A 69,027-nucleotide genomic window follows, 5' to 3' on the forward strand; every position below is an offset into this window, starting at 1 on the left:
TCCACGGGAGAAAGGTGAGACTTTCTGCTCCCGTAAAGATAAGATTTACAGCCCTGGAAACCCTGTACAGGGTCTCTGTGAGTCAGATCCGACTTGATGACACACAGCACCAACAACATCTGTCCTATGTTGTTGTTGTTGTTAAGTGCCGTTGAATTGATTCCGACCCACAGCGACCCTGTATAGGGTTTCCAAGGAGCAGCTGGTGAGCTTGAACCACCGACCTTGCAGTTCAAATGACTTTGCAGTCTGACGCATTAGTCCACAGCGCCACACCAGGACTTCCATATATACACATATATAGGCAAAACATTCATAAAGAAGTTTCATTCCCTTTTAACTCTATTTTTCTCAGATATATATAGAGATATATAGATAAATAGGTATGGATAGCTAGCTCTGTCTGTTTATAACTACTGGCAGTACTGAGCAACACAGATAGATATCATATCTAAAATTTCTTGCTTCATATCCACATATATTATATGCTGTTATGTGGATTAAATATGCTTTCAGCACAATCAGAAAATGTATGCATATGAAATATGAAAATATTAGATACATATGTTTAATAAAACAAGCTGGCTATGAACCCTAAGGTGTCAGGGCGAATCTTTCATATTTTATGGGAGTTTGCTTTTCTGATTGATGGGTTGAACAGGCTGGCAGGTTTGTGAATAACATTTGTTGTTGTTGTTAGGTACTGCCAAGTTGGTTCTGACTCTTAACAACCCTATGTGCAACAGAATGAACACACAGCCCTGCTCTGCTCCATCCGCACAATCGTTCCTCTGTCTAAGCCCATTGGTGCAGCCACTGTGTCAATTCATCCCATTGAGGGTCTTTCTTTCTCTTTTTTGGCTGACTGCAAAAACGACATGGGGACCATGTCTACCTTTCCCTGGCTTCACAAAGGGGAAAGAGAATCAAATTCAAAAGCAGCCCAAGGCCGATTCCTATGAAGGGGAGGTCAGACATGCTTCCACCCTACAGCCTTCTTCACCTTATTCTGACACCAACCACCCCTCCCCCAGCACTCTCTGCTTCACATCTGGGCTGATAATCCATTGCAGTCGCCACACAAAACTCATTACAATATTCACTATTATGGGGTTTATTAGGGCAGTGAACAGGGTACAATTCAGGATCAAAACCAACTCAGGACCCAACAATTCTCCAGTCAGGAACACCTCTTGTCTGTCACACTGCAGGTCTGCCTCACTCTTGTTTTCAGCCTCTCAGCTATGTGGTCGGTGGTCTCTGCCTTGTTCTGGCAGGCCACACAAAGCTCTTTTAGCCAGGCTGTGAATGCCTAAAGGGCACATTCTGAAAACCAGTCTCCTGCCTGTAGGTACTCAGCTTTACTCAGTCCATAGGCCTAGAGCCGGAAGCTGCTGTCTCTCCATGCCACCACCTCTGTTGTCACCTCTCTCTGCTGTTGTTTCTGCTGTCATTCTTTCTCTAGGTAGCGATCTCATCTGTCACTTATGCTCGTCCTTCTTGATGGTCCTGGCATCTTCTGTCTCTGATTCTGAGATGGCTCTTTTTAAGCCTAGCTGAAGGGCAAAACTAACCAAGCCCAACCTGAGAGTTCTTATTTGCATGGTCCCACCCAATCACGTGGTGGGAATGAAAAAGGCTCTGGATAGAAAAGTCATATCAAATATATCCAAAGCTCCACACTGACCCTCTACTTTACCATGTCCAAAGTATGTATGACAAAGTCCCACTATCCCCACGTCTAAGGAACATTCTGGCTGCACTTCTTCCAACACAGATTTATTTGTTTTTATGTAAGTCCATGTATATTCAATATTCATTTGTCCACACCCTAATTCAAAGGCATCAATTCTTTGGTCTTCCTTATTCATTATCAAGCTTTCACATGCATATGAAGTGACTGAAAATACTATGGCTTGGGTCAGGCCCAACTTAGTCTTCAAAGTATCTTTGCATTTTAACACTTTAAAGAAGTCTTTTGCCCCAGATATGCCCAATGCAATATGTTGTCTAATTTCTTGACTGCTTCTACCTTCAGTATCATTGGTTCTTGATCTTACACAGTCTCCGGAAACGCCAGCACATTGACTGATCCTTTTTAGTACAGTGACTCTGTGTATTTCTTCTATCTTTTTTATTTTTTATTTTTAATCTCTTTATTGCAAATTAAATGAACGTTTACAGAGCAGGTCAGTTTTTCATTCAACAATTGATACACATGTTATTTCATCTCATTGATTGCAATTCCTACATTGTAATACCACTTACTTCCTTGTTTCCTGTTTTCATTCCTCCTTTCCTAACTCTTCGGAATTTTGTCTTTGGATAAATGCTGCCCTTCTGATCTCACATGGTTCATTTATTCTAAGGTGTGCATACATCCCTGGCATTATTGTTCTTCCTATAGACCTGTCAAACTGTTTGACTGAACATTGATTCATGGGGATGAGTTAAGCTCAAGACTGGAAGGGTGACTAATGACCACAGTTTGGGGCATCCCACCACTCTCTATAGGAGTCCTAGTGTGACGCTGAAGGATGAGCACTGAATTTTTAAACAAAAAGTTGGCAGTTCAAATCTACCAGCCATTCCCTGGAAACCCTATTTTCACAGGGTTGCTATGAGTTGGAACCAACTCGACAACATTTAACAACAAGAACAACACCCAGTGTCTATCCAACCACTAAGCCTGGTCTTTTTTTATTATTTTGAGTTTTGTCCCACATTTCTCTACCATTCTACTTAAGACCTTCTAATGTGATCCCTTTCAGAGAAGTTGGTAGTGACAGATGGGTGCCATCTAGTACTTCTGCTCTTAGGGTCCTGGAAACCTTCAAACATTTTTTTATGCTTCCTGCATTATTCAGTATTTGATCATAGAGTCCTTCAGTATTGGAGACTTGAATATTTTCATCATTCTTTCCATTGAAAAAAATGCTGAAGTTACACAATGTACCCTTTGTGGTTTAAATTATTATATATTCCTGAGTGTTTTTATGTACATCCCCTCCTCTTCTCCCCAAAACTACAACAACAACAAAAACAGAGGGAATAGAAGCAAATATTGTTGAATGATGATGCACAGGGAGATTGTAATCATTGCAATGAAATGATGAATGTAAGATGGATGTTCTCCCATGCAAACTATCACTCAACTCACAATAAAAACTTAAAAAAAAAAAAATGCTGGAGGTGTTCTTCCCTTTTCTAACTCCAGGTCTTTGCACACACTTCATTATAATACTTTGTCTTCTTTATCCTTTGCAATATTCTGTTTAGCTCCTTTATTTCATCATTTTTTCTATTCACGTAAATTTCTCTATTTTCTAGAGAAAGTTTCAGAGTCTTTTCTGAATCCCTTTTGGTATTTTCTTTCATTCTTGTATTTATAGTTATCTTTTGCTTTCGTCATATCTGATGTCCTTGATGTCATTCCACAACTTGTCTGATCTTTGGTCATTAGTGCTCAGTTGCATCAAGTTTATCCTTAAGATTGTCTCTAAGCTCAGGTGGGACATACTGAAGGTCATATTTTGGTTCTCTTGAATTTTTAAAATTTTCCTCAACTTCAATTTGAAGGTTCATATTAGCTGTTGATGGTCTGTTCCACAGTTGGTCCCAGGTCTTGTTCTGACTGATGATATTCAGCTTCTCCATTGTCTCTTTCCACACAAGTAGTCTATTTGATACTATGTATTCCCGTTGGCAAGGTCCACATGTATATTGTTGTTGTTGTTATGTGCCATCGAGTTGGTACCGACCCATAGCGACTTTATGCACAGCAGAATGAAACACTGCCCGATCCTGGGCCAACCTCACTACTGTTGCCATGCTTGAGTCCATCGATGCTGCCACTTGGCCAATCCATCTCATTGGGGGTCTTCCTCTTTTTCTCTGACCCTCCACCTTACCAAACATGATATCCTTCTCCAGCAACTGGTCCCTCCTGACAATAGGTCCAAAATATGAGAGACGAAGTTTGACCATCTTGGCCTCCAAGGAGCACTCTGGCTGCACTTCTTCCAAAATGGATCTGTTTGTTCTTTTGGCAGCCCATGGTATTGTCAATATTCTCTATAGTCACTATTTATGCTGTTGAAAAAAGGTATTTCCAATGAATAAGTCATTGATTTGAAAAATTCTGTCATGCAGTCTCCCATGTTGTTTCTATCACTACGGCTGTATTTTCCAATATTTGTATTCCAATTACAGTAATTATCAACATATCTTGATTGCATGCTTGATCAATTTCAGACTGCAAACCTTAGTGCAAAATTTCCATTTCCTCATCTTTGGCATTCGTGGTTAGTACTTGTAGGTAAGTAGAAATTGTCCTATCACTGACAGCATTGGTATCTCAGATTTCTGATAAAATATGAAATATTTATTTTAGAATTTAAATAGCAAGATCTCAATATTATTCAAAACGCTGTAGTATGTGTCTACATATGTGTTTGCATGTATGTGTGTGTGAGGGAGAGAGAGAGAAAAACTTCTGAATAGTTGTTTATGAAAGATAATTTGGGGAGGTATGAGATGACCTTTATCACAGTAATTGACAAGCCATATATGAACTTTATGTTCCTATTTTGTGTACAGCAACATGGAGTAATTAATTTTGATAGTTGGCATTATAGTGAGACTAGCTCACATACTGCAGACATGTCATCAAGAGAATCATTTCCTGGAAAAGGACATCATGCTTGGTAAAGCACAGGGTCTGTGAAAAAGGGGAAGAATCTCAACTGGATTGACACAATGGCAGCACCAATGGACTTAACCATAATGACAATTGTGAGGACAATGCAGGATCAGGCCATGTTTTGTTCTGTTGTGCATAGGATCACTGTGAATAGGAACCAACCGGTTGGCACCTAACAATAACAACATGGTCTTAACTGAGCTAAGAGACTATGACCTTCTTCTTTCACTTCAGAAACTCTGTGAAGCTTATTTTATTTCTGGGGGAGAAGAAGGGCTAGATGTCAAGGTTATTTAGTGTTTATTAAAAGCAGGAGAGGATATGTAATAGGGCAGAAAGGAAGAAATAATTGTGGCTGTAAGAAGCAGGTACATTATGCTATAGCATATTACTCTCTTTATGCATATAGAGTAATACAGTATAATGTAATGTGCTCTATATAATTCCATGTTAGCGCCTAAAAAGTAATAATTTTAGGATTTCCTACTCAAACTTTTCTTTTTCTGAAATGTTTTTCCATATTTAAAGTTAACCACAAGAATCAAGATGCTTAGCCAGATATGCCTTGGCTCCAAAAACAAGAACATACTATTATTTTTTTAATATATAACTTGGCCAACACATTCAGATTTTTTAAAAAAAATGTGGAATAGATATTGAATTACAGATTAGGAGGAATTTATCCAACCCTTCTGAAGGCCAAAAAAAAAAAAAAAAATCAATCTTACATTTAAAAACCTTTAAAATATTAAAAAGGATGATCATGCTTTTCTAAATTCAATTAAGTAGTCACAGGAAAGGATGAAGCCTTCAGGATTTAGAGATAATAAATGAGAGAGGGTAAAATTGTCTCCTTCCAGTAGCTTCCAGGCATTGTCCTTGCTAAATCTGAGGCTTTTCATTCAGCCCTAGACTAGAAAACGTCCAATTTCTGTGTTTCAGAGACCAACCTTAAACCTTTCTTCACATGGAGGCCATTATTAAAGGTTTAAAGGAAACGAAGTCACAGAATGACATTTCCCCAACTTAGAAGGTGCCCTCGTGGTGCAGTCTTTACAGCGCTCATCAGCTGAATAAAATGGTAGTTAAGCCCACCAGTTGGTGGAATAAAGAAAGATGTTTCAATCTGTTTCTATAAAGATTTATGGCCTTGGAAACCCTATGAGGTAGCGCCAATCTGTTCTTTATCATCTCTGTGCGTTGGAATCGACTCAGCCACAGTGGGTTTGATTTTGGATTATATGATAGTGTAGATTAATCAACAGAGACAATTTGTACATTATCTTTGGAAAGTAAGTACAGACGACTTTAAATATTAGAAATCCTAAGAGTCTACTTAAAAATTGATACAACACTTTCTCCAAGCTGTTTATAAATGACTATATTACAGCAGTGTTCAATATGAAAGTTATTTTAGATGCCTAGCATACAGCAAGCGAAAAATAAATACTTATTGTAACAATGAATGCCAAATCACAAAAAAAGCAAACGGATCTACTGTGTTATTTAGGCAACATTAAAGACAAAATTTGATCAATTTTAGAGTAGTCTGTTGATTGTATTTTTTAACTTACATAATCACATATATTTAAAGTACATTAAATTCTGTATTTATATTATTAATGAAGCATAACAGAAATTCAATATTTATCAGTGTATATATGTTTCATCCGAGAATTTATTAAATGCCGTGAATGCCCCTTGATAACACTGAAAGGGTTGTAGGGAATCAATTATGCTCTTTGAATGAATGCTGTGAGATTTCTGGAGTAATTACAGAGATCTGTTTTGGACCTAAAAACCAAACGAATGTCAGGATTGTTATTATTGTTGTTGTTAAGCACTATCAAGTTGGTTCTGACTCAGAGTGACCCTGTATAGGATTTCAAAGAGAGCTGGTAAGTTTGAACCACTGACTTTACAGTTCAAACTGACTTTGTGGTGCTTATCCTATAGCACCACACCAGGACTCTTATTACATATATCAGAAACTATAACTATCATCCCAGAGCCTTCTGCGGCATGTGCCCTCTTTTCCAGCTCCTTGCCCTTTAACGTTTTTATATTTGCTTTGTCCTGATGTCCCAGGATGAAACAGCGAAACAGAAACAGGGGAGGCAGAGTCTACTGCTTCTTTTTACTTATGAATGTGAAAATAAATGCACTATGTAGGTTTTCATAGACAGGTCATGGGAGCTGGCCAATTCATTAGCAGGTGAGCTAGCTGTTACTGTCCAATGAGTCAGCTGTGATAGGAACATTAATTTATTTGGATGAACATAGTTTGACAACATCATAAAAAAGTATTGGTATAACTTAATGGAACAAAATGTCAAGAAAGTGTAGCTCAGGCATTATGTGATTTGGTGAGTCTCATAGTGTGTCCATGTTTTTAATCTGGACCATTGTCTCTTGGATTCCTATGCAAAAATGCAAATGAGTCACTTCTGACCTTGCAGTTCAATCCAACCTTGCAGTCCAGTGCATTACCCTGCAGTGCCACACCAGGGCTCTGCAAACATCCCTGGAGGAGTGATTATTAGACTATTTGTTGCTGCTAAGTGCGGTCAAGACTGTTTTGACTCACAGCTACCTTGCACAGGGTTTCCGAGGAGTGGCTGGTAGGTTTGATCTGCTGACCTTGTGAATAGAAGAGAAGTCCAGTACTTATCCTACAGCGCCACACCAGGATTACACTCTTCCCAGATGTTAATGTAATATTGAAATAACAGATTTTTGAACAAAAAGCAGAAGACCTCTAATGAGATGGACTGGCACAATGGCAGCCACAATGAGCTCAAAGCATCACAAAGATTGTGAGGATGTTGCAGGCCCTAGCAGTGTTTCGTTCTATTGTGAGTAAGGCTGCTATAACGTCAGGACGGCACCTAACAACAACAACAACAAGCAATCCATAAAAGAATTAAAAACCTTATAGTTATTAAGAACTACAATAGGAGTGAAGGAGCTTTGGTAGTGTTGTTGTTGTTGTTAAGTGCCATCGAGTCGGTTCCGACCCATAGCGACCCTGTACAGGGTTTCCGAGGGTGTAAATCTTTACGGGAGTAGAAAGCCTCATCTTTCTCCCGTGGAGCAGCTGGTAGTTTCGAACCACTGATCTTAAGGTTCGCAGCCCGATTCGTAACCACTACGCTACCAGAGCTCCTAATCGGGTTGCTGACCTCAGGGTCAGCAGTTTGAAACTATCAGCTGTTCTATGGGAGAAAGATGAGGCTTTCTGCTCCTGTAAAGTTTTATAGCCTCAGAAATCCTGGGCAGGGTCGCTATGAGTCAGAACCGACTCCACAGCACATAACAACCACCACCACCACAATAGGGGTGCTCTGGTAAGGCGCTCTCGTAGCATAGTTGGTTATGAGTCAGGCTGATAACCTCAAGATCAGCAGTTTGAAACTACCAGCTGTTACGTGGGAGAACGATGAGGCATTCTGCTCCAGCGAAGATGTATGACCCTGGAAACCCTGTGCAGGGTGGTTATGAGTTAGAACTGACTCCATGGCACATAACCACCACCACAATAGGGGTGCAGGCTAGGGCACATGAGGGACATCACAGTAGGCGCAAGTGGTTTACCATTGATGTGACCATGGAGTTAATGAAAACAAGGAAGTCCTCGAACAAGATGGATTGACAGAGTGACAGCAATAAGGGATTCAAACATAACAATTGTGAAGACGGTGGAGGACTTGGCAGTGTTTCCTTCTGCTGTTCACAGGATCACTATGAATCTGAACCACTGGATGGTACCTAACAACAACAAGATGACCTAACAGTTTATTTGGGGATTTGAAGAATTTGTATTCATTTACTTAGGGATATGCAAATAAGCACAAATTCTTCAAATCGGTAATAAGCAATATGAATACAAGTTCTTCAAATTCCCAAAATAAAATCTTAGGTCCTGTTGCTGCTGTTGTTAGGTGCGATTGAGTTCATGCCTACTCATGGTGACCTTATGAACCACAGAAGGAAAGGCTGCCAAGTCCTGCACCATCTTAGTTGTCATGTTTAAATCCATTATTGCTGCCACTGTACCAATTCATCTTGTTGGGGGGGGGGGTCTTCATTTTTTTCACTGACCATCCATAATTGTTGTTGTTAAGTGCTGTCAAGTCGGTTCCAACCCATAATGACCCTGTATAGGGTTTCTGATGTTGGATGGTGAGCTTGAACCACAGACCTTGCTGTTCAAACTGACTTTGCGAGTCCAGCACATTCACCCACAGCACCACACCAGGACACCATCCATAGTCATTCCAATGGCAAATCACTGGGGCTTATTTTGATGCCTCTGGTACACCCCTGCTCCACCCACATATTATTCTTAATAATTTTAAGGCTTTTAATTAATTTACTTACTCCCAATAGGAAGTCCTGGTGTGGTTACAGGATAAGCACTGGACTGCTAACTGCAAGGTCAGTGGCTCCTCAGAAACCCTATACAGGATTACTGTGAATCTTAAGTGACTAGACAGCAGGTAACAGCAACTTCCCATAGAATGTGGGGATTGTATAAAGGAGAACATGGCATCAGGATTGGAGGAAAACTTATTAACAACCTGCGATATGCCGACGACATAACCTTGCTTGTTGAAATCAAAGAGGTCTTAAAAATACTTACTGATGAAGATCAAAAACTACAATCTTCATTATCGATTGCTCCTCAATGTAGAAAAAACAAAAATCCTTACCACTGTACCAATATATGACATCATGATAAACAGAGTAAAGTTTAAGTTGTCAAAGACTTCCTTTTGTTTGGATCCACAATCAACACTCATGAAAGTAAGAGTCAAGAAATTAAACAACATACTGCATTGGGGAAATCTGATGCAAAGACCTTTAAAGTGTTCAAGAGCAAAGATATCAGTCTGAGGACTAAAGTGAGTCTGACCCCAACCATGATATTTTCAATAGCCTCATATGTATATGAGAGTTGGACAATGAAAAAGACCAACTGTAGAAGAATAGATGCATTTTAATTACGGTGCTGGAGAAAACTATTGGAAGTACCATGAACTACCAGAAGAACAAACAAATCTGTGGTAGAAGTAGTACAGCCAGAATGCTCCTTAGAAGCCAGGGGAGGAAGCCTTTGTCTCTCATACTTCAGACAAGTCCCTGGTAAACAACATTATGCTTGGTGAAGTGTAGGGTCAGTTAAAAAAAAAGAGGAAACTCCTCCCTCCAAGGGAATGAATTGACCAAGTGGTAGCAGCAATAAATTCAAGTGTAACAATTGTGAAGATGGCACAAGGTTTGGAAGTGTTTCATTCTGTTGTCTTAAGGTCGCTATGAGTTGGAGCCCCCTGGAGGGCACTTACCTGCAAGCAAACAATAGAGCCCAGTGGCTCTGTAGGATAAACACAGGACTTCGAGCCAGAAGGTCAAGTGTTCAGGTCCCCAGCTGGTCCGTGGGAGAAAGATGAAGCTTTCTGCTCTCTCCAAGATTTACAGCTTCCGAAACTGTATCCAGTGTCCCCAAGTCAGAACCACTCTACGGCACTTAACGAGATATATTAGACTATGTGATAGGTGCATTTTAATTCTGAATTTTGAATCTAGAAGCACGATACATTGAATAAAGCAGTTATTCTTTACAAGCAGCTGCAAAAATTAGTGTTTTCAATTTTCTATGCTTGTATGCTGGGCCCTATCCTTTTGGACAGCTCTGGTAGTGCAATGGTTATGAGACGGGCTGCCAACCTCAAGGTCAGCAGTTCGAAACTACCAGCGGTTCCCCGGGAGATGAGGCTTTCTGCTCCCGTACAGATTTACAGCCTCAGAAACTCTGTGCAGGGTCACTATGAGTCGGAACCGACTCCAAGGTACTTAACAGCAACAACATCAGTTTGGAGTAGGGGAGTGTGAGGAGATTCCCCCTTCACGCTCCTAAAAATATACAGACTTGTATATTGGTGTTCTGGTTGGCAGTTTAAGATGTGACTCCAAATTTCTTCTGAGGAACCAAACCCAGTAAGAAGCAAATGAGTTACCAGAGTCCCGTAACGCTTAGCCAGTTATGTAAATCCATGGACTACAACTCCCACAAGCCTCTGCGACCCCGTCCGTCAGACAGCTTCGATTTATGGGAAACGACGGTGTGTGGGGGAATGTTAGGCGCTCTCTTTGTTGCGTCATCAGCGTGTGCCTCAAAAATTAAACAGAGGACTAGGCCACGAAAGTATGGCGGCTGCCGAGACAGCTATGGCGTCGTCGTCTTTGTCTTTGGAAACAGATACAACTCCAGTCCTTGAAAACTCAGGAACAGCCGCAGCAACGGCTGCGATCTCTCCAGCGACGGCTGCAGCCGCGACGGCCGAAGCAGCGGCAGCTACAGCTTCGGCTGCGACTGAAACAGCGACCGCGACGGCTGCAGCCGCGACGGCTGAAGCTACCGTTGAGACTGAAGCCGCGACGGCCGAGGCTAAGGCCGAAATTGCGGCCGCTTCGGCGGAGGCAGAGCCTGAGACTGCGACTTTGGCCCCTTCGGCGGAGGCTGCGACCGAGACCGCGGCTTCTGCGGCGAAGACAACGACCGAGACCGCGGCTTCTGCGGCGAAGACTTCGATCGCCCTTCCGGCCCCTGCGGCGAAGGCTTCTATCGGGACCCCTGCCCCTGCGGCGAAGGCTGCCACCGCGACTGCTGCCGCTTCTGCGGTGACTAAGACTGCAGCCGCGACGGCTGCCACCGAGGCCGCGGCGGGATCGGAAGGCGGGGACGCCAAGTCCGCTATGGCTAATAAGCTGCTGTCCCTGAACGGCGTGTTCGCCGTTCACAAGCCCAAAGGGCCCACTTCAGCCGAGCTGCTGAATCGGCTGAAGGAGAAGCTGCTGGCAGGTACTGAAGCCTGGGTGGGGGCCAGGCCGAGGCTTCGCTGCCCAGGGAAGGCCTCAGAGAGCACACGGGCTTATGGCGACGCTCGTGGCTCAAAGCTTAAAGGAAGGGGAAAGGGAGACGACCCCTGAATTAACTTTGGACTGAAATATAGGGCATTTCGGGCTCGAACTTGGTCTGATGTGAAGGCCTGTAGTTTGCAGTTGTCACTCTCACGGGGGAAGGAAAGAAAAGAAAAAAAACAAAAACAAACCACATACACACACACCAAAACAAAACAAAACAAAAAACAAACCCAAAACACAACTCCACAAACTTCTACGTGCAGACCAGTTTTCTATTATCTGATCTCTCAGGAGCCTTTTGTTTGGTGCATGTGAAAGAACCCCATAGAGAGGAAGTATTGAGTCAGTACCCCCAAAGATGCATTAAAAACAAAAATGTTGAAAATTAAGAGGATTATTTATTTAGCCATGACTTAATACCGTGTTGTTCACATTTTCGTGGGCATAACTAGTTGGGGGATGGGGGTCTCTTGTAAAAATGAAGATTGTGAATCCCTACCTCCCAGAGATTCTGGTTGTGGAGATCTGAAATCTTTTTAGGAAATTACATTTTTAAACAGTAACCCTAGATGGTTTTGCGTAAGTCTGTGGACTCCCAATTTGAGGAATACCAAGAGCCTTCTTTTGTTTCTTCATGTATACTGGCAAAAAAGTAGAAAAATTTGAAGGGACAGATAGTTCATCCACCTAACAGATCATTTCATTTCAGGCAGTGACCTCAAGCAACCACAGGTTTAGTAAACATCCCCAATAAACTATCCTATAATGGCATGAAGGTGAATGATACAGTGTGTGAACTGAGCTCCTAGCATAGTTATTTCTGCACCCTTTGGTGAAAGAACCATTTAGCTAGGCATTCAATCAGGGCTCTCACAAGTTTGGTCCTGTACTGCCTTCCGTTAAATCAGTACAGCAACGAACTTCTGACACTGTCCTATGGCAAGCTGTCGACTTATAAAAAAAATGCCAAACGTGATAATTAACCTTGATAAAAACCAAGCCCATTGCCCATCCAGTTGCTTCTGACTCATGGCAACCGAATGTGCTTCAGAGGCGAACTCTACTACACAGGATTTTCTTGGCTGGGGCTAACAAACACTTGACAGGCAGCCAAAAAGGTTTAGTGTTTGAACCCATCCAGAGACTCCTGGAAATACAGGTCTGATGAGCTGCTAGGGTGAAGTGTGGAGCTGTCTGCTGGAGGAGTTGCCGTGAGTTGGAATTATTGGATGGCAGTGAGCACCAGCATGGTTCTCTTTAGTGCCCAGACTTGAGATTGCTGCAGGACTGGGCTGCTGCTATTTTGTGCAAGTGAATTTGCCCAGTTTTAAAGAATACTTCTTTCTAGTTTCTTAGACAACTGTTTTGGGAATACCATTTCTTTGTTAATGGTATAAGCTTACTGTGTCTAGTTAGTAGAATATGTTTTGAATTATCTACCCCATCCCCTTTTATATTTCTGGAGCTCCTATTAATTTGTGTTGGTAATTGCGTTTTTCCTTCTAATTACTCTCAGAAGCTGGGATGCCTCTTCCAAAATGCAACAAGAGGAAAAAGCAGACTTTCAAAATTGGGCATGGCGGAACTCTAGACAGTGCGGCCAAAGGAGTTCTGGGTAAGAGAGATGACCAGAAGTTTTCTGTAACAGCCACTAATATCAGAAAGATACTGAACCAGATAGGCTGGCTAGAGCGGTGCCGTTTGCAGTCTGGGGATGGTGGCTGTGTGCCATGGCGTCGGTTCTGACTCATAGCAACCCTGTATAGGATTTCCGAGGCTGTAAATCTTTACGAGAGCAGGAAGCCTCATCTTTCCCATGGAACAACTGGTAGTTTCAAACTGTTGACCTTGAGGTTAGCAGCCTGACTCATAACCACTGCACTACCAGAGCTGCATTTGCAGTCTACTGGGACTATTTCATACTGCTTGATCTATGTTACCATTAAAAGGTGGTTTCAGAAAGATTTTGGGAAAATAGAATTAAAAGACATTGGTATTTTTTCACAAACTTCGCACATATAGAAACTTCAATGGTTCAAGATAAACGAACCTACAAGAAGTAGCTGTATTTATATGTGAGCAAGGTTTTGAAAAGGATATGACTAGTGAAGAAAGTGAGAAATAATAATCTTTTTTTGTAAAACTGTAGATTTTATTAACTCAGGTTGGTAAGAATTACTTGAGAGTAAATAAACACTTTTAAATTTAGCTCTATTAAATTCACTGATAATGTGATAAACTTTCAGAATGGTAATGATTATAAATATTGATGGTAATTCCTTCATCGCCAATCATTTTGCCATTTCCTCTGTTTCTTCTTGTGATTCTGAACTTTGAGTAGTTATAGTTTATTAATTTTTTCTTATACACAATTGTGCCCATTGATGGTAAATACTTCCAGTTTTTACACAAATTTGCTTGCTGTTGAGTGATTGTTTTCCACAGAGCAGATGGAAAACAATGTGGTGATGAAGGCTAACTAATCTTAGAACTTGAAGAGACAAGTGGGCCATTGTACTTTAGACTTGGTGTAGCTCAGCATATTTCTCCACATTTCCACTTTTTTCCTGCTTATTCTTTGTATTAGGTTGATTTGTTATGTTTTCTTGATGGTTTGCTGCTGGGCACTAATCACCTTTAAATGGTTCACTAGCTGTGATGATAGCTTTTGCTTTGTTTAATAATGAACTCTGTCAAAAACCTTTTTCATGTCAGACACTCAAACTGGTTAATTGTGCTGTTTTTTTTTTCACTGATGCTGTTATAAAATTCCAGTGAGTTTCCTGAGATTGTCCAAAAAGTTTTCATTGTCTAATTGGCTGAGTTGAGATTTCTACCATGTTTAGCATATTGAGAATGGATGAAAATATGTCCTCTCCTTTACCCTCTCTCTCCAGAATTCTCAGTTGCATGATAAGTTCAATCGATTGGAGCAATAGGAGTCTTCAAATTATGTTAAAAATATGCTCTTTCCAACTAAATGTTGTATATGCCAGGAAATTATGGTTTTTAAAAATGCAGATATTTTTAAAACACAGGTTATGTAATAGTATCATAAATATTTCTTTCTCTGACTTGTAGTGGTTGGAGTTGGAAGGGGAACAAAAATGTTGACCAATATGCTGTCAGGGACCAAGGTAAGAGTACTAGAATGTCCGGACTTATAAAACATTTAATGTTTTTCCTAATTTTGGAAAATGTTTTCCTTCATGGCCTGTATATTGGGTTTTAAGTCAGTTACGAAATAAACTTTCACTTGCATGAACAAGTACCATTATTCCTGAGTATTAATCACAGCATCTCTAATTCTGATATTTGAGATTAAAAAATACAAGGGGGCTTTCAAAGGTCATGGAAAAATTCCATTATCTCTTCATTCTATTTTTTCATGAACTTTTTTGAAGCCCCCTCGTATTAAGACTATAAATTAAAAATTCTTCATTGAAAAATAAGTTTGAGTCCTAGAAACAAAAATTCTACAGTGTTAATGTTTTAAAAAGTATTACATATTTTTTCCATATAATTATCTGAGAGGGAACTTAAAGATCGTTAACTCTCTTGGCAATTTTTTTTTTTTAATTTTGTAGCAACGGTACCATTTTATAAACGTGATTTGTTGAATGGTTGTTGTTAGCAGCTGTCAAGTTGGCCCCATAGTTTTTTTTGGCACTAGGTTGCCAGACCTTTCTTCCTAGTCTTTGTCTGGAAACTCCTCTGACATGTGTTCAGTATCACACAAGTCTCCACTGACAGGATAGTGGTGGCTGCCCTTGAGGGGCATTGACCTGGGATCAAACTTTTATTTTCTACATGGAAAGTGAGAATTCTACTGCCCTCGGGTGAATAGTTAAAATGGCTTATTACAAAGTGGAACTTTTTAAAATGGTAAGCTGTATGTATATATTTTTTAATCTCAGACAATAATCATGAATAAATTTTAAAAATCCCTTTTTAAAGGCCTTTAATAAGGGAGAAAGAAAAAGCTATACGGAGGCAGGAGAAACATTAGACCTGAGATGGTGCTGGTATCAGTGAGTTAGTTCTCCTCAGCACTGAAACAGAAGTCAAGATGGCACAGGGCTCAACCTCTGTGGGCCTCTCAGTTCGTCCTTATGAGAACTACTGCATCACTACTCAGATCTTTCAAGTTCCAAAAGACAGAAAACTATCTGTATTCTCATTAGTGGTGGTGGTTGTCTGCCAGCGGGTTGGTTCTGAATTATAGCAACCCTTATAGGGTTTTCAAGGCTGTACAGCTTTGTGGGTGCAGAAGGGCTCATCATCTCTTACTTCTCCACCTATCAAGTGACTAGGGGCCTCGAACCTCCAACCTTGTTTGCAGTCCAGTGCTTATTTTACAGAACCCACTGCACTGTAATTTCTGATCATTGTTTCTGTTGTTGCAAGGTCAGTAGTTCAAACTCACCACCTGCTCCTTGAAAACTCTATACAGGGTCTCTGAGTTGGAACCAGCCCAGTGGCACTTAACAACAATAACGAAGGAGTGCCGGTGGGTTTGAACTACCAACCTTTTGGATAGCAGTCAAGTATTTATCCTACATCTCTACCACAGGTAGGTGCTGGTTGTAAAAGCTGAGGTCAGGAGCCGTGAAAATGCCTGTGGAAGGAAGATTGAGGCCCACAGATAGAGAAGAATTTCATCAAGTTCCTGGATTAAATAAAAAAAAAAAAAAAAAAAGATTTTTAAACCATTGTTCTAAGTGGAATATAAATAGTTGGCAGAATAATCAAATTTTATCTAAAATTTTCTTCTAAAACAATCTGGTGAAAAACCTATTATAGAAAATATCCAATTCATTCCAGCCAGGTTGATGACTTTTGTGAAATATAATGAATTTGTTAATGCAATGTCAAATTGCTAGAAAAATATCCCCTTTTTTAAAAAGAAAGATCTTGCCCTGTACTGGTTCTAGCCTGGGGACCACACTCTGAGTGGCAGTGATCCAAGTTAACTTAAGAATGAAAAACACTGGCGTGAAAATGCATGTAACATCTCCATTTTAGTCACCCGTTGGTATAAAGTATTGTGCTGTTTACTTAGAAACGATTAATTGCCTTAGATACGTGAAACATGGTTCACTCCGCAATCAATAAGATGGTGATAAAACAACAGAATGAAAGTTTTATTAGAATGAAAAAAATTAGAGTATTATGTAGTAAATCTGTACATTGTGTTTAAATATACAGCGTTTAGATTCTTTTTTCCAGCAGTTTTATTAAGCAGTTGCTTAATATTTGATTCTAAACTCCAAAATAGAAAATGGTAGCTTTGCTATAGAATTATGATGGTTTTAATTTTTTTTCATATTATTAGCTATTTTCCAGAATCTTTTCAGTGAATAAATTACTTTATGATAATAACAAAAATACATATATTTGCATTATGTAATATTAGTGTTTACCACCAAGATAAAAATGTTGAGTTCATTGGAATAGTATTTCTGTATTTTTCCCCCTGAAAACTACACACACACATTATCTGTTATTTGAAAGTTTTATTTCCAGAAGTTTGATGACTGAAAATGTAAAGCTATCATTGACTTTGGTTTCAGTTTTATTTGTCACCATTTTGGTATTCAGCTAGGGAAACTGAGTGTCATACTGTGAAATCGCTGATCCTCAGATGACGCAAACAGAGTTTGGAAATCCCAGGTGCATCTTGTTACAGAAACCTAGTTCTGGGTGCGGCACATCGCAGCAATAGCTGTTACTGTCTTATTAGCTATTTGTATTTCTCATGCTTTCACTCTGAAAGAATTAAACCATTTAAGATTTTACCTTTAAGTGTGTTGAAGATTAAATTTTTATCAAAAGTACTTTCAAAGTGTTCATAAATATTGGTTATAGATTTTGTTTTTACCACTGGAAGAAATCTTAAGACTTGAGTGAACATTATTTGCAAATGGGCTTGTTAAGGTTTCTGGGAACAGTTGGGTAGCACCTGGTGTGGTGCTGTGGGTTAACGCGCTAGACTGCAAGGTCCATTTGAACTACAAGGTCAGTAGTTCAAGCTTATCAGTTGACTCCTCAGTAACCCTATCTATACAGTGTTGCTATGAGTTGGAACCGACTCCATGGCACTTAACAACAACTGCCCCCTTGGTTATGGTCCATTGGATTCTGACTCCTGAGGGCCCCCTGTGTGCAGAGTCGAATGTCTCCATAGGATGTTCATGACTGACCTCTCAGAAGCAGAGTGAGAGGTCTCCTGGGGTGAGGCACCTCTTGGTTGGTTTGAACATTTCAAGACACAATATACAGGATTGCATTGTGTTTTTCTTATGCAACTATGAATGTCTTCTTTTTGAAGGCAAAAAGAAGACATTTTGTCACATTATTGCTCCTTCTGGGAGCTCAAGAGTAACCAGATGAGTCACTGTTCCTATGAGGCAGTCTGTTTTCTTTTAATGAACAGTGTTCTAAACTCTACGCTGCTTTTCCTGAGGTACTGTTATCCCCATTTTAAGATAAAAAAAAAATGAAGCTCTTTTAGGAGAGACCAACTTAACCTCTTTTTTCAGCTCTGGTGGAGGCAGGATTCAAACCCAACCAGTTTGCAGCTCGATCTGTGCCCTTCCCACCTGTTCTGCTAGACTTCTCTTACTTACTGTGTAATTGAGGTGATTGCCTCGAAAGACAGGAGTAAAGCAAGTGTCTCATACGATGTTTAGTTACCACAAACTAAGTATTGTCAATATTAACTGAATTTCAAATGCACATTTTTTCCCTTTGTGTTGTAAAAGTGTTATGAATCGGGCTGCGAACCTTAAGGTTAACAGTTCCGTGGTAGAAAGATGATCTTTACGGGGGTTTTCTGCTCCCTTAAAGATTTATAGCCTCAGAAACCCTGTACAGGGTCGCTACGAGTTGGTTCTGACTCCACGGCACATGACCACCACCACCGCCACATACTGTAAAACTCAATAATAATAAGTCTGCATTCCTGGTGTGGCGCCAGGCTGCACAGCCATCTGAACTGCAAGGTCGGCAGTTCAGGCTTACCAGTCGCTCCTCGGAAACCCTGTATAGGGTTGCTATGGGTCGGATCCGACTCGACGGCACTTAACAACAACAATACAATTTGAGGGTGATTTTATTAAAAGGCACTCGTTGTTAAGTGCCGTTGATTTGGTTCTCACTCAGCAACCCTGTGTAGGGTTTCCAAGGAACGGCTGGTGAGTTTGAACCATTAACCTTGTGGTTCAGACCGACTTTGTGATCCAATGCTTTTATCTCCCCCAGCACCACAGATGTCTGCACGTTTGTAGGGATTGGAGTTTTCTTTTTTTTTCATTTTTGCCATTGTTCGCTTCACTAGCATAATGGGTTTATCATTATTATTTTGCAAAGTTCTTTGAACTAACCATCAGTACAGATTATTTTCAGTAGAACCTGTTTTTTTTCTCTCACTTCTTTGTGTGACAAGCCATTGCCGTCAAGTCTTTTCTGACCTAGCAATCCTATGAATATCCCCATGGGGTTTCCTAGGCTGTAATGTTTTCGGAAGCAGACTGCCACAACTTTCTCTTGCAGAGCAGGTGGTGGATTTGAACTGTTGATCTTTCGGTTTGGAGTCTAGACTTAACCATTGAGCCACCAGTACTCCTTCCTGCTTCATGTGATAACACCAAATAAATCTGAATTTGACCAAAAGTGTGTAATGAAAAAAATAAGTATTATAAGTTGAGATAAGTAAGCCACTCCTCAGTTGAGTTGTTGTTGAGTGCTCTCGAGTTGGTTACGACCAGTAGCTAAGAGTGAAATGTTTCATGTGTGAGTGATGATCAGTTCTTAGAATTGACTTTTTTCCTTGAAGAGAGTTTAAGAAGTGTCCATTTCTCTTTATTAAGGGAACACATATACTAGTTAAGTATGCTCCCTCTTAGTAGTTTTGTATTTTGCTGGATTAGCTTGCTCAGTTTTTACATATTAAATTTTGCTTGTGTGCATGATTTAGTGCTTACTAACATTTGTGTTATTTCATGTAAGGAATTGTATGTTGATTTAGTTTTGTATTTTAATCATGTATGGTCAAACTTGAGTCTGGGTTTACTGTATTGTTCTCTCTGTTGTTGTTGTTGTTATGTGCCGTGGAGTCGATTCTGACTCATAGCGACCCTGTACAGGGTTTCCGAGGCTGGAAATCTTTACGAGAGCACAAAGCCGGCTCTTTCTCCCACGGAACAGCTGATAGTTTCGAACTGCTGACCCTGAAGGTTAACAGCCTGATTCGTAACCACTACGCTAACAGAACGACTTGTATTGTTCTCTCTACTCGAGTCTATTTGAGAATTTTTATTAAAAAGCAAAACTGCCTTGTATAAAATTGGTTTTCAAAGACTTGTTTAAGATAAGTGGTTATAAGCTGTCTTTTTTCAATAAAATCTGGTATTTCTTTCATGTTGGCTTGTGTGGGTAGCTTCTTAATGTTTCTAAGCTTGCACAGATACTTCCTGCATATCAAAACATATAATTGCCATCTCTTATTTTTGCCTTCATTTTGTATCATGTTGGTTGTACTAGCAAAATTTTATATAAACTTCATTGTTCAACTGTTTTGTTTACTTTATGGCCAATTTTTCTTTCTCGGTTTTCTTTAGAGGTATATTGCCATTGGAGAGCTGGGAAAAGCTACTGATACACTAGATTCTACAGGGAAAATAACGGAAGAAAAGCCTTATGGTATGACATTCACCTAATATATAGTCTTCCTTTTTAACGTAATGAAAGTTCCTGTGAATTCAGAAATTGAAAATCTCTTTATCTGATATAACCAGTGATTTTAGATTTCCATTTATTTCTTTTGATTAAGAAGATTGAAAGTTGTTTATCATATAATTTATTTAGAAACTTTATTGTGAATTGAGTGAAGGTTTACAGAACAGATCATCAGTGTTATATACATGAAAACATTACCAATATGTTTTCATGTATAAGTCCAACAAATCACATCCAGCAAATCACACACTTTGTTTCATTTCAGTGACTGCAAACTCTTCATGTACCAACAGTTATCCCCCTTCCTCCCTGTGCTTATTTCCGTTGCACCCTCTTTCCCAGCCCTCTGAACCTGGTCTTCAGGTAAATCTTGCCTGTTTGATCTTGAATGGGTAATCTCATCCATGGTGAGCACACCTCAGTAGTGTTGCTGTCCCCCCATGTACATATTCACCAATTGGTTGAAAATTGGGCCATGAAGTACGTTCCATTCCAGACCTGAAAGGTGGCTGAGGGCCGTAGTCTTAGGTTTCTGCAGTCTCTTTCTGAGAGTTTTGTTCCACATTGTCTCCATCTGGGACCTTCTAATTGCCTTTCAACTTTGCGTTCCTCTGTGTCTTCACCTGTCTTCATCATTGTTTTGCCAGCCTCCCTAATATACACAGCCTTCCCCATGACCCAAGGTACACCAGCTTGCTTATTTTCTATGAGTTTTTTTATTTTGATCAATGGATAGCTTAAAATTTGCTATGTTGATGTTTTCATGTATAATTAAATAGCATTAATTTCAGTCACAGTATTTGTCATATAACCATTACCACTATTTCCAAAATCTTTTTATCACCCCAAACAAAAACCCTATACCCATTAAATGATAGCTCCCCACTCCCTCCTGCCTTCAGTCCTTAGTAAACACTTAACCTGCTATGTCTGTGAATTTATCCTATTCTAGATATTTTATCTAGGTGGGAAATCTTACAGTATTTGTTCTTCTGTGTCTGGTTTATTTCATCTAGCATGTTCCAGGGTTCATCCATGTTGTAATGCTTACCAGGACTTCATTTCTTTTAATGGTAAAATACTGTTCCTTTACTTCTTGTTGTTGAGTGCCATTGAGTTGGTTCCAACTCAGCAATCTTGTATAGGGTTTCCAAGGAGGGACTAGTTAGAGCCGCTGATCCTGTGGTTAACAGTTCAGTGTTTTTCTAACAGTGCCACACCAGGATTCCGTGACGTTTTGTTCGTCCATTCACCAGTTGATGGACATTTGGGTTGTTTCCACCTTTTGGCTGTTGTGAGTAATGCTGCTCTGAACATGCCAATGCAAGTACCTGTTTGAGGCCCAGCTAGCCGTTCTTTTGGGTATATACCTCGGAGTGGATTGCTAGGACACTGGATAGTTTCTAAGTTTAGTTTTTCGAGGAACCACCAAATTTGCATACCACAGTGCCTACAGCATTGTACATTCCCACATGCTTGCCAACATTTGTTGTTTTCCTTTTTAAAAATTAAAAAAATAAATTCTGGCTATGTCAGTGGTTGTGAAGTAGTAGCTCATTGTGGTTTTGACTGGCATTTTCCTAATGATTATTTGATGTCATTCATCTTTTCATGTGCTTATTGTCCATTTGTGTGTCTTTGGGAAAAGGCCTATTCAAGTCCTTTGTCCCCTTTTCTTCCCCTTTTTACTATAAATTGAATGAAGGGGTACAGAGCATATCATCAGTTTTATATTCGAAAAATCACACACTTTTTTTTCAAAGTGTACTCAAAGCCTGTTTTTAATAGGAGCCATGGTGGTGTCGTGGATATGCACTTAGCTGCTAACTAGAAGGTTGGCTGTTGGAACCCACTAAGCGCTCCATGGGAGAAGGATGTCGCGGCCTGCTTCCATAAAGAATTAGACTTGGAAACACTGAGTAGTGCTAATTTGATCTGCAGAGTTGCTATGAGTTGGAATCAACTCTGTCAATGAATGGGTTTGGCGCTTTTATAAAATAATATTTTATTGAGTTTTTTAGTGAAAATCTATGCAGTATGCTAGATTAGCATTTGGCAATTTCTCCACCAAGTCATTGACATTGGTTCCATTGGACATAGTGGTCAGCTGTCTCCTTCATTGTGCTGTCCTCAGAGCGGTGCTCTAGTTTTCCTGCGGCCTGCCTGCCCCCTTGCAGTTCAGATGTTGTTGACCTTTGTCCCTCATGTTGATGGTTGTTGAGAAGGGCACCGGTCTTACAGGTACTGTTCTCTATTTTGTGTGCCATCTGCTGCTTCACTTAAACTGGTCTCAGGAGAGAGGTTCAGTTCTAGGTTAAAGAGGGTCTGGGGCACTGGTCTCAAGAGGAATTCTGTCCTCTACTATTCCAGTTTGATTTTTTTTTAAAGAATTTGAGTTCTCCATATTTTTCTTCCATTCTCTGTGGGACTGATTATTATATTATTGTTATTGTTAAGTGCCATTGAGTCAGTTCTGACTCATAGCGAACCTTATATAGGGTTTCTGAGGAGCAGCTGGTGGGTTTGAACTGCTACATACTGGCTTATTTTAAAACTGAGTTACTTGTCTTTGTTGTTTCATTTGTAAGAGTTTTATACATATCCTGGCTTATAAACCTTTTATCAGATAGATACTTTACAAATATTTCTCCCATTCTGGGGTTGTCTTTTTACTCAACTGGTAGCAATTCTTTGATGCGTATAAGTGTTTCTTTTTAAAGTTTTTATTGTGAATTGAGTAATAATTTACCTGGGAGAACATCGGTTTTATACTCATCATTTCATTGCAGTATTTGTGCATTATCATTTAGCAGTATTTGTTTCTATTCTCCTTTAAAAAAATTTTTTTATTTGGATGTACATAAAAACACTCAGGAATATATAATCATTTAAACAACCAAAGGACACATTCTGCAAGCTTGCTTCCTGGCTGCCAGCACACAGCCTTTCTCTTTCCAAGAGTAGAGTCCTCAGCTGTTCTGTCTCTCCAAGTCATCATCTCTGGTGTCACTAATTCTCTGGATAGGGTCCTACATTCTGCTCATGCTCTTCTCCCTTGATGGTCCTAGAGTCCTCTGTTCCTGGACTGTATGATTAACTACTGCTTCCCTTTTTGTTACAAAACTTTTACTTTACAGTTGTGAGAGTCTCAATTAGTCGTGGTAACAATTACTGGCCAAGTGGCAGCATCTAGACGAGATGAAAACTATTCAGTGGGGATTCTACCTTCCCCCATATACTCTGAAACTAAACTCCCTCTTGAAAACTTGTAAGCCAGTCACTTCATGCCTTTATAGTGTCGTCCCCCCCCCCCCTTTTTTTTTTTAGGTAACTAATGTCAAAATAAATGTTTGATGTTCTTGATGTCATCCCACAAGTCTTCTGGTCTTCACTCTATAGTGTTTCATGTATCAAATCTGTTCTTCAGATGATCTCTAAATTCAGGTGGGATATATTCAAGGTCATATTTTGGCTCTCGTGGACCTGTTTTCATTTTCTTCAACTTCAGTTTGAATTTGCATGTGAGTAATTGATGGTCTGTTCCACAGTCTGCACCTGTCCTTGTTTTGACTGATGATATGGTGCTTTTCCATTGTCTTTTTCCACAGATGTAGTCAATTTGATTTCTATGCATTCCACCTGGTGAGGTCCATGTGTATAATTGTCACTTATTCTGTCTAAAGAAGGTATTTGAAATAAACAAATAATTGGTTTTGCAGAATTCTATCATGCGTTCTCCAGCATCATTTCTATAACCAAGGCCATATTTTCCAACTACTGATCCTTCCTCTTTGCTCCCAACCTTTGCATTCCAATCACCAGTAATGATCAGTCTATCTTGATTGCATGTTTGGTCAATTTCAGATTGAAGAAGTTGGTAGAATTCTTCTATTTCATCCTCACTGGCTTTAGTGATTGGTGTGTAAATTTGAATAATAGTGGTATTAACTGGGCTTCCCTGTTGTAGTTTCTTGTTGTTATGTGCTGTGGAGTCAGTTCCGACTCATAGCACCCTGTACAGGGTTTCCGAGGCTGTAAATCTTTACAGGAACAGAAAGCCTCATCTTTGTCTTGTGGAACAGCTGGTAGTTTTGAACTGCTGACCTTGAGGTTGGCAGCCCGACTCATAACCACTACACTAAAAGAGCTCCTTGGGCTTCCCTGCAGGCACATGTATATTATCCTATTACAGACAGCGTTGTACCTCATTACTGATCTGGATATGTTCTTTTTGACAATGAATGTAACACCATTCCTCTTCAATTTGTTGTTTCTGGCATGGTAAACCATGTGGTCATCAGATTCACAATGGCCAATACCAGTCAATTTCAGTTCACTAATCCTTAAGATATTGATGTTTTGCATTCCATTTCATTTTTAACAACTTCCAAATTTTCCTAGATTCATACTTCGTATATTCCATGTTCGATTTTCAATGTATGTTCACAGCTGTTTCTCTTCATTTCCCATCAGCAAATGAAGGTCCCGAGGGCTTTTCTCCCATGGGCTTTACTCCATTTGCGTCATCATGGTCATCTCTACTTTGAGGAGGCAGCTCTTCCCCAGTTGCATTTTGAGTGCCTTCCATCCTGAGGGGCTCATTTTCTGGAACTGTATCTGACAGTGTTTCTCTGCTATTCCTAAGGTTTTCAGTGACTTAATATTCGGAAGTAGTTCGTCACTCCTTCCTAGTTTGTCTTTGTCTGGAAGTTCACCTGAAACCTGTCCACCATGGTTGACCCTGCTGGTATTTAAAATACTGGTGGCATAGCTTTCATAATCACATCAACTCACAAGCCACCGCAGTACGACAAACTGACACACGAGTGGTGGAACTTAGACATTGGCTACCTCTTTAAAAGTGTTGAAGAGAAAAGCTGTCAGCTTGAGGACTAAGGTGCACTGGACCCAAGCCATGGTATTTTCAGTAACTTCATATGCATGCAAAAGCTGTATAGTGAATAAGGAAGGCCGTAGAAGAATTGATGCTTTTTAGTTAAGGGTGTTGGAGAAGAATATTGAAAGTGCCATGAGCTGCCAAAAGAACCAATAGATACATTTTGGAAGAAGTACAGCCAGAGTGCTCCTTGGAGGCCAAGATGGCCAAACTTCATCTCTCATACTTAAGACATATTGTCAGGAGGGACCAGTCTCTGGAGAAGGATATCATGTTTGGTAAGGTGGAGGGTCAGAGAAAAAGAGGGAGACCCTCAACAAGATGGACTGGCCAAGTGGCAGCATCAGTGGACTCAAGCGTGGCAACAGTAGTGAGTTGGCCCAGGATCAGTCAGTGTTTCGTTCTGCTGTGCTATGAGTCAGTACCAACTCGATGGCACCTAACAACAGCAACAACAACAACGTCTAAGTTGCCCATCCCTATCAACTTTTGTACAGAGGGGATGGGCATTCTTTGATGTGAAGATTCCTTCCCTCTCAGTTGGTATTTTGAGCTACTACATCCATAAGTATAAGTCAAGTTCATCAAATTGTAGCAATTTATACTTGTTTCCTTCATCAGAATTTTTTTATCTTCCTCTATCTGAGTTCTGATCATCTAGCCATCAGAGCTAGGTCAAATGGTACTATCTGCAAGTTTGGAGGTTTTTGTGCGTCTCCCCTCATGTCATATCAGCTGGACACTTCACTCTCAGCTCTAGCCCTCCATGGCTATGCCCTTGTCCATGGGCCCAGGAGTCCCCAAGTCTCACCACACTTCAGACCAACCAGCCCTTCTTCTCTCTCTCTCATCTCCAGGTCAACGGGAGTCTATGGAACGTGGTCGAACTCAGCCCATATCTTCATTGCTGCACTTCCCCGCTTGCACTCATCAATAGATCATTGTGGTCACCAGAAAGCTTACATGCCTGCTCATATGTTCCTTTTGAGTTTCAGTCTTGGAGAGGGATTTGTTTAGAAGGGACTCGATTACTTGCCTTGATGGCTCACCCGGCGAACAACTTGCTTGTTCTTGTAGTAGCCAGTCAGACTGCCATATTTGTTTTGGATTTTTCCTGCTGGTCTTTTTTTCAAGAAGTATCTTCTGTTACTCTGCTCCAGGCTGGTCTGCATGTCCTTTTAAGTGGGAATGTCCCACCTCAGATGGTTCTGAAGGGGGCTCAAGATTCCACCTATCAAGTCTTATACACTATAAAGGCTCTTCAAGAAGCCTCTTTTCACTGGGCAAGTTCTAGTACCCCTTTTATTATTGGCTGTATAATAATATAATAAAAACTATATTAGTTATAGGCTGAAGACAGGCTTACAAGCTTTCTATAATAATGTTTCCAGATATTTCTTTCTCTCTCATTGAAGTATGTATTTTACAATAATAGCCAAGGGAAACCAATATTCATAAGACAGTCAAGCATCTTAACATTTCATACTTTTCTACTATGCCTCGATCCCTGTATCACAGAACCATGTTGTTTCAAGGTTGAGCATACATCACTATTTACCTCTGTCCCACTTAGCCCTTTCAAACCTGCCTAAGTGTTCTGTCTCCTTGTTCTTCCAGCCCCTTCCCCTTTCTTGTGTTTTGCTCTCCCAACACCCGAACTGTGATGTGTCTATCCCCTACCCTGTGCTCCATCGTCCCCTCCCTCCCATATCTACTAATAGAACCTTTTAATATGGGTAGGTAGCCTTTCTTAAGCTTTTACAGTAGTGAGTGGGCTTATGATACATACAAGTTTTGATAAAATCAAATATACCTGATTCTTCCTTTGTTGACTGGATTTTTTAAAACTGTTTTTAAATCTAAGGCTGAAATTTTTCCTTTCGCTCTTAAGATTGTATGGTTTTACGTTTAAAATTTAGACCTTTGATCCATTTTGAGTTAATTTTTGTATATGATGTAAGATAGTTCAACTTCAATATTTTACATGTGGATAATCCATTTTCTTAATACCATATGTTGAAGAGATGATAGGAGTTTATTAATAAAGATATAATTGCCTCTTTTCTTATAAATCAGGTTTTTTTTAATGTTGAGAATTCTTCTTCTAAATGATCCCTTGCCAAAAAAACATTTTAGTGCTAAATGTTTTAGGATACTATTGTTTTCCTGGTAAATGAGAAAGAAAACAGAGGTAGTGTCTTGTTAGATTTTTAGCTGTGTTTATCTATTTCATTTTTTTTTTTTTTTAAAACAGTTCTCAGCAGTTGAAATAAATGCTGGTTTTCATGTTCCTGTGCCTTTGGAGTTCATATTAAAAAATATATATGACAGTGGGAAAGCTGTTCATCTGGAAGTAAAGCAGAGCTCACTGGGGCCCATCTTAGTTTTCCACCATTCCTTCTTTCGCTCCTTTAAGATAAATGAGATGGGCTTCTAGCCACGCTCACAGTACATACGCGAGTTAGAATGCCATCATTACAGGGTGGTGTAGTCAGTTCACCTGCATTGTTATCTCACCAACTGCAAATTATCTGTAGGCTCTCTGGTTTTTCCTTCATATTTAATGTTGTTCTTGTTGTTAAGTGCCATCGAGTCAGTTGCTGACTCTTAATTTACTTTTAGACTATCCAGCATCCAGTCTCCTAATTGTGTTTAAGTGCCATTGAGTCGGTTATGACCCATAGTGACCAGCGTTTCCAAGGAGCCAGAGCTGGTGAGCTTGAACTGCCGACCTTGCAATTCAAACTATCTTTGCAGTCCAGCACATTAACCATAACAACAAACAGAAGTCTCTTTATGTGTTAGTGTTCAGGGTTCTTGTTAAATGCTGTCAAGTCAGTTCTGACTCATAGCGGCCCTGCATAGGGTTTCTGAGGAGCAGCTGGTGGGTGTGAACTGCCAACCCTGTGGTTTGCAGTCCAGTGCTGAGCCTACAGCACCACACCAGGAGTGTTGAATGGCCGCCGTACCTATGACATATTGTGTTCCACAGTAGTGAGGCTGATCGTTTTCTTGGTTAAAATAGCTTCACTTGATCTGCTAACATTTATATGTAGCTAAGCATTTTGTTTGATTAATCAAGTCACAGAGTGAAAAGTTCACTAATTTATTTCATTCTAGCAAGCTCTAGAGTTGAATTGGGTTTCAATTTTTATTTTAAACAGGGCACATGTTCTGAATATAGCAAGGTCAGTGTAGCTTGGTATCAGTCTTCTTGTGGTGGTGTTTGTGTGTATTTAGACTTTTATTGTAAAGAATTACACAAAGAAAAGTGAACATACATTTGCAGCTCAGTGAGTTTTATCACAAAGCAGACATTCATGCAGCAAAAGATTTCCAGAACCTCCCCTTCATGCCCCATCCTAATCACTACTTCATCCCTTGTTTTCAGACATAACTACTACTCTTAACTTGTAGCGTTGTGGTTATAGTTCCAAAGCTATCATATGATTTTGCCAGCTTTGGAAGTTTATTTAAATGGACTCAAGCAGTATATACCCATTCCTCGCTTACTGACATGGTTAGGGTCTAAAGACCAGGTTGTTAAAATCAGCATGATGCAAAAATGGAAGATGACCACAGATCACAAAGTGGAAGATGGCTACATCATTACCTAACTGCCAAATCACTGAGACTCAAGGCCCAGCCAAGCTGACCTACAACCTTAGCTGTCCCCGTCAGTGTTAGTCTTGCCATGTACCTTGGTCTTCTTTACTGCCCGATATACCTTGATAATGTGCAGAATAATTGGGGAGTATCTTTTTTGACTTGTAAGTGTGAAATGTGCACTGGTAAGATCGTTGATAAGTGAGGTGTAGGTCCTTTTGAGTCTGAATTCTTTTATTTCCTGTGTTTCTAAGGTTCATCCTTGTGTGTCGCCTGAAGTTCACTCATATTTATTGCTGTATACACACCCATTGCTGTGGAGGCGATTCCAATTTCTCGTGACCCTGTAGGATAGAGTAAAATTGCTCCTTGGGGTTTCAGAGGCTGTGGGTTTGAACCTCTGATATTTTGTTTAGCAGCCTACTACTTACTTAGCCCAGTGAGCTACCAAGGCTTTCCATTGCTGTTTCCTGTTAAGTGTCGTCTAGTCCGATTTGGCTAAGTCGTGTTAGGCCTTCCCAGGAGTGGCTGGTGGGTTTGAACTGCCAGCCTTGCGGTTAGCAGTTCAGTGTTTGTCCTTCAGTAGCACACCAGGACTCCATTGCTGCCTGCTGGTGGTTGTTGTGTGCTGTTGAATCAGTTCTGACTCATAGCGACCCTATGTAGGGTTCCCAAGCCTGTACATCTATATAGGAGCAGAAAGCCTTATCTTTCTTCCTCAGAGTTTCTGGTGTATTTAAACTGCTGACCTTGCAGTTAGCAGCTCAACACGTAACCCCTTATGCCACCAGGGTGCTTTCCAATTGCTGTAGGCTGCTGTGTGTTGTCAAGTTGGCGCTAATTCCCAGCAACCCTATATAGTGTTTCCAAGGTTGAAAGTCTTTATAGGAGCCAATTGCCTCATCTTTCCCCCCAGAGCAACTGGTGGATTAGAACTATTGACCCTGAGGTTAGCAGTCCAATGCATAATTCACAATGCTACCAGGATTTCTTATTGTATGTTGTTGTTAAGTGCAGTCAAATTGATTCCAACTCATAGCGATCCATGTGTATGATTTCCAAAGAGTGGTGAGGGGTTTGAATAGACAACCTTGTAGTTTTGTTTGTTGTTGTGTGCCTTCAAGTTCATATGTTGTTGATAAGTGCCATCGCGTCATTTCCGACTCATAGCGACCCTGTACAGGTTTTGAGGAGCAGCTGGTGAGTTTGAATCACCTCCCTTACAGTTCAAACCAACCTTGTGGTGTGGTGCTTATCCTACAGCCCCACACCAGGAATCGGTATAGCAAACCATAATTTAAAGAGCCCTGGTGATGTAATAGGTTAAGCATTGGGCTACTAACTGAAAGGTCAGCAGTTCAAATCCACCAGCTGATCCATGGAAGACAGATGTGGCAATCTACTTTTGTAAAGATTTACAGCCTCATGCCTTACGGGTAGTAGGTATAATTTGGCTGATATCATAAATTACTTTCTATTCTGTTAATGGGCAAGTAATGCTGCTATGAAGACTTGACAGCAACTTTGTAAGGAATAGGTGGTTTTTGCCTCATTGATGTTTTTTTTTTTTTTTATTGTGATAAAGATGCTCAGCATTCCCATCACTCCAGAAGATGCCAAGTGCTTTTTGTAAGACAGTCACCCCCCCACCCCGTCCCTTTGTTACATTGGCCTAGCTGTCTGTTGTGCTAACATCAAACTGTCTTAATCACTATCATTTTAGAATACATCTTGATACTTAGAAGAGCGTATCTTCCTATCTTAAGCAGATTTTTACTGTCTTTGATGTTTTTTAATAGTCCTCTGTCAAAGTAAAGGTGCCTTCTGTTCCTTTTCTGCTGAGGTGTTGTTTTTAAAAAAAAAAAAAAAAAAAATTGGATTTTACTCAAAGTTTTCTCTGTATCTATTGATCTTTTTCTTTTACTTATTCAAACTAACTTTACATTTCTGAAGAAAACCCAACTTGTCTTTTATATAAATGGAATTTGGTTTACAAATATTTGTGTTGGATTATTTGCACATGTTCATGAGTGAGATTACCCTGTACCTTTACTTTCTCTTAATGTCTTTGTTTTTTATATCCAGGTTATGCTGACTCATAACATGGAGTCTTATTTTCTCAGAGTTTGTCAAATTTTCATTATTCCTTTGCTAATGTTCAGCTGAATTCATTGATAGACATCTATTCTGGGGTTTACTCTGTTAGGAAGGTTTTTTATTATATTTTGGATTTCTTACTAGTTACCAAATTTTTGGACACTTTCTTGTATCATTCTAGATAATGTTTTCCTCTAGGAGGAATGTGTATGTCTCGTCAAAATTTCAAACTCATTGGTATAAAGTTGCTCATAATAGCTCCATATGATCTTACTCTTTGTTTTGAAATTTCAAATTTAGAGGAAAGTTATAAGAATAGAGGAAAATAATTTTTCCTGAACCACCAAGAGCAAACTGCAGCTCCTCCCACCCCCATACCAAAGTGTGCCTCTTAAAGAGTAAAAAGACCCTCCGACGTAACCCCACCAGGGACGTGACAGCAACATATTGTTGTAATTGTTAAGTGCTGTCAAGTCGATTCCAACTCAAAGGGTTTCCAAGGAGTGGCTGATGAGTTTGAACTGTCGACCTTGTTCACAGTCCAGTACTAATCCTACAGCGCCACATTGTAATGCCACATGTTACTCCAGTCTAATTCTGAAACCCCATTTATTTTTAAAAACACCTTTCTTGAGATTTAATCAACATCTCTCTGGATGTACAAAAAATTGCACATATTTACAGTGTACAGTTTGGTAAGTTTTGACATTGGCATTCACCTATAAAGCTATTACCACACTCAAGGTTGTTGTTGTTAAGTGCCATCGAGTCAGTTCCAACCCATAGTGACCCTGTACACGGTTTCTGTGGAGCAGCTGGTGAATTTGAACCACTGACCTTGTGGTTCAAACCGACTTTGTAGTCCAGTGCATTAACCCACAGTGTTACACCAGGACCCCAACGCTCAAGGTATAGAACACATAAATTGCCTACAAAGCTTCCTCATCCTCCTTTGTCATCTCTCCCTTTATGGTCCATGTAGAACTCATGTTGATGTGTGGTTTGCAGTATGAATCTGAGTTCACTTATTTGTATATGGATAGTAGATTGTGTTGGTATCAATTGTTGAAAAGCTGTCTTTTCTCAACTTGGCTTTGCATCCATGTGACTAAACGATTGTCTGTGTTTGCCTAACATATAGATCACTGTTTAGCGGCGCTGACACAATTTGATGTACAAATGCAGACTAACTTGGGAGCCCTGGTGTGGTGCTGTAGGATAAGCACTAGATTGCTGACCGCAAGATTGGTGGTTCAAACCCATCAGCTGCTCCTCAAAAGTCCTAGACAGGCTCACTGTGAGTTGGAACTGACTTGATGGAACTTAACAGCAACAACATGTATGCCTATGTTTGGTTTTGAATGTTTTTCTTGGTGTAATTCCCTCAGATTGCTGCTGTTGCTTCTTCTCCAAACTCTGATCTCTTTCCTAAATTTACCAGGATCAGTGTTTAGTTGTTTCCGTTCCCCCTCCATCTACTACCATTCAGAAAGTGCTACCAGGCAGACAGACAGCATGATCTGAGGGCTCCCCTGCTTTGTCTCCCTTCTCTCAGGGGTTATAGCCCTAAGCTGTTGTCTAATGCCTGAAACAGTTGTCTGGTAATGTTTTGTGTTGTTTAAAAGCTGCTTATGTGGTGGTAGGTAGGACTTGTCAGGTACCTGTTACTCTTAACATGTTTGACTATTGTTTTTAACTCCATAACCATAGTTCAATCAAGTACTGACCGTTCAGTTATAGGTTCTCAGAAAGAATCAGTAAATTTAAAACAAATATTCATGTGTAAAATGATTTTGTCTGTCTTAATTTCATAAGGATTAAAAATCAGCTTCATATGGATACTTTCACATTGATCATTTATTAATTTCTTAAAGAAGAATTATTTCAGGTTCTCTGATGCTTGTGCCATAGCCTTCTTCTTTCACTAGATGTTTGTCATTTGGCTGTTACTAGATATTCTTTTTTTTCATCCTTTGGTGGCAGATTCCTTATCCTAATCCTTTGGAGGAATACTGGTTGTCACTTGGGTTAGTTAATACCATGATCTAAAGCTAGCCAGCATGCTTCAGTACATACTCGTGTATATATCTCCCACCCACAATAATATTTTTGTTTTTTATCCATTGATAAAATTCACCATTTTCAAGTGTTGTACAGTTAATTGGCTTACATTCTAGTCATAACATTTTGTTCATCTCCATTCAGTAGTTCTTCTCCAGTGTGTGTTCCTTCTGTCAGCACCTGCTTCCATGGACCTGTTTTCTGTCTGTGGACTTAGCTGTCCTGAACATTTCATATCTGTGGAAGCATATAGTAGGTGACCCTTTGTGTCTGGCATCTTCCACTTAGCATAATGTTTTTAAGGCTCACATATTGTGACATGTTCTAAAGCATCATTCTTTTTTATGATCAGTTATATTGTACTGTGTGGCTCTGCCACATTTAGGTTGTTTCCACCTTTTGATTCCTGTGAACATCTGTATACAGATTTTTGCATGAATATGAGGAGACTTCAAAAAGTACATGGAAAAATTGCATTATCTTCTTAATCCATTTGCCCATGAACATTTTGAAGCCCCTAGCATACAGAATCGCCGTGAGTTGGAACTGACTCGATGGCACTAAACAACAACAGTATACATTTTAATTCTTTTGAAGGAGCTCTGGTAGCGTAGTGGTTACGAATCGGGCTGCGAACGTTAAGGTCAGCGGTTCGAAACTACCAGCTGCTTCGCCGGAGAAAGATGAGGCTTTCTACTCCAGTAAGGATTTACACCCTCGGAAAACCTGTACAGGGTCGCTATGGGTCGGAACCGACTCGAAGGCACTTAACAACAACAACAACATGCATACAAGTGGAAGTACTGGATCATATGATAAGACAGTATAGCTGTTACTATAAATTAACTTCATAGGCTTTCAGTATAGTGACTCAGATGATTGGCCTACATAACTTTTAAATGCTCTCTCAACCTGAGATTCTATTACTCAACAAATTCAAGTCAGCAGGAATGTTTTGAATACCATTTAATTGTATACAATATGTAATAAGAAAAGCTGTCTTTTAGGAGCTTAGAATTTCATTTGAGATAATAGTTACATAAATAGGTAATGGTTAAAAATTACATATTAATTTCAGAATGACTAGTCAAACTCTAAGTGCCTGTGATATTAAGTGAGAGAAAGAGACATCCTGACTTTGCTTGGTGGGTAGATTCTGGAAGGTGGAGCAAGAAAACGAACGCTCCTGTCAGCTTGTAGGAAGGAGGATAGGTAAAACCAAGCCACCTAAGCAAGACAAAGGAGTCAGTCACGTTTACAGCAGTGCCAGTAGAGAGAGCAGCCGAGCAGTAGAAAGATGTTTTGTCTTGTTTTTAAAATGTGTAGCTGGCTAAATTATTAACTGTTTTAATTTTATCACTCATAGCATTTTCAACAGTTCTCTGCCCAGTGGAGGCATTGGCTGTCTAGAACTGGGCAGCTTAGATTTGCATAACTAAGGTGGTGCCACCAGTCAGTACGTTTTTAATCTGCAGTAGTACAAGGATTTTTTTGTATGGAACAATTCTTCTCATTTCTGTCATGAGATGGCATCTGTTGGAGAAGTAGTGTGAACAGAAAAGTCATCAGACTGAGAGGTGTCTTTGTGAAGCCGTTAGGTGCCTGGAGAAATTCCTGAGTCTTCTCTATCCTAGTCTGAGGCCAGTAGATTGTGGTCTTTTGTTCGTGCTTAGCTGTAAGGATCAAGGACACTCTGAGGTCAAAACTGGTTGTGCTGTGGTGATGTTCATATCTGGATGCAGTATTCCATGCTGGCTTTTTCATGTCAGTTCTGGCATTAGAGCAGTGTTCCAAGCACATTAATTAGTCCTTGTTTAATATTGCTCACATAAAATCAGACTGTAACTGGTATGTACCAGATGAATAATTGTTAAGTCCCGTTGAGTTGGTTCCGAGGAACAGCTGGTGGGTTTGAAGTGTACTCTAATAGAGCATCTATTCTGTGAAAGAGTATCAGACAGTAAGTGAAATGGTGATTAAGTGACAGATTGAAAGCTTTATTTATATTTAAAAATTGCTGCTTAAAACATGCTTAGTAAGCACACTGAAGCAGTGCTGTGTTAGATTCTCTTGTGTTGACCCATTTTGAAGTAAAAGTCAGATTCCTAAATGAGTGTTCATTTAGAAGAACAGAAATTTCAGTAGCCAAGAGGAGGATTGTAAGTAAATAAATAAAACATTACTTGGTGACAAAGTTGAATGTGAGTGTGTAAAATGTATAATTGAATAATTTTGAAAACTATCAATTAAAAATTAAAATGGGGATGTTGTTCTTAAGTGTCATTGAGTCGGTTCTGACTCATCACGACCCACGACCCTTTATAGGATTTCTGAGGAGCAGCTAGTGAATTTGAACTGCCAACCTTGTGGTTCAAAGTCCAGTGCTTTTCCTACAGTGCCATACCAGAAGTCCAAAATGTGGGAGACACTTGATAATCTTTAGTACCATATTACACACAGCTGTTGTTGTGAAGTGCCTTCGAGTCAGTTCAAACTCATAGCGACCCTGTCTAGGGTTTCTGAGGCTTTTTAAATCTTTACAGGAACAGAAAGCCTCAAATTTCTCCCGCGGACTTGACCCACAGACCTTGTGGTTCACAGTCCAGTGCTTATTATAGAATTTATAGGTGTTAGTTTTCTACCTTTCGAATCACCTGATTATCGGATACCTTCTCTGGTCTTCTAAAGGCCATAGTAACAGACACCTAAATGCATTGGAGGTGATGGGTTCATTTACATTAGGAGAGGAGGAGATGAAGCCAAGGGAATCTTGTCTTGATGTTGGATAATGGACACTTTTACCCCTTTGATCTCATCACTGCTTATGTTTTATTAATTTCAACAAGAGTGAACTTGGCCTGTAAACCACACACCGTAGTACACACTTGGTTAGAATTTTTTTAAGCTAAACTGTCTGAATTATTGGTATAATATAAATAGCATATGTGCATCTCTGGTTGATTCACTGTCATTTTTTTTTTTTCATCATCTTTGACAGATAAAATAACACAAGAAGATATTGAAGGTATTCTACAGAAATTTACTGGGAATATAATGCAAGTACCCCCCCTGTAAGTTCCATCATTGAATTTGAGTAATTGGTGCAAACGGTTCGTGTGCTCACTCACTACACAAAAGGTTCAGGGTTGGAGTCTGTCATGAGGGGCCTTTCAAAAAGGCCTGGTGATCTGTGTCTGAATTCAGCCAGTGGACATGCTGTGCAGCATGGTTCTCCTCTGGCACGCTGGGGTCAGCATGAGGCAGAGTCATCTTCTAACAGCTGGGGATGGTGAAAATCACTTGAGTGAGAATTAATGGCTTCTTTGTACTATACTGTGAGGCTGGCTATCAATTGAACCCAGCAAAACCATCAGATAAAGGTGAATCTGCTCAGACAGGACGCCGAGCTTGCGAGACTAAATGTCAGTGAAGTGTGTGGTCTCTGCCCCTAGATGCTGCTGCCACAGCTGGGCATCTATGCTAGTTCAGTGTTTACAGGGTTTTTATTCTGTTTACAGACATTAGAAGGAGCCCAGGTGGTGCAGGGGATTAAGCTTTGGGCTGCTAACCACAGTTTAGAAGCAGCGGCCTGCTCCGTGGGGGAAAGATGAGGCAGTCTGCTTTATACTGCATTTCAGCCTCAGAAACCTGTGGGATAGTTCTGCTTTGTCCTGTAGGTAGGGTGCCTTAAGTTGGAATTGACTCACTAGCTGTGGGTCAGGAGGCATCAGGCTGTGTGCTGGAGCCCACAGAGGTGCTGTGAAGAAGGGATATGTTACAGATGTGCACCCATGTCCTTATGTATGCTGCCTTCCAGGTGTGGGGTCCATTCTTTTTGGGCCCATAATTTTTTCTCCTTCATGAGACTTGTGATTTATTAGCATTGTAAGGGATATTGATGCCACATTTTTGTGTACATTACTATTCAAACAAATCACTTCTTTTGTTGTTGCTGTCTTTAAATAGCTATATAATGCCTCAGAATGAGATGCTGACATTACATTCTGAATGTACTTTTTATTTTGTATTAAAATACCTTGGTTTCCTTAAGAGTATTTTAAATATCTAATGGAGAACCATTTCTTGGTGATTTGGCCTTATATGTGAAGAATTTTAAAATGTAGCCAGGTCTGTATAAATGTTATTTTGGATCACTAATTCTGATCATTTTAGAATGTTCATCTTCATAATTGTTCCATGGTTTTGTGTCTAATAACCTTATCATACAAAGCTAAAGATCTTTTAAGTAGAATATTTGCTAACTTACTTTTTGGAAATGTTTTGGTTGTTTTTATATGAAAATTAACATTACTGTAGTGAAAATTGTTTCAAGAGAATCCAGCTCTGCTCATTGTGACCAGGGGCTACTCAGTCCCCTGTTCTCTTACCCAGAATGAAGCGGAGTGGAGAGAAGACATAAATAAGACCATCTCCAGGGAGACTGTTAAAGATGAAAGATTCATGAGACAAACATTGCTCATTTAATGCTGGGATGAGATATACTAGCGTCTGAGACCACTGTGAAGTAGATTGGAAGAAAAAAATACATCCGTTTTTTAAGAAGGATTTTCAATATGAAGATTTGTTGTTGTTAGTTGCCTGTTGTTGGCTCTGGCTTGTGGTGCTCTCACCCACAGCAGAACAAAGTCCTACCTGGTCCTGAGCCATCCCCATCATCCATCAGATCCATAGGGTTTTCTAGGCTGATTTCTGGAGGTGGATGGTCTTAGCTTCCTTAGTCTGTTTGAGTCTGAATACTCCATTGAAACCTGCCCAGCATCCTAATAACACACAAGCCACCACGGTGTGACAGAACTGACAGATGAGTGGTGGCTTTGTGTAGGAAATCAAACCTGGGTCTCCAGCACTGAGAAAGCAGTACCTTGAAAGGTTGCTAGTTATACTGTATTTCCATGATGTAATCTGAACTTAGTCTCTCGCTCATGTTGAAAGCTATTCGGCATTAAAGAAAGATGGACAGAGACTTTCAACGTTGATGAAGAGAGGTGAAGCAGTAGAAGCAAAACCTGCCAGGCCAGTTACTGTGTACAGTATTTCCCTTCAGAAATTCCAGCCACCATTTTTCACACTAGGTAAGAAGTTTGAAAGAATTCATATTTGTGTGTGCCTTCATACTGTACTTAACTATTTTTTTGTAATTTTCAGTGCACATCTAGGACATTGGAGGGTGTCCAGTGACTCTGTAGGGTAAGCACTTGACTGGGAACCACGAAGTCTGTGGTTTGAGCCCCACCTTGGAAACCCTATACGGGGTTTGTTTGAACAGCCGACTGTGTGGTTAGAGTCCAGTGCTGATCTTGTAGGGCTTCACTAGGGTATCTTACACTGTGAAGTCGGGAGTACTGTGGTCTTCCATCTCTGGGAGAGAGGAAGAATTGTTCTTGGTGTTATGGGTAAGACAGAAATGAATTCTTGGCTATATGGTTGATTTTAATTCAGAATACCAATTAGAATTTATAGATAATCTATATAGGAGCTCTGGAGTCCTGGTATGGTTCTGTGAGCTAATGCGTCAGACTGCAAAGTCATTTGAACTGTAAGGTCAGTGGTTCAAGCTTGCCAGCTGCTCCTTGGAAACCCTATACAGGGTCGCTATGGGTCGGAATCGACTGGATGGCACTTAACAACAACAAATAGGAGCCCTGGTGGCACAGTGGGTTAAGTATTGAACTGCTAACAGAAAGAATGGCAGTTCAAACCCACCAGCCACTCCATGGGTGCAATATGAGACAATTCACTTCTCTATAAAGATTTACAGCTTTGAAAAACCCTATGAAGCATTTCTCTGCTGCCCTGGACAGACAGACACTAAGTGTTGGGATCAACTCAATGACAGTGGGTTTTTTGTGTTTGAAATAAAGTTTTAAACTAAAGACGTTTGTTTCTATTAATTGGAAACTTTATGATTTTCCTGGCTGCTGAAAGAAAGTAGCTGAAGGCCTGTACTTAAAAGAGCTGTGAAGACTCAAAAACAGAACTTCTGAGTCCTTGACTTCCTTACGTTGGTCCTACCCTTCTTTTCTTGATGCATATAAGATAGGATACACTATAGAAATAATTTCCCAAAATGTTTTTTCTTCTAAACTTGTCTTCTTTTAAGGAAATCTAGTGTTGCAGTGATTTAAGTTCTCAGCTACTAATATTAAGGGCAGTTCAAACTCAGCAGCCACTTTGTGGGAGAAAGCGCTGGAAGTGTTTGCTTCCTTAAAGAAGTGCAGCCTTGGGAACCCTGGGGTGGTGGTGGGGGGCAGTTCTACTGTGGCCTGCAGGGTTGCTATCGGTGAATATGTGGTTTTAGTTATTAGTCATTTCAATTGGCATTATTATTTAATGGATTTTAAATTCCTGTAGAATGTGATACTGGGCAATTTTTAAAAGTCACTAATTGTTTCCTGAGTCCAAACTATTTGGCAGATAATGATAAAAAATGCTCTAAAAAATTCTTTGCTCCATTCCGTGAAAATGCAGCAACAGAGTAGATAGTATCTTTTAAAGTAAGGTAAACCCAGATTTCTCCAAGTGCATTGAAGTCATACACGTTTTTAGTTTGTTGACTAAAGATTATAACAGGCCCAGAGGGCTGGGCTTTCACCAAAGCCAAATATAATGCAGGAATGCTAGTTAGTTAGCACACTATAGTACAGATCCTAGTGCTCTGTAATCCTGAGCTGATGAGCAAATCAAAGAGCTTTGATTAAGTGCCCCCAAATGGCTGTCTTGGTTTGATAAGACCGTAAGCAGCTGGGACAGGACATAGTCCTTTGAGTGGGGATGTAGCATCTCTTTTCAGAAGATGCTTGTAGATGAGTAACAGGAATCAGAAGAGTGGTGTTCTCTAGTCCCAGGCTGCATCAACTTCAGGAACTCTCAGTGACTCAGAGTCTTGCTACCAACCAATCCACTTTTCCTATACTCTGTGTTAAGCAGATATTTAGGTATGTGTTCAGTTTTGGGACAGTTTATCATTTCAGTGATTATTGGTATGTTCAGGAATATTTCCAAGAGAACATTTAATATGCTGAAATCTTGGTGTAATATTTTACCTTAAACATCATTCTTGTCACTTTGAAAAGATTTTTCTTTGTTTGTGTGTTGTGTTTTTGAGTGTACAAATCTGAATATTTTAGAAAATCTGCAGCTCATGATAGCAAAGCTGAGATTTCTGCCATTAAAAATCTATTAAATGAACAAGGCTGAAGTATTAAAGTGCTTTGACTTGCCAGTTAATTTAAAATGTGTTCATGAGTTTCTGCTGTTTGCTTTCTCCACACTCTGACTTTTCAATCTCACAAACACATATGCTACTGGATGAATAATTTATGTTTTAGCACATAAATATTTTATCACTTGATTGTTTGCCTAGTGCATTTTTACATTTGTTTAGGGGCATCATTTCTATGTAAAGTGGATTTCATGGGAGGTTGGCAATTTACCATGTCACTGTTAACATTCCAGATGTTGAATGTGGAGGAGGATTCTATATCAGAAGCTTGGTCAGTGACATTGGCAAAGGTAAGTATGAAAATGAATTATGAATTATCCTTTAGAGAGTCATATTCCTTTTTGATGAGAAGGGACAATTTTCTGTTTTCCGTATCTCTGAATACTTGCCTCAGGAGCTGAACTCTTGCTGCCTTCAGCTTTAGAAGCCTTGTAGGTTTATGGCATGCAATTACCAGCATCAGCAGCTGCAGTGAAGTGCTTGTAATGGGGGAGAAGAGAAAAAGGATCAGAAAATGGTGGTAATGATTATAAAGACCTAGATTTTTTTTCAAGTACAAAATATCTTGACTCAGGGTAGAGATCAGGAAAAAAAAATTCCACCTAAAGTTCTTTTCATTAATACACATAAATTTAAAAAAAAAAAAAAATCCTGCAAGTGATAGTCTCACAAATAGCCAGAAAGTTGCAGTTCTGACTCTTGTCATTGGACAGGCCATGTTACTTCATTTGCAAAGTGAAGACAATAAGAAAAATGTGTATAAGTTCTTTGTAGAGACATTAAAGAAATTTGTAAGCCTTTTGCTTCTTAATTGCTTTTTAATCTCAAGGCTCTTGGTTCTGACTTGTTAGGGTGATTTTGAGGGGTTTAAATTGAGTTGTTCTGTGATTGGACAGGTAACAACAGACTGTCTGGTGGATTGCTTTTCCTCTTTTGTTGCTGTAGAGCTCTCGTCCTGCGCCAATGTGCTGGAGCTGACGCGAACCCAACAGGGGCCCTTTACACTGGAAGACCATGCCCTGCCTGAGGAGAAGTGGACCATTGATGACATTGCACAGGCTCTGGAGCTCTGCTCGGCACTTCTCCCAGCAGAGCCAGGACTTAAAAAGCCCAAACCTGAGGAGTCGAAGGAACCCGCTTTGAGCTGCGAGTGTATATCATTAAATGAGGTTAAGGGAGATGATGCAATTCAGACATGTTAAGATTGGCCTGGCTTTCTTTCCTCCCCTGCATGAAGGAGTGTATCCATTACTTTTCATTTCTGTAGGGTACAGTTTGTCTGCTAGGCATTGAAAATGGCTTTACAATTGTTCATTTCTGTGCTATAATACAGAATGTTCGTTTAGGATGTTTTTAATGTTATTTCTGAATTTGCTTTCCCTTCAGAAGTCTTCTGTGAAAACAGCAGATTTTCTAATCAGAAAAAAAGAAATACAGAGTTACATGTGACTTTGGTTTCATAAAAGTGAATGTAATTTAGTGTTATTGACTTTATTTTGACTTCCTAGTGATGCTATATTGTATCGAAATTCTTGTTTTCACTATGTTTGAAATGGCTATCATTCAACTCTGTGTTTTGAAGAGTTTATTTTTATTAAGAACATTTCTTTGGTAGACTGCACTCATCTAGTAATAGCTGTGTTTGTTTAAATCTTAAAAACAAATAAATTTTTGTAATAAATATTTGTAAGTGAACCAAATTATTATTGCTACCACTAGCAGGTTATTAGCAAAAGACTAAATGTTTAATTCAGTTCACCTTTCTAAGCTCCAGTGGCTTATATTGTGGCAGCTATGAGATCTCTTTCTGGTAGTTTCATCAAACACAGTTGACCATTTTTTACCAAGTTATTAAATACCATAGTATTTTAAAGTTAAGCTAAAGAATAGGTCTTGAATTAAAAAATCTTTCTCCATCCTTTAGCAGTTGCTTCATGTCTCTGTAAGCCATTGATCCCCTGACATCGTTTTGTAGTTTGCTGTTTCAAGTGATATTTATAGACTGAGATAGCTGTCCTGCATTTTCAGTTCATCTCTTCTGCTCTAAATAATTAATAACTGTTCTCAAACGTTTTCCTTCAGATAGTCGATTAGAAGTTCCTGAACCCTCTTTGTCATAATTAACACACTTGTAAAAATTTCATATAAAATATGCTTTGCATTTTTGTTAAAGGAAAATAATACATAGTCAACCTGTAGAAAAGTCCAAATCCTTCTTTTTTCAAATGTAATTTCAAAAGGAAAAGTCATTGAAAATTTCATAAAATAGGATTTTCTTGTTTTTATGGATTGACTTGGCTAAAGATGGTTGCCTGTTAGCAGCTTCTAACTTTAAACAATTTAAATATGTAAAGGAAAAGGGATTTTGTTTGTGGTTAATCTAATACAGATTCCATGTAATAAGCTATATGCGTCACTTGAGCATTTTCAGCATATTAATGTATTTTAAGTGAAACTATTTAGACTAGTTCTTTAGAAGAGGTTGATATTGTGATATATTAACATAAAATAGCAAACATCCAGCTGTGAGGGGGCGGGGTGGGTGGGTGGGCCTGTTTTCCTTTTCCTGGGTCCTGTCAAAGTGGTTTTTGTCAGGAAGAGATGGCAGTGTCTGCCTGTTGGTAGAAAGGGCGGTTATAGTGCCTCCTGTGCATTGCTAGGCACAGTCCAAATAGATTTTAGAAAACAACAGTTTCTGCACTAGTTCTCAACTTAACGAACTAGTGTGTCACATGCTAATGGGGAAGAGCAGAAATTTTGGGGGAAGACAATTGGCTTTTTAAAATGATAACCAATTTTTTTTATTTTTTATTGAAAATACCGGGAGAAATTTGGCCAAAAAAAAAAACTCGCCGTAACCCTTAAATTTGTATCATTTCCTCTGTGTTTTTCAATGGCTTGTAGTCTTACGGTCCTTGCAGTTTTCATTTGATTTAGCCAACTCTTTATTTGTATTTCGGTTTGGTAGTAGTTATTTGAGTCACATTATTTTATCCTCACAGAATACAATTGAAACCGTTTCCCTATTGCTGAATATACTTCAATAACCTTTCAATTTATTAGAATCAATTCCTGGGGTGGGATTATTAAGTGGATAGTTTGATCACTTTGGGAATTCTAAATATTTTTGCCTTATTTTTCACAAAAGAGTGATATTTTAATATCATCATTCTAGTATATCAGTTTCGCTACAAGTTTGCAGGTTCGGGTGGGAGGTTTAAACATTGTCACTAATAGTAGTAAACATAGGAAAGTTCAGAATTGCTTTAATTTGTTATTCTTTGATTTCTAGCTAGCATGACCATATTGTTCTCATTTTAATTCACAATTAGTATTTCCATTGTGCGACTTGTCTGTGTACTGTGCTCATTTGTATAAATGAGAATTTTTATGCATTCTTTATATATTTGATTGAGTTCTTTATGCAGGAAGTACTTAATAGAAGGATTTTTTCATAGCTTGGTGTCTTTTTTATTTTGGTTTTATTTTTCATTTTGTTAATTAAATTTGCTAATTTTTATAATTCTCCCCCTTTTATAGTTGTCAGATTTGAGTTTGAATAAAGTTTATTGAAACTTAAATTATTATTCTTAATTCTTATAAGCTGCAGAAACTAATTAAGAAGCTCTGAAAATTGAAGAAGTCATCTTTAAAATAATATTCGTTTTCTCCTGACTGGCATTTAAGTACTAACTTTTTCCTCCCAGTTTAATAAAATTAGAAAATATCTGTTCCTTTGTATTTCTAGGTCAAGATCTCCATGGCATGATTAAGTTATTTTCCAAAGAATACTAGAGATTCCTGAAAATGTTTCAACTTGGAACATCCTGTTACTTGCTTTTGACACTAAGGTTGTTTTTCTGTTTTGTTGTTGTTTTAGTTGTATATAAAAAAAAATCTTGTCCTAATTTCGAAGTTGTCAAAATTGATGATGGGATATTAATGAAAGGCTTTAAAATCTGTGATCATTAAGGTAATTCAGATGTGCTCTTCATTGCTTCAAAATTGTGAAACTTAAATAAGGGCTAAGCTTACATTTGGAGCCCTGGTGTGCTGCTGTGGACAAGCACTGGACTACTAGCTGCTCCTAAAAAACCCTACACAGGGTCACTATGAGTCAGAACTGATGCAGTGACACTAACACAAAAGCTCATGTTTCTTGTACTAGCTCGATTGTTCCTTAGACACTAACATTGATGAAGACCACTGACCTGTCATCAGAAACAATGTAGTGTTTATGTGTTTTAGAAGGCTGATGAGTATCAGGTCTGCCCTGCAGTTTGTGCCTCTGACCATCTTGAAATCTGTGTCATATTCATCATGGCCTTGAAGTTCAATTAAATGTTGGATTGTTTGGTTTCAAAGGAAGAAAGGAATTTGCCTTATAGCATTGATGAATATACTAGAAGAAATGTGGCTCAGAAAGCACTTGAAAATGTTGAAACGTTTTAACAGACGAAGATTATAGCCTTGAGAAATTTAAATAGAAGGCTTGTCTGGAAACTAGTTTTCTCCAGTGCATGTGAGCAGCTTTTTTTTTGGTTTTACTGTTCATTAAATACCACGGACTGCGTGGTACTTGAATCAGTGATGTCTCCATGTTTTCACTGGGCGAGTTGAATGCTGTCCATCAAGAAGAAGATCTCCAGGTGGCTGTGGATAAATGATGGCAACAGCGGGGAAATTAATATCAAGTGATTACTTTGCTCGTCTTACCCATACATAACCCTTAAAATATAACATATTCAGATTGTGTCCTACATGGATTATTTCCATCTCCATTCATCAGCTTTTAACCTGATGCAAATCACTTCATCCTTCTTTGGGGGAATGGGACCACTGTCAACTCTAGGAAACAAAGTAGTTGTAGGCTGCTAAGTGTACGTAAAATTGTACTTATTTCTTCTTGGGACTCATTCCTTTTTGTACCTGTCTCATCTCTGTCAATGCTGGAATAGTCCCATCCTTTACTTCTGACTATTGGATCTCGTCCAGCTTGTACTCCTATTAGATTTATATTTAACGATGGTGTCAAAATTTCTTTTTATTCCTTTGTGTTACATTCTGGGGAAATTCCTCAAGTCTTTGGGAACTAGTTCCCTCTTTTGCTATTTTAATTTGCTTGAGTTCATGTATATGTGTATATATACTTTTAAAAATCATGGGTTTTTTTGGTAGATTTTTTAGATACTTTAAAACTTTTTATTGATTTTTTTTTTTTATTTAAGGTTTTTATTGTGGATTGAGTGAAAGTTTACAGGGCACATCATCAGTAGTTTCACATTCAACAATTCATATAACTTGTTTCATTACATTGATTATAATCCCCTCCATATTCCATCAGTTAAAAGTATTTCTCTCTATCCACTTTAGCTTTTTAAAAAACACACAAACAAAAAAACCCACTCAGGCATATATAATAATTTACATCTCCAAAGGGCACATTCTACAAGTCTGCTCCTGGCCACCAGCTCTTAGTCCTTCTCTTATTAGTTAATGAATCTAGAGTCCTCAGCTACTCCCCTTCTCCATGACCCCATCTCTGCCTCCATCTCTGGTGCTGCTGCTTCTCTGGATAAGGTCCTGCATTCTGCTTGTGCGTTCCTCACTTGATGGTCCTAGGGTCCTCTCTTTCTGGACTGTAAGATCAACCACTCCCCTTTTTTTGTTACAAAACTTTTACCTTTACAAGTGTGACAGTTGCGATTAGTCATGGTAACAGCTATTTACTATTGAATCTTATGAATCTTATCCCCATCTCATTTCACCAGACCCATCTAGACAAGATGATAGCTATTCAGTGGGGACTCTTTCTTTACCCCCATACTCTTAAACTAAGCTCCCTCTTGAAACCTTGTAAGCCAGTCACTTTGTGCCTTTATTGCCCCCTCATTTTAGATAGCCAGTGTCTTAAGTTGCCCGTCCCTATCTACCCTGTATATAGAGCAGATAGCATTGATACTTGATTTGAAGACTCTTTCCCTCTCTGTTGGTATTTAGAGTAACTACCGCTCTGAGTATACGTCAGGTTCATCATGAAGATGTATCTTCTGTCACTAGCTGTTCAGTCTGCTTGTCCTTTCTAGTGGAAATGTCTCACCTCACAAGGTTGTGGATGGGACTCAGGATTCCACCTAAGGTCCTATACTCTAAAGGCTTTGCACGAGGCCTATTTCACTGGGCAAGTTGTAGAACCCTTTTTAGGTATTCCAATCAGTTATAACACCCAGGCCTTGGTGTTTTCAATAGCCTCATATGGATGCGAAAGCTGGACAGTGAATAAGGAAGATCGTAGAAGAATTGATGCCTTTGAGTTGTGGTGTTGGAGGAGAATACTGAAAGTGCCATGGACTTGCCAAAAGAACCAATAGATCTGTTTTGGAAGAAGTGCAGCCAGAGTGCTCCTTGGAGGCCAAGATGGCTAAGCTTCGTCTCTCATACTTTGGACGTATTGTCCGGAGGAAACAGTCGCTGGAGAAGGATGTCATGCTGGGTAAGGTGGAGGGTCAGAGAAAAAGAGGAAGACCCCAAAAGAAAAGAATGTCCACACCTTTATCTCAGCGGTTCTGCTAGGTGTCTGTGGCCGCTCCGATTCTTACCCCACATGGTCTCACCCAAGATGGCGACTCTTGGAGCAGCTGAGTGTTCCGGACTAGAAAGCAATGGATTTCTTGCTTCTGCCACAAATTCCCCCAGCTGTAAGCCTTCCAACCTTCTAAATATTCCTTTATATGTAGTTCAGAGTTCTGGGACCATCCCCTGAGCCTGCTTGGTCAGGTATTCTGTGTTGTTGCTGGCTGAGCTCTTTACTACATGTCCACCCGATCCGCCATCTTGTTTGTTCTTCTGATATTTTTATATGTGCAGAAAATTGCACTTAACATGTACAATTTGTATTGTCATAAAGCAGACATGTAACCAGAAGCAGAACATTGCTATCTCTTCCCAAGTCCCCTAGAAGCTCTTCTGGTCATTAACCTCCCCATCCCACCACCAAAAGTAACTACTTTTATACTTTATCTCTGGTAGCGTAGTGGTTACAAATCAGGCTGCTAATCTCATGGTTAGCAGTTCGAGACTACCAGCTGTTCCGTGAGAGAAAGATGAGGCTTTCTGTTCCCGTAAAGATTTACAGCCTCGGAAACCCTGTACAGGGTCACTATTAGTCGGAATCGACTTCACAGCACATAACAACAACATAGAAACATACAACATACACTTTTATGTCTGGCTTCTGTTTATGTTTGTGAAGTTCTTTTGTATTGTTGAGGGTTGTAGACTTCATTCACATTGTGTAGTATTCTTTTGTGATGAAACCACTGTTTATCCATTGATTAGTTTCCAATTTGGGCTGCTTTGAATAGTTGCTCTATGAACATTCTATTATCTGTCTCAATTGTATATGATTCTAGCCAAGAATGCAATCTTAAGCTACCGCATGTACGCACTTCTCCAGAGAACTGAGAAAAGTCATTCTTAGCAGACCAGGGCTATAAGAAATTGTTTTTCTGGGTTGCCCATGAGGTGCATTGGTCGTTGGAATAGAACCCAGAGTCTCCTACGTGGAAGGTGAGAGTCCTACCAATGAACCATCTTTAGCTGTGTTTTCTTTAAGACTGAATATTTCATAGTATTTCATTATATCTCGACTATTGGCTTCTTTAGGAGCTTGGTGGCGCTATGAATAAGTGGTTGCTTGCTAACTGAAAGGTCAGTGGTACAAGCCCTCTGGCTGTTCCTTGGGCACAAGTGGTGGCAGCTTCTGTAAAGATTTACAGCCTTAGAAACCCCAGAGGGTAGTTCTACTCTGCCCTAGTAAGGTTGCTATGGGCCAGAGTAGACAGCAATGGGTTTGGTTTGGGGGACGCTTATGCTGGTGTGGCGCCGGGGGTTAATGCGCTGGACTGCAAGATCAGTTTGAGCTGCAAGGTTGGCGATTTAAGCTCACCAGCTGCTCCTTGGAAACCCTATACAGAATTGCTATGAGTTGGAACCAACTCGACAGTACTTAGCAACAGCAATAACATTGGCTTCTTATACTTATTTTTAAATGTTTAACGTTACACCATTGGTTGGTTGGTTTTGTGTTGTGGAGTTGCTTCTGACTCATAGTGACCTTGTTGGGTTTCCGAGGCTGTAAATTTTTATGGGAGCAGAAAGCCTTATCTTCCATGGAACAGTTGGGCTATAAAAGATTGTTGTTAAGTGCCATCGATTGTATCTTAGGGCACACACCAGGACTCCATGAGACAGATTACAGCTAGGGGATATGATACCAGATAGAAATGAGGGTATACAATATACAGTGAAACCTGTGAGACCACTGGAGTTTCACAGACTGCTTCTTTGTCCCAATCCCAAGTTTTCTGCCTTTGGCGATGCACAGTCTTACTACTTTGCTATCACTCATTTTAAGTGGACAATATTGCGTTTTCCTTCTCTGACAGGTTTCTGTCTTACAGAGGCTCCAGCGTTTTCAGGTTTTGCAGTCCATCTTGATCTCAGACTAGTAAACAGAGTATGGTACCTTCTCATATATACCGTGGGAACTACATGATAGGATAGTATGTCTTCTTGCTAGTCTGGTGCTATTGTAGCAATACATCTTTATTATTTACATGTTGTAAACCTGTAATACATTGTTACTTTTTGTTTTGTTTTTACTTTGTTACTTTAGATTTGTCAGATGGCACATAACCACCACCATCACCACCACCACCAAAAGGCTAGGTAGTACATACTTTAGATTTTGTGGACCAGGTAGCTTCTGTTATAACTATTTACCTTTGCTGCAACTTTACTCACATTGTAGCATGAGATCAGCATAGACAATACACATAAGTGAGCCAATATGTCTGTATTTCAATAAAACTTTATTTACAAAAAGGCATGTAAATATTTGGCCCCCATTCTGTAGTTTGTCCATCTCTTTAGACTTGGCTGTCTTCTTTTGTTATGAAGTGCTGTCTGTTGTTGTTGTTAAGTGCGATGGTCTCGATTCCAACCCTTAGCAACCCTGTATAGGGTTTCCGAGGAGCAGCTGGTGAGCTTGAACCTCCGACTTTGCAGTTCAAATGGCTTTGCAGTCCGGCACATTAACCCACAGTGCCACACCAGGACTCCTGTCTAGTCTGTCTAGTTGGTTCCAATTCATGTGATCCATGTATAGGGTTTCTAAGGCTTTGGCTCTTGGGCAGAAAGCCTCTTCTTTCTCCTGCGGAGAGGCTGAGCGGCCTTGAATTGTGGACCTTGTGGTTTGCAGTCTAGGGCTTACCACGTGGAACCACTATGCTTCCAAAATTATCCTCTAAAGAGATTCAAAATATAAAAATACATTTATCCATATTTTTGCCATCCTGGTGTTCTTCATTTCTTTGTGTAATAGACATTTCTTCTATCTGGTATCATTTTCCTTAGCTCTAGTCTTTCTCAGCCCAGGTCTGCTAAGGCAGTGGGCTTTCTCAGTGTCCACTTGCCTAAGTGTCCTGGTGTGGTGCTACAGGGTGATGCACTGGACCACAAGGTCGGTTTGAACCACAGGATCATCAGTTCAAACTCACCAGCTGCTCCTTGGAATCCCTATATAGGGTCACTATGAATCGGAACCAACTCGACAACACTTTTAACAACAAAGAGGCTTTGTTCGCTTTAATTTTTGAAAGCTATCTTTGCTGGCATATATATCTGGATTAAGACGGTATTTGTCCTTTTAGGAACAAACATCTTAACATTATTTCCTCTCCTTTCCCCCTTCAGCCTGTGTCTGGATCCCTGTATCCTAGAGACTTGTTATTCCAAGGCTGTGCAAACGTCACAAGTCACCTCTATTCCATTCAGCCCATGCGTAGTCCTTCCCCACTCCTCTGCCCTCCTCCCCCTCCCATTTACTGCCTTCTGTGTCTCCTGACCTGTGAGTTCCTGTCCCCTATTACCCACCCCTGGTAGCCCTCAAAAGAATTATTTAGTCTGGAAATGTTTTCTTTAGTTTTCACAATAATGGTATTATGTAACATCTGTCCTTTGGTGCCTGACAAGGTTTTCTGAGCATTATGTCCTCAAGGCTCATCCATGTTAAGGGATGTTTTGCAGCTTCATCGTTACTCTCCAAGGTAGCATAGTATTCCATTGTGTGTTTGTACCAGAGTTTGTTTGTCCATTCTTCCGTCGCTGAGCATTTGCGTAGTCTTCAGTTTTTTACTCTTGTAAATAGTGCTGCGATGATCATTGGTGCGCATATATCTACTCACACTCTGACTAGCCTTTCTGTCTGATTCCATGTTTTCATTGCTAGCATTTTAATGTAATCCCTTTTTCTGGTTTCCATAGCTGTTGAAATTCCCTATTTGCTCAGATATTTTCCTACCTTTTTCACTAGATCCTTTAATATATTGATCATAGTGACTTCAAAGCCCTTGTCTGATAGTTTTGGCATCTGAGTTGTATCTGAGTCTAGTTCTGTTGATTGCTTTGTCTCTTAACAGTCTCTTTTTCTTGTGTATTTGTTAAGTGCCGTCGAGTCGGTTCCGACCCACAGAGACCCTGTGTAGGGTTTCCAAGGAGCGATTGGTGAGCTTGAAGCACTTCAAACGATTGATTTTGCAGGCTGGTACATTAACCCACAGCGCCACCCCAGGACTCTTCCTTCGTTATTCAATCATTCATAGACATTCTTGTGTCTATGTATGCTATATATTTTTTGATTGAATAACAAATATCGTATCTAAAATAAATTGAGATCAGTAGTAACTGGATCCGGAAGTGGGCACATCATTAGTCTGATAAGTTGGGACAGTCCAGTTAGTAGTTGAACTGGGTTTAGGTTTGCTGCTGCTGTGGTTCTCTTTAGTGCACCAGATTTCAGATAACCATGGAGTAGGTAGCTGGTACTGTGTACTTAGTGGGGGGCCTGGACTGTAGATGGCTTTTCCTCCAAACTGTTGTCAACAAGTCCCTACCACCTGCACTGCAGAGGGAACCTGCCCCATGCTTTCACCTCCCCTGCAGGAGACTGCTGCTGTTTGTTACCTGCTTGGGACTGGGGGAGGGGGGCACGGCTCTGGGTTTTCTGGCTCCAGCCTCTGACTTAGGCATGCCCGGTGTTCTGGACTTCTGGGGAGGTGTTTTCTCAGCAATTCTGCCTCTTTGTTGTTCTTTCATTAGAAGTGAAGGATCCCTGTTAGTGTAGTGGGTTATGAGTTGGGCTGCTAACTGCAAGGTTGGCACTTGGAGTCTACCAGCTGCTCTGCAGGAGAAAGATGAGGCTTTCTGCTTCCATAAAGATTTACAGCCTTGGAAACCCTGTAAGTCAGGACCAACTCCACAGCACATCACCACCACCACCATTATAGGTGAGAAAATGAAGGAAGTCATGGAAAGGACACTCTAAATGAGTACACAAGTCAAATCAGAACTTAGAGACCAGATTGTTGTTGTTTTGTTGTTAAATGCTGTCAAGTTGATTCTGACCCATAGTGACCCTGTATAGAGTTTCCAAGGAGTGATGGGTGAGCTTGAACTGCCAACCCTGTGGTTCAAAATGACCTTGTGGGACAGTGCATTAACCCACAATGGCACACCATGACTCCAGAGACCACATAGCATAAGTCATTAATATGCGTTCAGATCTCAGAATCAGTACATGATGATTTGTGGATGTTCTTTCATCTAATTTAATTATGTCAATATCAAATATTCACAGTGTCTACAGAGTAAGAGACCATGTATGGCAAATGAAAATATACATAGTCCAGGCCTATAAGAAGCTTTTACTTAACTTCAACTGGAAGCTAAAGAAGTGTACCTATGAAAAATAAGTAGCCATACAAGGCAATACATGAGCATCAATGAGTGTATTTGTTAAGGTTGTTAAGTGCTGTTGAGTCAATTCTGATGCACAGTGACTCAATGTAGGGCTTCCAAGGAGTGTTTGGTGGGTTTGAACCACTGATCTTGCGGTTAGCATTCAGTACTTATCAGTGAATGGTAGTGCCAAAGAATACTCTCGTTGAGCAAGAATTCATGCCTGCAAATGATTGTTGAGCTCTACTAAGAACGGAGGAAGGAGAACACAAAGTCCAATGGACAAGGTAGCTGGAGAGAGGAAGATGGCTTTGTGTTGGGCCTTGAACAATGAATATTTAGAGTTGAAAGCAGTCCAGGAGAGCAGGATCGGGTAAAAATGGCGATATTCAAGGTGTATTCTGGTAGCAGTGAGGCTGGCCTGAATGGAGAAGTTGCTCTGGTGTTTGGTGGGAAAAGCAGGTTGGTGTTTTATTCTTTGGAACCTTGAAAGTCAAACTAGAGTAAATCAAGTTTTAGAAGAGAGATGGTTTCAATGGAAGCTTTACTTTAGGGAGATTCATCTGGTAGTGATGGCAAGAACTGAAGAGGCAGAAATTGGAGGTAGAAAGCCCTGTTAGAACTGAATTTGATGCCATGACCCTAACTAGAGTGCTATCAAACAATGGATGTGAGAGACAATTTGAAGGAAAGTGTTAATATACAGTATAACTAAGGGATAGAGGATTAGAAAGATGATTGTCAATAGGCAAATAAAATTTCAAAAGGGATTCGCTGAGTTTTTGTATGAGAGTACTATTTTCATAGACATTGGGTAACTAGTTGGTAGAGTTGACTGTGATAATGATGACCACCATACTTGTTCCTGTTCTAATGGCCATGACTTTCTCCCAGACCTTACAATGAACCTCTCGTAAAGGAATGCACTTTTTCACTTCTTTGCAAAATGCCTGGCATAGGTAGGCCTGTTTAAGTTAGTCTCTTGTGGCTCCCAGTGATTATTTGAAACAGTAAGTCACACCATTAAGTTGAAAGCAGGGGTTCTAGAGTTGTACGTGGGACATATTCTCAGGAGGGGCCAGTCCCTGGAGAGAGAAGGATGGATTGACACAGTGGCTGCAACAATCTCACATACAGGTGATCGTGAGTCTGGCGCAGGACTGGGCAGGGTTGGATTCTGTGTACAATGGGTTGCTATGGGCCCTAATTGACTCAATGGTGCCCGACACAACAGTGCTTATCACCAGCTATTTTAATCCAGCTAATTTATGTTGTAAAGTGGGGATATTAATAGTGTCTAATTGGTGTGGCGCTATGGGTAAATGAGCCAGACTGCAAAGCCGTTTGAACTGCAAGGTTGGTGGTTCAAGCTCACCAGCTGCTCCTGGAAAACCCTATACAAGGTCTCTATGGGGTGGAACTGACTTGACGGCTCGTAACAATAGCAGTATGACCCTTGGACCAGTTGTTCCCCAGCCCTGCTCTAGGGGAAAGCTTTCTCTCTCTCTCATCTCCTTTCTGCATCTGTAGGCTCAGCATTCTTGGAGATCTCTACAGATCTTGGCATCAGTACCCTATAGAATGATGGAATGAAATATGATTTATTTTTTCTAAAAATTAATAATGGATTTTACTTTATAAAATGTTCTTTTGGTCTTTCAGATCATAAGTTTAGACACACTTTCTCTCTATCTCCTAATGTGGGTTCAAATGAATTTATTGTATAGTTGCTATAAAGGGAACATTTGGATAGGCTTAAAAGACAGAAAATGAAAATTACTGCTGCATTTGATTATGGGTCTATATCATGTGCAGAAATCCAAAGTGATATTTAGCTTTACTAATTCACAGGAAACAGAATAAAGTGTAAACTAGATACAGTGGAATTTAAATATAAGACTTATTTCAGAAGAGGCATTTGTTGATGACTAGATTTTGGAATGTACACAGTAGTAACATTATGTGTATGTTTGTATGTATGTATGTCTATCTGCACACACAAAGGAGCCCAGGTGGCATTGGGCTGCTTGACCCCACGGTCATGATTCAACCCACAGCAGAAATCTGGTGGCCAATCTGGGTCTCTATACTGATGTCAAATGATGTTTCCTTACATGTGGGGAAAAGAGGACTGAAGCACAGATGTTCAGCAGGAAGAAAGAGACACAAGCTGCAATGCCAAAAAGTCACTGGGAATCAGCAGAAAATGAGACATTTGTTTCTGTTCTAATACGACAGTGAAGGCTCTTGTGGTTTGGAGTTGAGCATTCTGAGGAGAAACAAGGGGCTGTTTTATTTGGGTGAGCCTGCTCTTGGACAGGCATCTGGATCTGGGCTGCTCATTACTAATTGTACAGAAACCAGCTGGATGTGGTTCTAAGAAAAACTCCAAACTGATTAAGGGACGGAGGGGACTGGTTTGTAAGTGAAGAGGAAATGAATGAAATATGGATAGTTCAGCGAAGCAAAGGAGAGACAAGCTAAAAGTATACAAATATCTGAAATGTGTAAACATTAAAAGGGGAGATTCATTATTCATCATGATACATGGGGCATAATAAACAATAATAGGAAGAAAGTTTACGCTGAGTGGAAGAAAACTTTCCTGATAATGAATCTATTAAAGCTTTCTGCTGCCTGACCTTTCCCTGAAGCCACAAGAGGAGGAATCTTGAAACATAATTTTGAAAATTTTCCTGGGAATTGAGAATTAGATGCTCTTTTTATTATTGTTAAGTGCTGTCGAATCGGCTCCAATTCATAGCAACCTTGCATAGGGTTTCCGTGGAGTGGCTGATGGATTTGAACTGCCGACCTTGTGGCTCAAACTGACCTTGCATTCCAGCATGTTATCCTGCAGCACCACACCGGGACTCCTTAGATGCTCTTAGAGAATTATTATTTGGTCAGATGCCATAACGATATTGCAGTTATGTAAAAGTATTTTTTTAAAAGATACACCTGAAATATGTTGCTGTTGTTATGTGCTGTTGAGTCATAGGAGTAGGATAACATGACATAAGGGGATTGTTTTCAAGTACAGCAGGTGGAAAGGAGGGAGGGAGGTAAAGGAAGGGAGAGAGAAAACAAGAATGAAAGAAAATAGATGAAGCAAGTGGTCAAAATGTTAATAATAACATTATATCTGAAGGATGGCAATGCCTCAGTTCAGATTACTCTTCTCTTTATTTTAATGGATGTTCGGAAATTTCCATAATTTTTAAAAAATGTACATTTCCCTGGACAGACTCAGTGGTGGTGGTGTGCCGTTGAGTTGGTTCCAACTCATAGCGACCCTGTATAGGGTTTCTGAGGCTGTAAGTCTTTACTGAAGCAGAAAGCCTCACCTTTCTTCCACAGAGTGGCTGGTAGATTTGAACTGCTGACCTTGTGGTTAGTAGCCCAACGTGTAACCCACTGTGCCACCAGGATTCCAGTACTACACTGTGACTCGCTGGCCCCCATGAATAGAAAAGTCTTGCTCCACGTGGGCAGACTTTGTGTTGAGGGGGGCTGTCCTTCGCTCACCATTTTGCTCTGGTGTTCTAGATGGGCGGGGCCGCGGGACCCTTTCTAGATGGAACCCTAAGAAAATTGTTAGAACTGTGGCATGCAGAAGCAGAACTTCTAAGGTGAGAAGGTGGGCAGCAGGGCTGTTGAGCCATTAGCCACTGACCTCTCTTGCTATCCTTCTTCTTCCTCACTGACGGATGCTTCCCACTCTGATGAAACGCTCCTCTCTGGAACGGAGTAGCTCTTCCCTCTGATTGGTTGATTTGGGGAAGCCAGAAGAGGAATCATTCCTAAAGAAAAGTGAGAGGTTTTTGTGAAGCTGGTAGTAAAAAAAAGAAAAAAGTTTAACACCTATTTTCTCTCCTTTAAGGAGCCCTGGCTGTGTAAGGGTTACACATTAGGCCGTTAACTGCATGGTCAGCAGTTGAAACCCACCAACTGCTAAAGAAGGCTTTCTGTTCCTGTAACAGGCTCAGAAGCCCCAGGGGGAAGCTTTCCTCCTATGGGGTCACAATGAGTCAGAATTGACTCGATGGCACTGGGTTTTTGGTTTTGTCTTCTTTCCTTTAGCTTTTCTTGGCAGACCTCCCTTCATGATTTGAATGTTTAGAACAGGAAAGTTAGAGAGCATTTCGAATATTTGTCCTGAGTCTGATTTTTGTTCGTTGTTGTTGTTGTTAAGTGCCATTGAATCAGTTCTGACTCATAGCAACACTGCATAGGGTTTCCAAGGAACAGCTGGTGGGCTTAAACCATTAGGTTTGTGGTTAGCAGTCCGGTGCTTATCCTATAGCACCACACTAGGACTCCTTTTTGTTTGTTGTTGTTAAGTGCTGTTGAGACTGTTCGGACCCGTAGCAACCCTTCATGGGGTTTCCAAGGAGCAACTGATGAGTTTGAACTGCCAACCTTGTGCTAAGCAGTTCTTTTGTTTATTTGTCATTGTTAAGTGCCATCAAGTCACTCTAACTCATAGCAACCCAGTATAGGGTTTCTGAGAAGCAACTGGTGAATTTGAACCATCGACCTTTCAGTTTAAGCCAACCTTGTGGTCCCGTGCTTATCCTATGGAATATAAAGATCTGAGTTTTACTAATGGCAGTCAAGCATCAACATTCACCCCAAATTTGAGAACTGCCATGTTGGAATGTCTCCAGAGTGCACACAAGACCACTGAAGGGCAGTTACAGCAAGACAGAGTCCAGATGAACTCTGGCCAGATCCACATGTCTGTCTTAAGAGTGGACTCAACCAATTAAAAACAGCTCCTTGTTTCTTCTCTGAAAGCTCAGCCCCAAACTACAGGAGCCCCATCTTCTGTCTTATGAGAACAGAAACAAATGTCTTGTTTTCTGCCTATTTCCAGTATTTTTTTGGTGTCACAGCTTGTGCTGGGGCTGTCAGATAGCAAAGCAAAGGCTGAAGGGCTAAATCGGTGAAAAAGTCTGGTTGACTCTCACACACAGACAACCTTTCTCCAAGTGACCACTTACCTGCACTGTTGCAGCAGCCACAGTTGAGGTTCTTTGCCTCAAGCGTATTCTTGACTCGTCTCCTTCCACCTTGCCCCCCAGAATGGCTGTTCTGAAACATAAATGTCAGGCTGTTCCCCTGCTGACTTCTAGCAGTAAACTCCTCAGCAGGAGAAGGGCCATAGCTCCTTCTTGACTGTATGTCTGGTGCGTCACACCATGCCCTGCATATAGACATTTTTCCAGCAAGAGCTGATCGCCTTTGCACATACCTGACTTCTGCCCTAAGGGTGTCTTTCCACTGCTGGTGTGGTGCTGAGGGTTAATGCGTTGAACAGCAAAGTCCGTTTGAACCACAAGGTCGGATGTTCAAGCTCACCAGCCACTCCTCGGAAACACTAGAGGATCACTATGAGTAAGAACCGTCTCAATGGCACTTAACAACAACAACTCAACAGATGTTCAAAACTCAGAGTTTATATTAATGAAGTTTCTGATGGTCCAGATGGAATGAACCCATCGTCATCCTAGTGTATACGTACATGCACACATTTCTAGCCTTAGTACTCCGTTTTAGCCCTACACATAACTGTTTGTCTTCCTCAGCAGACTGCAGATCTGTGGGTGCTACTGGCCTCTCTAAGTCAGCCTGCCTCTGCTCCTTGCCCTGGCCCACTGTTCCCTATGTGTGTTTCCAGGCCAAGGAGACAAGGAAACAGCAATACATGCTAGAAATACTTACTCCACTACCCCAAGCTGCTGCTCAACTTTAAGACTTTATGAAAGAAACAAGATGATACATAACTTTTTCTAATTTGTGGTGACTTTGTTTATTTGTTTCCTTTTTAAAACAGGGCATGGAATTGGATTGTTTGTTTGGCTTAGCTTTTTTCTTCAATAAGAAACATCTTCAGATAACTAGTCTGGACATCTGTCCCATTTTCAAAAATTACTAGTTTTGATCATTGCTAAATTGTTCAGATTCCCAATCTGTCTGCTCTGCATACATTTGCATTAATAAAAGCAGAAGCTGACAACCAGTCTTTCTAATGCAATCCCACAAATGCATGAAGTATTACATTGCTCTCCCCCATTGGTTCATGCATTGCTGAGGGCTTAAAAGCATCATTGATTTGAATTATTTAATGTGTACAGCAGGTTGAGGCCCCCTCATCCCTTTTTTAAGAACCTTGGGGGCACTTTAAGTTTTTTATGTTAAATCTTATTTTTCTTTGGAAATGAGAAGTTAATGCTGTATTCACATAAGCTCCCCAAAGTGCCAAATTTTCATTGTATTTTTAAACCATCTAGGAAATGTTTGATTCTAATGAAATGTTACTGCTGGAAATTGGGCTGAAATTGCTGGACTGAAAATATAGTTGTAACTACACATTATTCTAAATTTTTTTTTTTTTTTTCATTTTGGAGGCTTATGTAGATGAAGTAAAGAGAGAAGGAGAGATCCAATCTATAATAAAAGCCACTGTGGGGTTTTGTTGTTGTTTTTGAAACGTGAACTAGTTTTGACTTCAGTAAAGCCAGTCCTAGATTATAAATGGTGACTGTTTCACAGTGTAATTTCAACTGGTCTCATTGCTTTTTGATGGCTCACTGTCTCTCCTCAGGAAGGTAATTGCATCATGCAGACCCCATTTGTGATGGTGACATCTGGGGAAAGGGATTTGGTTTCGTGTGTGTTATAATCAGAAAGCTGCACTCACAACCATGTAGAGTTTGGCAGAGATATTTGTACAGTACATAGGTCCACACAGGTAATAGAGTAAGCAGGGGTTAGGAATGTAAACTGCTCAGTCATAACCAAACACCTTGAAGGAATGGATTTCTGGCCCTGAAGGCTTAGGACCACATTCAAGGTGACTTGAAGGTTAATTGGCATAATATAACCCACAAAGAAAATTATAAACAACAACAACAAAATACCAACAGAACGATTGCTAGAATGGCGACTTGTTTGTTATGTTTGGTGTGGCTTCCTATAACAAATTAAAGAGACTCTGACTCCATTTGACAGGATTCTGCATCAATAAAGAAATGGAAGTCCCATCCACTTAAAACAGTTACGTGATATAAAAGATTTAGGAAGGGGAATAAATATGAATAGGATGACCATCTATTTATTGTTCAAACTGAAACATTTTTCAGAGTGAAAAAGAAAACTAATTAAGTTCATTATCCATTGCAATGATGCCATATCCATTGAGTTGATGCCCTGCAAGTGTTACAGCGAGTCCAAGTGTTATAGCGAGTCCAGGTGTTACAGCGATTCCAGGTGTTACAGCGATTCCTAGTGTTACAGCAATTCCTAGTGTTACAGCGATTCCTAGTGTTACAGCGAGTCCAAGTGTTAACAGCGATTCCAAGTGTTACAGCGATTCCAAGTGTTACAGTCCAACAGTTCCATAGGACTTCCTTGGCCATGCTCTGTCATGGAAGTAGGTTGCCAGGTCTTCCGCACGAACACTGGGTTGGCTCAAAATGCCAGTATTCAGGTTTGGTATTGTTAGGTGCCATCAAGTTGGTTCCAACTCATAGCAATTGTATGAATAACAGAATGAAACACTGCCTAGTCTTCACCATCCTCACAATCTTTATTACGCTGGAGTCCATTGCTGCTGCCACTGTGCTAATCCATCTTATTGGGGGTCTTCCTCTTTTTTGCTGATCTTCCACGTTACCTAGCATGATGTCCTTCTCCTGATAATATGCTCCAAGTAAGAGACAAAATCTCCCCTTCCTGCCTTCTAAGGAGCGTTCTAGATGTACTTCTTCCAACACAGATTTGTTTGTTCTAGCAGCCCACGATACTTTCAATATTCTTCTCCAACACCATAATTCACATATATCTTCTACAGACTTCTTTATTCACTGTCCAACTTTCACATGCATATGAAGCTACTGAAAATTCCATGACTTGAGTCAGGTGCACCTCAGTCCTCAAACTGACATCTTTTCTCTAGAACACTTTAAAAGGTTTTGTGCAGTAGATTTGCCTAATGCAATACTTCGTCTGATTTCTTGACTTCTGCTTCCATGAGTGTTGATAGTGGATCCAAGCAAAATAAAATCTTTGACAAATCTAATCTTTTCTTTGTTTATTATGATGTTATTTATTGGTCCAGTGGTGAGAATTTTTGTTTCCTTGACATCAAGTTACAACTCATACTTAAGGCTGTTGTCTTTGATTTCCACTGGTAAATATTTTAAGTCCTCTTCCGTACAGCAAGCAAGATGTCAACATCTGTATATCTCAGGTTGTTAATGAATCTTCCTCCAATCCTGATGCTACTACTTCTTCATGTAATCTAGCTTCTTGGATTATTTTTTCACATACAGATTGAATAAATATGGTGAAATAATTTAACCCTGTCACACACCTTTCCTGATTTTTAAGCCACTCAGTGCCCCCTTGCTCTATTCAAATGACTGCCTCTTGGTGTATGAACAGATTCCTCATGAGCACAGAATACTCATTCTCTGCAGTATTACCCATAATTTGTCATGATCCACACAGTTGAAAGCCTTTCCATAGACAATAAAGCACAGATAAGCATCTTTCTGGGAGTCTCTATTTTCATCGAAGATGCACCAGCAATAACGTCTCTTGTTTCATGTACTCATCTGAATCTGGCTTGAACCTCACCTCTGGCAGTTCCCTGTCATCCTACTGTTGTAGGCGTTTTTAAATTATCTTTTGAAAATTTTACTTCCACATAATATTGTACAATGATTTCCACATTCTGTTGGATTACCTCTCTTTGGAATGGCCACAAATATGAATCTTTTCCAATCAGATGGCCACGTAGCTGTCTTCCAAATTTCTTGACATAGATGAGTGAGTGCCTAAAGTGCTGCATCAGTTAGTTGAAAGATTTCAATTTGTGTTCCATTAATTCCTGGTGCCCTGTTCTTTGTCAATTCCTTCAGTGCACCTTGGATTTCTTCCTTCAGGATCATTGGCTCTTGATCAGATGCTACCTCTTGAAATGGTTCAACATCATCCACGTCTTTTTGGTACATGACTCAGTGTATTCCTTCCATCTTCTTTTGATGCTTTCTACATCATTCAATGTTTTGCCCATAGAATACTTCACTATTGCAATTAAGACTTGAATATTTTCTTCAGTTCTTTCAGCATGAGAAATGCTGAGCATGCTTTTCCACTTGGGTGTTCTAACTCCAGGTCTTTGCACATTACATTATAATACTTGACTTTGTCTTCTTGAATCACCTTTGAAATTTTCAGCTATTTTACCTACTCATTTGCTTTAGCATCTCTATGTTGGAGAGCAAGTTTCAGAGTCTCTTCTGACATCCATTTTGATCTTTTCCTTCTTTCTTGTCTTCTTAAGGACCTTTTTATGTCTTCCTGTGTGATGTTCTTCATGTCATCCCACAACTCTCTGGGTCATTGGTGTCTAATGCATCAATTAGATGAGGGGTTTTTTGTTTTTGTTTTATGATGACCTCTAAATTCAGGTGGGATATGTTCAAGGTCAGATTTTGGCTTTCATGGACTTGTTTTAATTTTCTTTAGCTTCAACCTGAACTTTCATATGAGCAATTGATGGTCTGTGCTACAGCCTGTTCCTGGACTCGTTTGGGCTGATGATACGGAGGTTTTCCATAAATGTAACCAATTTGATTTCTGTGCATTCCATCTGGTGAGATCCATGTGGATAGTCATCTTTTAGGTTGTTCAGAAAAGGTATTTGCAATGAATAAGTCATTGGTCTTGCAAAACTCTGTAATGCGATCTTCAGCATTATTACTATCACCAAGGCCATATTTCCCAGCTACTGATTCTTCCTCTTTTTTTCCAACTTTTGCATTTCAATTATCAGTAATTATTAATGCATCTTGACTGCATGTTTGATCAATTTCAGACTGAAGAAATTGGTAGAATTCTTCGGTTTCATCATCACTGTATTTAGTGGCTGGTGCGTAAATTTGAATAATAGTGGTATAGACTATTCTTCCTTGTAGGTGTATGGATGTTATACTTCAAGATAGAGCTTTGAATGTTCTTTTTGATGATGAATGTGATGCCATTGTTCTTCAATTTGTCATTCCTGGCATATTAAACCATGTGAGTGTCAGATTTAAAATGGCCAATACTAGTCCATATCAGTCCACTAATGCCTAGGATATCAATGTTTATGTGCTCGATTTCATTTTTGACAATTTTCAACTTTCCTACATTCATACTTCATACATTTCATGTTGTGATTATTAATGGATCATTATAACTGTTTATCCTTATTTTGAGCTGCGTCCCATGAACGAATGAAGGTTCCATCCACTCCAGCACTATCAGCTCTACTCTGAGGAGGCAGCGCTTCCTCACATGCATTTTGAATACCTTCCAACCTGAGGGATTCATCTTCTGGCTGTAAATCTACAATACTCTGGTGCTACTCACCATGTTTCAATTTTCAATATTCTGGTGTTGACAGTGTTTCACTAGTATTCATAAGGTTTTCAGTGGCTAAACATTTAGAAGTAGTCCGTCTCTCCTTCTTCCTAATCTGTTTTAGTCTGGAAGCTCAGCTGAAACCTGCCCACCATGGGTGTATCCTGCTGGTATTTAAAATATTGGTGGCATAGCTTCCAGAACCACAGCACCACACAAGCGACTACGGTACGGCAAACTTACAGACAAATGGGGGTGGTAAACTGTTTGGGACACCCAGGGACCTGAAATAAAAAAAGGCATTAGTTGATATAACACAGACATCGTTAGGGACCATTCAGGTCAAACAGGACAAATAGGAGGCTTGATAGTACTTTTAAAGGTCTCATTTACCTTGGCATATTTGCGAAGTCTGTGAGTAGAGGATTCTGGCACGGTGTTGATGTAGATCTGTGTCAAGGAGTAATGTGGTAGGAATTGTAATGTCAAGCATTAAAGTACTTTCCCCGATTTGCAGCAGGTAAAACTCATGGTAGAACAGGGGACAGAGCAATTGGGACTTGACATCGGGCATAAACATAGTCTAAGAATAAACCTGCTGTGGCTGACGGTAGAGTTTTGCTATTGGCTATATATCTTTCTTAAGTAATCAAACACATTTAGCATTTGTAGGAGGGCACCGAAATCGATAGCCTATAGGGAAAGCTGGGATCGGAGTTGCCTGTGTCTTTGATTCTGTGTCCAGAATCAGAAAGATTAACCCAGAATGTCACAAACGAAATACATTTTCACTGTTATATGTCACATAAGGCAGGGATTGCTCTGTTTTCTCTACGGCAATCCCTTTGGAATCTAATATACCTTAAAAATAACTACTACATCTCACTCACATCTGTGAGAATAGAATATGCTGTTTATCTTCCTTTCCTTTCTCCTGAAGTCTTTCCAGAATTCAATCCAATTAGACAAATGCTGTGTTTGCTGTTAGGTGGTGTCCAGTCCGTGCTGACTCCCAGTTACCCCACATGTGCAGAGTAGAGCTACTCCCTAAGGGCTTCCAGGCTGTGAATTTTAAGAATCAGATTGCCAAGCCTGTGATTCAAGGCATCTCTGGGTGGGTCAGACTTCTAACCTATTAACTAGTAGGTGCACTCTTAACCATTTGCATCACCTAGGGAACTATCAGCAAATATTAAGGGGCCTAGTAGTGGAGTCCTGGTGCTGTGGGTTAATGTGCTGGACTGCAAAGTCCGTTTGAACTGCAAGCTTAGGAGTTCAAGCTCACCAGCCGCTCCTCGGAAACCCAGGATTGCTATGAATCAGAACCGACTCAACAGCACTTAACAACAACAACAAAAGTGATGTAGTAAGACCCCTGGTGTGGTGCTGTAGGATTAGCACTGGACTGCAAATCACAAGGTCTGCAGTTCAAACCCACCAACTGCTCCTCAGAAACCCCATAAAGGATGACTATGAGTCAGAACTGACTGGACAACACTTAACAAAGACTTAACAAAGGCGGTGTAGTAAAGAACACTGGTGGCATTGTAGCATAAGCACTGGACTGCTAACACTACAAGTTCAGCAGTTCAAACCCACCAGTCGCTCTTGGAAGAAAGATGAGGCTTTCTGTTCCCATAGAGGTTTACAGCCTTGGACACCCTTTGTGGGAACACACAGAATCGTCTCTGTGACAGTGAGCTTGAGTTTGGTGGTGTTGTGTTTAAGTGCTTACCCAAAGGTTTAAGCAACCACCAGTTGCTCCATGGCAGACAGACATGGCAGTCTGCTTTAGTAGGGATGTACAGGCTCTGGAGTTGTTCTCCTGCATCTCATAGGGTTACAATGAGTGGAAATCCACCCGATGGCTATGGGATGGGACCTGACTGTGCGTAAGACGTTACCAGAGGTGCCTGAGAGACCCCGCCCTCAAGGTCCTCTCTATAGTTCAGTATAGGACAGCATAGTAAACCAGTAACGATGACACCACATAACACTCACCTTCATATTGTTGTTGTTAAGTGCTGTCATGTCAATTCTGATCCATAACAACCGTGTGTAGGATTTCTGAGGAGCGGCTAGTGAGCTTGAACCACCAACCTTGAGGTTTAAAGCGACTTTGCAGTCCAGTGCATTAAACCACAGTGCCACACCAGGACTCCTTCATAAATACCTATAAATTCCATTGCCCCCATTTTACAGATCAGTTAAATTGCACATATACCATTTGTATTCATGATGCAGTGAAACCTGCATCAAGAACTCAAGGTAACTGATTTGTTTTTTCTGGGTCTTACAAGTTTTCCACCTTTGACAGAGTGCATTCTTCCTATTTTTCTATCAGTTGTTTTAGTGGAAAATATTTGAGTTTTCCTACCCAGATAGATTTCCACCTTACTCATGTTTTGGCTTCTGCAGGTTTACGATACTAGCCTATAGTTTTCTGATATTTGACGAACACTTTCTGGGCATTTACTGATTGCCTGCCACTGTATCATCCTATAGAATTCTCACAGGAACTAGTACAGCCAGAAGGCTCCTTAGAAGGGAGGATGGGGAGACTTCATTTCACATACTGTGGACATGTTGTCAGGAGGGACCAGGGCCTGGAGAAGGACATCATGCTTGGTAAAGTTGAGGGTCAGTGAAAGAGGAAGACCCTCATTGAGATGCAGTGACACAGTGACAGCAACAATGGCCTCAAAGAGAACAAAGATTATGAAGATGGCACAAGACCAAACAGGGTTTTGTCCTGTTGTACAGAGACAGAGTTGCTATGAGTGGGAACCGACTCTGTGGCATTGACTTGTTGGCTTCTAACAACAATGACTAGTGAATAAGGATCTCTGGTTGCTCAGTGGTTAAAGCACTGGGATGGATGCTAACTGAGAAGAGGGTGTTCAAACCCAACGGCCACTCTAAGGAGACAGACGTGGCTGGCTGTTTCTGTAAAGATGACAACTTTGGAGCAGTTTTCTCCTATCTGTTGTTAATGCCGTTGGGTTGATTTCAACTCATAGTCACCCTGTGTAAGGCTTCCGAGGAGCAGCTGGTGGGTTTGAAGAGCAGACCTTGTGGTTAGCAGTCTAGTGCTTATCCTACAGCACCACACCAAGACTCCAGGGTTGCTATAAATTGGAATTTATGGGATGTGGCAATGGGTGGGGCTAGAGAATCAGAAGTTGTTTACTCAGAAGTAAAAATGAAAACTGTACAGTGAGCGAGATTCCTGGGGGGAGAGAAAGTGTGTGTGTGTGTGAGAGAGAGAGAGAGAGAGACAGAGAGAGACAGAGAGAGACAGAGAGAGACAGAAAGAGACACAAACAGTACAGACATTAAACCAGCTAGGGATTAAACTCTTGGAAATTCCTACTGATAGAGCTAGGTTTCTTTGTTTTAAGTTGTTAAGTGTTTCTTACTTTGCTCTAACTTCATAGATGGAATCACGTGTGTAGAAATGACTTCAGTTTGCCTCTGGAGTACATACAGCAAGGTTACCTCCAGGAAAACTGGACGGTCCTATATTTTATATAAATATCCCCAATGTTTATATCACCCAGAGAGAGGAGGAAACAGCTCCCCCACCTGAACAAGCACAAAGAAACTCCTTGCTGAAGAGAATCCCTCCCCCACCCCCGAACCCCCATCCCAACCTAAGGATGTGGAAGGTCTAGGATAAAAGCAATACTATTATCTTTGTACTTGTAGTCTCAGATGCAGGGAGTTGCGTTAGTGATACTTCTCAGTTTGGGGTACATTTTCTTCATGATCTCTTTAGGTCCTCTTCCTGTTTCCTGTTCTTTCTGCTACAATACCTTCCCATCCTCCCCCCAAGCAATTGTACTAATGTATTTAATGTGTATCTATTTGTATGTGTTCTTGCAAATGATGTAAACCTGGATCATCAATTGAAATAATAGCACTGTGTTGTATCTTTCTCTTTTCACTCAGCTCTGGTGTGGAAGATTCATCCTCATAATTATTCATAATTATTTGTGTGTATCCAGTCTATTGATTCTACTTGTTGAATATTTTATGATTCTCACCTCTTCATTGGATGCTTACCAGATGCAGTATAACTCTACTATTATGCTTCAAAACTCTACTTAGGGAGATTTTTTTAGGACACATGACAGAAAAAAGCTTACTTAGTGTTGTAATTCTTCATATCGTACATTTGGTTTCTCAAACCTTCATTTCTTTTGGAAGTAATAAAGTTAAACAAAATTTTCAACCATTAGTTATCTTTGGAAAATTCTCTGGATTCTTTCTTGTTCCTATAGAAAATATATCTACTATATTGTTGTTGTTATTAGGTGCCGTCAAGTTCCAAACTACAGCAACTCTGTTATAGGGTTTCCAAGGAGTGACTGGTGAACTTGAATTGCCGACCTTGCGGTTCAAACCAACTTTGCAGTCCAGACCCACAGCGCCACACCAGGACTAGTATCATTAATATTAAGGACTCTGTTGTTAAGTGCTGTCAAGTTGGTTCCAACTCATAGCACCCCTGTGTTGGGTTTTTGAAGAACTTTTGATGGGTTTGTGGTTTGCAGTCCACTGCTGATCCTACACCAGGAATCCATTAGAAACTCTAGTATAGTTAATATTAAGTTCCTTTCAAATAATCTCTCTAATTCAGAATTGGAAAACTTGTAGGTTGATTTTGTTATTGTTGTAAAAAATGTCTATAACACAACATTAGCCAATTTAAAATTTTTCAGATGGGCAATTCCATGGTATCAATTACAATAATCATGTGTATATCCACCACCCGTAATTGTTATCAAATTTCCCTTCACCATAAACAAACATAAAATAAAAATATACAAAATAGAGCAGGGTTGTTGTTGTTGTTTAGTACCGTGGAGTCGGTTCCGACCCACAGCGACCCTGTACAGGGTTTCCGAGGCTGTAAATCTTTACGGGAGCAGAAAGCCTCATCTTTCTCCTGTGGAACAGCTCGTCGTTTTGAACTGCTGACCCTGAGGTTCGCAGTCCGATTCGTAACCACTACGCTACCAGAGCTCCATATGAGAGCACAGTAGCTCCATACAATATGCTCTGGACTGAGAACAAGGTCCGTGGGAGAAAAACAAGGCTTTCTGCTACCACAAAGATTTTAAAGTCTTGGAAAACCTATTCAGGATTATAGCAAATGAATCAGAACTGACTCGATGGAATTTGACAACAACATAAATGAACACACAGCTTCCTAAACAATGGGTTCTCCCTTCCTTCCTGCTTCTGGCATTTACTTATTCTTGTTATTTTACATAAGTGAGATCATACACTATTTGCACTTTTTTGATGGATTTGTTTTACTGGACTTTAGTTTTCAAGGTTCAGCCACGTTGCAGTAAGTAACAGGATTTCATTTCTCTTTATGGCTGAGTAGTTAGTATCCCATTGGGAGTCCTGGTGTGGCCACATTAGGGTAAGCACTGGACTGCTAACCACATGATCTGCAGTTCAAATCCACAAGATGCACAGTTCAAACCTATGCCGGGACGCTATGAGCCAGCACTGACTTGATGGCACTTAACACCACCACCACCATTGCACTGAATGTATGCAGCACATTTTGTCTGTCCTTTCAAACAAGACTTAGGTTGTTTCCACCTTTTGTCTATTGTGAACAATACTGCAACGAACATTGGTGACATGTGTCTGTTCCCATTGCTGCTTTCAGGTCTCTTGGGTATCTTCCTAAAAGCAGAATTGCTGGATCACTTGGTAGTTTTATTTTAAACTTTCTGAAGAACTACCACAGCAACTATACAATTTGACATTCCCACCAGCAGTAGATAAGGGGTCTAACTTCTCCACATGCTTGCCAAGACTTGTTATTTTCCACATTAAAAAAAAAAAAATATTTTGCCTTTATTTTAGCCAGTGATTTGCATCTCTCTAAAGTCCTGGCATGGTGCTGTGGGCTAATTGGACTGCAAAGTCAGTTTGAACCTCAAAGTCGGTGGTTCAGCTCACCAGCCACTCCTTGGAAACCCTATACAAGGTTGCTATGGGTCAGAATGGAATTGATGGCACTTAACAACAACAACAAAGTCCTGGTGTGGGGTTGTGGGATAAGCACTGGACTGGGAACCACAAGAATGGTAGTTCAAACCCATCAGCTGCTCTTTGGAACAGACAATAGCAGTTGGAATACACTCAGTAGCAATTAACAACTCTAACAATGGCTAATAATGTTGAGTAGCTTTTTCATGGACTTATTGGTTACTTGAATATCTTCTTTGGTAAAATGTCTGTTCAAGCCCTTTGCCCACTTTTTGATTGTGTTGTTGGTCTTTTTGGTGTTAAGGTGTAGTGTATATATATTATTAGACCTTTGTCTGATATCTGGTTCCCAAGTAGTTTCTCCCAATCTGTAGGCTATCACTTCACTTCTTAAGTTAAATTCTTCGAACAAAAGGAATGAATTTTTATGAGGTCTATTTTTCTATTTTACCTCCACCTCCACCACCACCTCAACCTCCACCATCACCTCCACCACCATCACCTCCACCACCATCACCTCCACCA

General features: G+C 40.1%; 1 protein-coding gene and 1 pseudogene across 1 annotated transcript; both read left to right on the plus strand.

Moving 5' to 3' along the window:
• The first annotated feature begins 10,909 nt into the window (after positions 1-10,909).
• TRUB1 (TruB pseudouridine (psi) synthase family member 1) lies at positions 10,910-41,482 on the plus strand. The gene is made up of 9 exons (XM_006831379.1): positions 10,910-11,053; positions 11,420-11,564; positions 13,143-13,241; positions 14,708-14,763; positions 20,248-20,329; positions 36,025-36,097; positions 37,980-38,119; positions 40,503-40,559; positions 41,215-41,482. Exons 1-9 carry the CDS (start codon positions 10,910-10,912, stop codon positions 41,469-41,471), a joined length of 1,053 nt encoding a protein of 350 aa, XP_006831442.1. The 3' UTR covers positions 41,472-41,482.
• A 22,866-nt stretch (positions 41,483-64,348) lies between these two features.
• Positions 64,349-69,027, plus strand: part of LOC102811411 — a 5,834-nt pseudogene continuing 1,155 nt past the window's right edge.

This window comes from Chrysochloris asiatica, unplaced genomic scaffold, assembly GCF_000296735.1.
Source record: "Chrysochloris asiatica unplaced genomic scaffold, ChrAsi1.0 scaffold00003, whole genome shotgun sequence".
NCBI classification, from domain to species: domain Eukaryota; kingdom Metazoa; phylum Chordata; class Mammalia; order Afrosoricida; family Chrysochloridae; genus Chrysochloris; species Chrysochloris asiatica.

What these genes read in the sequence shown, in the direction of transcription:
- TRUB1 (XM_006831379.1), top strand. Translation starts at nt 10,910, where the DNA reads ATGGCGGCTGCCGAGACAGCTATGGCGTCGTCGTCTTTGTCTTTGGAA. An exon ending in GAAGGAGAAGCTGCTGGCAG is followed by an intron (nt 11,565 to 13,142) that starts GTACTGAAGCCT and finishes AATTACTCTCAG; the next exon opens with AAGCTGGGATGCCTCTTCCA. An exon ending in GGTCAGTGACATTGGCAAAG is followed by an intron (nt 40,560 to 41,214) that starts GTAAGTATGAAA and finishes TTGTTGCTGTAG; the next exon opens with AGCTCTCGTCCTGCGCCAAT.